At 43.5% G+C, this 72,089-nt stretch overlaps 1 protein-coding gene across 3 annotated transcripts; it reads right to left on the bottom strand.

Annotated features, from left to right (window-relative positions):
* Positions 1-14,511: 14,511 nt before the first annotated feature.
* On the bottom strand, positions 14,512-71,836 carry PARVA (parvin alpha). 3 transcript variants are annotated; one of them, XM_058845230.1, is made up of 14 exons: positions 44,135-44,576; positions 41,098-41,227; positions 33,256-33,345; positions 33,086-33,156; positions 32,379-32,481; positions 30,371-30,511; positions 28,257-28,372; positions 22,948-23,006; positions 22,104-22,123; positions 20,886-20,947; positions 20,141-20,209; positions 18,843-18,944; positions 17,940-18,012; positions 14,512-14,649 (listed from the first exon to the last, which is right to left on the bottom strand). In XM_058845230.1, the coding sequence occupies exons 3-14, from the start codon at positions 33,260-33,262 to the stop codon at positions 14,573-14,575; spliced, it is 900 nt and encodes a 299-aa protein (XP_058701213.1). In that variant the 5' UTR covers positions 33,263-33,345; positions 41,098-41,227; positions 44,135-44,576; the 3' UTR covers positions 14,512-14,572. The 3 variants fall into 3 exon arrangements, with proteins under 3 accessions (XP_058701213.1, XP_058701197.1, XP_058701204.1); XM_058845214.1 differs by lacking the exons at positions 41,098-41,227; positions 44,135-44,576 and adding an exon at positions 71,636-71,836; XM_058845221.1 differs by lacking the exon at positions 41,098-41,227 and having other exon boundaries at positions 44,135-44,579.
* Positions 71,837-72,089: the final 253 nt, after the last annotated feature.

The following is a 72,089-nucleotide window of genomic DNA, read 5'->3' as shown; positions in this document are numbered from 1 at the left end:
AGGAAATAATTTTGTTGCTGGAGACATGGTTCAGTGCCTAACCTTCAGTAAGTGCTTCATTTCAGAAGTCATAAGTAGTCATAACACAAGAACTAAACCCACCAAAACCTTTAGAAAACGTCACACTGATAATAATGTAACTGTCTGCTCCCTGCTACAACCAGAAACAGATGTAAATAAGAACAGTAATACGATGAATTGTTAATACAAAACCAAGTTAAAACAGAATTAAACCCAAATCTCTGTATAGCAATGTACATTGCTCATTAATCATTCTGGCTAGGAGGCAGTTAAACTGCTGTATTTCGAATTTGATCCTGTCTTACCATGAAACAAATTTGAAAATTCTGTAGGTGGTACCTATTAAAAAGCTTCCAGTCTGAAGCACATGGCTAGCACAGGACAAATGTTCCACATTGATAGGTGTGAAAGATTTTCCTCAGAAGATTTCCCTTCAATCAGAACACTTGAATAAGCACATGTTCCCCCTTTGGGAAGTGGGTCCTGTGCTCAGGTAGGGCACCCTGGGCAGTTTCACTGGAAAATGCTTAATGTGCATCACAAGGAGCTGTCACGCCTTTGGGAAAAGCAGCTCTGAGTTCCAGGCAGGCCTCAAATGTTCTCCAGATGCCAAGTCAGCAGCTCACATCTCCCTTCTGTCCCACTGCCTGCTGCACCTCCTCACAAATCCAGGCACATTCTAAAAAATTATCTTTTTGGTGCCTCTCTTTCCCCTCTCACCCTCCTCCTCCAACATCACCCCCTTTAGGATGTTAAACCTCCAAATGGCTTTGGGGGCAGCTTCTGCAAAGGATTCCTGCTTTGGATGCTGCTCTGACTCACCACAGGGGAAAAAACCAGGGTTTTACCTCCTCACACAGACTCACCACAGGGGAAAAAAATCGTGTTTTCCCTCCTCACACAGCAGTGTGCACTCTGAATTTTGCAATGCAGAATCCCTGATCCACCTCCATCCCCACTACAGCTCTCCTGGAGTGAATGGAATGACTTCAAGGACTCTTTGGCCATTGATTTCAGTACCCAAAAAATTGTCACATCCAGCAAGAAAGGAGAAACTGAGCACAAACCTCGCTGTGTTGGACAGCCCCGTCACCACAGCTCTCTCTTTGCTTTTGAACAGCTTTATTACTCACAGCCTAGATCTGGATATTGCATTTCTTAGGCAAAAACAGAGAATTGGTTTAACTGCTGGAGAGAGGGAGCGCAGAGCTGCAGCACATGGGGCCAGCCCAGCTGCCCTCCTGGAAAGAGACATTCTGAGCAAGGAGAAAATGTTCTTTTTTCAAGGTTTCCTCGCCCAAAGCTCACTTTGGGAACTCCCATGTACCATTGCCATCTAGTGGGAAGGTAAGTAAGGACACAGGTTTCCTGCTCCTCAATAGCTGCCAGCCACCGGCTCCCAGGATTATTATTATTATTATTATTATTATTATTATTATTATTATTATTATTATTATTATTATTATTATTATTATTATTATTATTATTATTATTATTATTATTATTATTATTATTATTATTATTATTTCAGCTCTTCTGGAAAACCTCTAGGAAGGAATTGTTGGAGCCCACACACACCCCAGCTCCTGCCCTGCTCCCAGGCAAATCCACACCTTCCCATTTCTCCTTCCTTTTGGTGTGATAAAGGGAAGTGTTTGGTCACTGTTAGCAATCTGCTGAAAAGAAGGTTGTTTTGGGTTTTGGTGGTTTTTTCTTTTTTTTTATTTTCTGAAACACAGGAAACTTAGCTTGTTTTCTTTTCTTTAATTAAAAGTAACATGAAATAACAGAAACAGCACGTTGGTGGATAGCCAGGTTCGATGAGGATGGATTTCAGAGACAACTGCTGCAGAGACAGGGGAGGTGGGGGAGCAGCAGAAATAGAAATAACACTGCAGCAATTCTCCAAAAGAATTAATTTAACCCCGCTTTTTGCCATTGGAGGCACATGGAAGTTTTGGGAAGGCTGGCAGATTAAGCAGTAAATTGAGGAGTTTCTATACAAAAACTCCAGTCAGGCTGGGGGACTTATTTCTTGTAGGCAATTGTTTAACGAGTTTACATCTGCTGTAACATTCAAAGAAGTCAGCCGAGCTCAAGTGTTTGACAGCTGCTCTTAAAAAAACCCAAGGAGGCTGCACTTTGCTCCTCTTCCTCACAGCCTTCAGACAAGGATGAGAAATGCCTCACAGACCCAGTGGAAAGCCTCAAAGGCAAAAATCCACGATATCTAGTTTTACTAGATTCTTATCATTTACAGTTCACCCTAAAACTCCCACACATTTGTTTCTTAATGTCCCTCATGCTCCGTTAAACCTCACTACAGCAATGTTCCCATAGGAATGTGGCCACTTGCCAGACTCTCTCATGAACATTTCATTAATCTTCTTGGCTCTCATACAAACTACAAAACATTATTTGTTAGCAATTTAACTGTTTTGCTCCCAAATGTGCCAGAAATGTGATCTTTGCTATGCTTTCATTCAAGAATACACCAGGATAATTATAGAGTAAATGAAAAGAGGTTTGTTTTTTTTCACATTTAGCAAGACACAGTGCCAAGAAAGGTGAACTGATTACATCTCGGTTCTGGAATTAATTCTCATGCTATCCTAGATGCCAAATCACTCTCAAATGTTAAAATCTAACTGCAACTTAGCAAAGTACATATTTAGATACAGTTTTATTTCATTACATTACACACAAACATCTCTGACTCCTTTGAATAATTCAGATCATACCATATAATCTACTTACTTCAGCAGATCATTTATCAGAGCAGATAAATTCCTATAAACATTTGTTAAACAGAAAATATCATTTCTGTTCTCCAGAAGCGTGGCCTGAGCCGGGCCCAGTGGTGTTGGGAAAAGACAATTGCTGGCTCTGCAGAAAGGAGGAAGAGTCTTGGAAAGCCTGCAGAGCTTTCAGAGCACACAGGACTTGCTAAAGGGAAGGGAAGCGATTTAAAGGAGCTTCATCTTCTGCAGAGCAGGGGAATTCATTCTAGACATGCAAAAATACAGCTTTTATTTCGTAAAAGGGGAAGATTCAGTGGGATCTGTGGATAAAGCTGTCCTCAGGAGTATGACACTGCTAGGAGAAAAGCAGGGTTTATCACTCACTTTCATTTCATGGGGGCTTAAAACCCAACAGTATCACATTGACAGAAATGCAGTGCAACATCCTAATTCCCTAAATTCCATTTCCTCATACCTGTAAACCCCATGGGGTTTGGTTTTTATTGGTTTGTTTTGTTTTGTTTTTCAAACTGACTTGTAAGAAATACAGCTAATGGCTCAAATCCCATGTCCACTTTGTAACAAGGGGAGTGTTTTCCACAATGTGCATCCCTGGCACTGCATGCAGAGAAATGTGCAGCAGCAAGGCAGAAGTGAAAAGGAAAGAGTGGCTTAAGGCTACAGCCATTTAAATGGACAGGGACAGAGAATTAAAGAGATGGGGATGAACAACAGCACTTTTATGGATCTGTTTTCTCTTCTGCCTGCTGTAAGACACCCAAACACTTGGGAGGAATCCAAACTCGGGCTCTTTTGAGGTTTCCCAGCACATTTTGGATTGAATATTGTTCTGCAGTGTAATGGGCAGAGCCATGGAGCCACGCTCGTCATGGTGTGCAGGCACTAAACCCCAGTCTGTGAGAGCAGACACGTGTGTTTGACCAGCCATGAGTGAAGCAATGCCCACAGCCTGCTCCCCAGCTCAGAATTTGGGTATTCTTCTTTAATCCTTAGCAGAAAGGAAGAAGGTATTGGAAATTACATTGCAGGATGTGCTGGGCTGTGGCAAGGAGGGATTGACAGGGTTGTCTCAACCCCACCTTTAACATCAGAGCAGGATGAGTGAGGGGCTGTCCTGAGTGTGTACACAGAGCACAGTGAGAGGCTGGTGATAGCAATCAGAAGCTCTATCAGTTGTTTCATGCAGCCAGATAAAGAAACCCTTTCATGTGGCCTGGAGAAAAGCAGGAGGAATGGTGTGGTGTTGAAGAGCAGCTTGGAAAGGATGGGGGCATGATCAGCTGGATTGGAGTGTTTGGATGTTGGGTTCAGCAGCTGCCTGGAGCAGGGAGAAGGGACATCATGAAAATGAGGTGGGTGGGAAGGTACTGACAGAGGAAGGGGGGCTGGGGATTTTTCAAGGGTTACAGTAGATAGGAAAAATTTGGTACAAAGGCTCATACAAGATCTCAGGAGGGTCAGTCAATAACCAGGGGCACCCAGGAAAGCACCTGTGGCTCTTAGATGGTGACAGGAGAGCTGCTGCAGCTCTTCCAGCACGGGACTGACAGCACTGGCCTGCAGTGGGATTTCTGTCCCACGTTTGGGACAAGCACATTTGCAACTTGTCACTTGGAATGGGCACTCCCAGTCAGCTTTCAACCCCTGGCAAGGCCCAGCAGAGAGTGAGATGCTAAACTCAAATTTAGGCAAAGCCTAAAGTGCTGCTGTGCACTCCTGAGAGCTGCAGGACTAGGAGTCTATAGAGTATAACTGACCTAATTTCTTATTTTGATTTCATAACTAAAAACAGCTCCAGGGAACCCTGAGCACAGAGCCTTGCTCAACCCACGCCATAATTGGACTGGCTGATTGAACTAGCTGGTTGGCTAAAATTGTATTCTGATTAAATTGTAAGACCTTTTCTCCAAATGGCAAAGCTCTCCTCCCTGTAATTCCTGAGAGATGTATCCGAGAATTACAATCTAAAGAAGAAGAGAGTGCACAGTGTCAGGCAGCCTCTGTTGTTCCCCTCAGCAAGTTATAAATAAATATAGAATAGTGCAGTGCTCTGTACTAGAGAAAGACAAGATCAAGGCCAAGTGTCACAGTCCTCCCTGAAAATAATTGCAGCATGCAATACAATCCCACATGCTCTAGCAATATGTAGTGTAAATAGAAATGAACAGCACAGACCTGGATTGTGGGTGGTGGAATTGTACCAGGCCTTGGGAATTTTATTTTAATTAAATGCTGATTAATAGAGAATGGTAAGTTTTAATCAGCCAGCAATAAAAGAGAAGTTGTGCTTAAATAACAGGCGTGTCTTGATTGCTTGGAACAAATCTTGATTTTTAATTGGGGGAATTCACCTACTGGAAAACTTGGTCTGACTTAAGGCAGCAGTTTTCTCTTGGTGCTCCTGTGGTTTCATTCCCCATCCCAGGGGCCTGCCTGGGTAACTGAGCCATTGGGAAGAAGCCTCAGGAGCAGCAGAAGTTAAGGTTTTGACACCAAAATTATGGGGTGAGCCTGTGTCACACTGGAGGAGGGAACAGAGGAGCACGAGACTCCTGGGGCTGATGTTCTGGAGACACAGCAGCACAAGAAAGCTCAGCTTAAACTCCTCTAAGTGCTCAGAAGGCAAATTACAGGTTTGCTGGGAAATATTTTAACAAAGCTGCTGGGACTGTTGTGCCCAGCAAGAGCCATCCTCTTCCTCACATCAGGGCACAGATGCTTCTTCCCCCTTCTCGTGGCACAAGGAACCATTCCTGAAGCACAAAGTGAAGCAGAGCCCTGCATCTTTCCCATGCATGCTAACAGGAACATCCTGAGGTTTGGTGCAGATTTCCTTGCACAAATATCCCCAAAGGAGGGTGAGCTGACTCAGAGAAACTTGCCCATTACTGCCAAACCATCACGTCATCCTCTGCACCCTGGTGCACATCTACAGTGCTTTAGAGATCCTGTAAAGGAGCTCTGTCCAACAGTGGGACATTAATATTAGCATAAAAAAGGGAATCTAGACAGGTTTGGTAGCTCAACCTCAACCAATGGTGGCATAAAAAAATCCACTGTAGCAAAGGAAAAATGAAAAGCAGTGTCCAGTTATCAGCAAGGGAATTTCAGAAGTTCAAAACGTCCAGCTGAGGAATACTCAGGTCCCTGAAAAGCAGCATAACTCTACAGTATCAGCAGGTAAATCTGTGCCCTGACTCTGCCTCCTCCCAGCTGGGTGAGTTTCTGCAGCCATTGGGAAGTGCAGATTGCAAGAACTCACTGCCACGCTGCTTCTCTGGCACAGGGGACAGAAAAATCTCCGGCTCTGGACGTGGAACTCTGGCTAAATGAAGCTGAGTCTGCTACGTGCCTTTAATTTCCTTGCTTTGATGAAAGTCTTAATGTCACCACTTAGGCAATGAGGAGGTGAGTTAGGGCTTTATCAGGAGTAACTGGCAGCAGGCAGAGCTGAGGGCACATCTCCAATAAGTGCTGTAAGCCTCTGGAATTAAACAGAGGGGCTGCAGAGCCTGGGAAGCAGTGCTCCATGTGCGAGTTTTCATTTCTGAGCGCCTCCAACTAAACCTCTTTTCAAACCTGACCTTTTCCCTCCGGCTCTCCTTGTCCTGCTCCAGGTAACCTGGGACCTGCCAAAGCAGAAACATCACTTATTAGTCAGCAGACAGCTGGTGGCACACGGAGCACACTCCTGATTCATTTATCAGTCTGGGTTGCTTTCTGTGCATCCTTCCCGTGCTATGTGAGCATGCTGCAAACCATGAAGTGATCACAGAAAGATTCATTTCTGTGTTCTGTATTCTCCCTTCCCTCCAGCCTCTCTGCTTTTATTCTGTGCTCGTTCCTTTAGAGATTGTGCTGGGCTGGGAGGGCTCCACCAAGTGCCTGATTCCCACTTCATTACCAATCCCTAAAGTGCCATGAGCAAAGTTTAGTGACAAGAGTCACACTTGGATTTCTGTCAGGATTAGAGAGGGGTGGTTTTGTTTCCTTGTTTTTCTTTTGGTTCTTTTAAACTCGTGTAAATATAATCAGTATCACTTCTGTTTTGACAGCAGTAATGGCCCAGATTACCCTCCCCACAATTCAAATCTGAGGAGTTCATTTGATTTTTAGAATTGCTTTATAAAGAGAAGGCACAATGACCCAATTAGAAACACTGAGAAGGATACTGACCAAACCATTCTTTACATTTTATCTACATATTTTTAGAAAGAAAGGAAAAGCTTCTCAGGCAGCAAAATTATTAAAATCACAATGGGAAGCGCCACCTTAGGGCCATACTTCTATTGAAATTCAAATCACCACAAATCCATTTTCCATTTATCTGAATCAAGACTGGGAATATTTTCCCAATGTACTAGAATTCTGAATTTCTTTAGGCAAACCAACCAAGCAGATTAATTACAATAGTTTAACAGTCTGTCACACACAGCAGCTCTGTCACTTACCTTTCAGGCTAGTGCACTCATAGGAATCTCTTTTTTTTGGTAGCATTATCTCATAAAAATACACATGTAAGTTTAGCACAAACCATAAAAATGTGTTGTACCCTTCAGCTAATCTAGTATCTTTCATTTCTAGGGAGGATTTGGGTGGAGGCCAAGTTAATTAAAACCAGAATAGAAATGGGTTCTATTCACATGAGTCATATACCTCTGACTCACAATAGAGTCTGTGCAGCTAATGGGTTAATTTGTCCTGATAACAGAAGAAAATGAAGCTGGAGGTTATGAGTGGAGTGAGTGCTGATTTCAGACAGTGGTAGATGTGCAAGGTTTTTATCCACTGAGAACACAGACCTGCTCTAGTGATGTCCTGTCTGTCCTGGCTGTAACAAACAGCTCAGAAAGATCTGGAGCTACAGAAGGTTTAGGAGTGTGGGACCCAGGCCTCCCAAGCTCCATTATTGTAACAGTGTGCCCCTGGAAGGGTTTCAGGGTCACAGGGAGGAAAGGCTCAGCCACACGCCAGCAGCTCGTACTGCTGGCAGGACAGGGAAAGGGAAAGGGAAAGGATTCCTCCCCCAGCCCCCTGGGAAATCCACACCTCCCCTGCCCCAGCACCCAGCCACATCCCCACTAGAGAGATGTGGAACTCTGGTGAGCTGGCAGCCCTCTGCCCTGGGCACTGGCCCACACAGCCCCTCTGGCCACTTCCCAGCCCCTCTGGCCACTTCCCAGCCCCTCTGGCCACCTCCCAGCCCCTCTGGCCACCTCCCAGCCCCTCTGGACACCTCCCAGACCCTCTGGCCACTTCCCAGCCCCTCTGGCCACCTCCCAGCCCCTCTGGCCACCTCCCAGCCCCTCTGGCCACCTCCCAGCCCCTTGTTGTGCAGCACAGCCCAAAGGCACAGAGAGGACACTCAGTCCCTAAGCCACACACGGGATGGAGAAGGTCCCAGCTGCTCTCCCACTCCTGGCAGCCTCTCAGGACAAGAACTTCATCAGCCTCATCATTCAGAGCATCATCTCTTCTGGATTCTGCAGAGTCCTGAGAGCAGGGAACATAACGCTCAGCAGGAACTTTGTACTGAAACACAGGGAAGTAATGCCAGTCAGTTTTCTCTCCAAAATGTGTTTTGATGGGAATTTAAACACCTTTTGGTTGACTGAGGTAGAGAAGCAGGCCTTACAGGAGGCCCAGAAGACAGGTTCTTCCCCCAAAGCCTTTTCCACCTTTTCAACAGCTTGATCACCAGCTATGCTCTCTCTTCTGCTCTCCTGTCTCAGTTTATGTGCAGTTACTCCACACAGAGCTGGAACTTCAGCTCAGGCAGCAGCAATGCCCTCCAACCAGTGTGGAAACACGGCTTCACCCTCAGTTCATTCTGCAGGACTGGAGAAGGGAGGAGGAGAAACTCCCAGGGCTGCAGCAGGACACCAAACCCACATCTTCTGCTCTCCGTGGGAGCAGCAGTGATGAAGGCAGCCAGGCCTGGCCTCTGTGCTGGACTGTGATGCAAGAACAAGTCTGCTTGCTCTTCAGGACAAACCCATGGAATTCAGGACAAAAGCTCCAAGTGCCTGTGGTAGGGGTTAAGAAGGTGGATCCTAAGCATTGCTTCTATCCAGCCCTGAGTTACAGACTGGGACTGAAGCCTGGCATTAAAACTCACCCTGTCTTTAGTGCTCCCTGCTGATTAGGCAGCTCTGCTTGGTGGTTTCAGCTTTACAAGCAGACCTAAAGATCAAACACCTGCTCTGGATTCAGGCCAACAATTCAGTGGCTATAAATGGTGATCTGGAGCACTCTAGATGCCGATATCCTGGACTGGCTCCAAGCTCTGCATCGAAGCCCCTGCATTAAAGGGTTGCAACAAAGACAAGTTTATAAAAAGCTAGATCTCAGAATCTTCCCAAGTGCAATTCTTTCCTGACACGGACAAGACAATTTCAATTTTAGTGTTTTGCTACCATTCTGTTAGATTTGACATGGACAGAATTGTTCTGCAGAGAATTGCATTCTGTCCAGCTGAGATACCCCACTGAAGCGCTCAGCCCCTAAAAGTGAAGGTGCACTTTGCTACTTGGAGTCAAAGACAGCATTTTCCTGACCTGCTGCTGCTCATCATTCCAAAGCCATGTTTACATGATTGCTTTTGCCAGCCCACGTTCAGCTGTCAGCAGCCCCCACGGAACAGAACAATGAGCACCTTGCACACCCACGGAGAGGGTGACTGGAAAAGGGCTGGGTGCACCCAGAGGTCGCCAAGTTTGGAGAACACAAAACACACAGCCTCCCTCGGTTTTTGTCAGACAGCTCATCCTTCCACCCAACAACAACACCCAGCCTCGGTTTTCAGGTGCAAATTTTATTGTGGATCATAACAAAAGGTTCCAGAAAAAGCACAGGGGGAAAAAAATCAGCAAGAGAGTGTTTTACTTACAGAGTACATGTATTCTGTGAAAGCTACTAACTCTGCACTTGAAGGCAATGCAGCTTAACTTAAACTAATAATTCTTTTTGGATACATGTTTAGCAAATTTTGAAAGAATTCTTTTTTTCTCAGTCTGATATTGAAATTGAAGACCAAATGTTTCAATGACTAGCACTGTTGCAGAGTGCATGGTATTAAACTCTTAGACAGAAAAGAAAATCTCTTTACTGCTGAAAGAAAGTCACACAAAATATTTTCAGAATGCATAAAATTAGCCCTTGTAAATGCTGAACGACTCAAAACCTCTTTGGAAAACCTGTGGATGCTGAGGTATGCCTAATTTTAAAATTTTGGTGATGCTATCTCAATTTTTCATGTGACAAATCAAAACAAAACATCTTAAGGCAAACTAATTGTAATTTCTTCAGTCTGTAATTGGGCTTTGGCTGCAAAGAGAAAGCCCAACACTAATTCTTACAATAAAATGACCAAAGTCTGCTAGGTAAGAGTGTAAAAATCTTGCAAGAGGTCTCAAGGCACTGTTTTCTCTTTGGCTGCTTGGCCATTCATGAAGGTTGTTTTGAGAGGAAGACAAGAGTAACAAAAACTAGCCCTAAGGCTGGCACCTAGGACGTTAAATATCACATCTATCTTTCTCTAGTGAAATAAACTCTAAAAGCCATTCTGCTTTACAACGCTGTGGCTTGCAGTAAGGTGTCAGCTAAAATAACCTGAAACACTAAAACCAGAATAAAAAGTAAGAACACAAGTCAACCAAGCAGCATTTACCTCAAGCATCACGGTGTGCATGCCCCAGCCCTGCAAGGCTGTGTGAAACAGATCTGCTGCTCTCCTGCCCCTTGCTCCACCATCCCCTGGAGCAGATCAGGAGCTTCTGCAGCTCCTGGGGGCCCACTCGGATTCCTGAGCTCTGGAGCTGCAGGGCTGCCACCCTCTGTAACACCCAGACACTCCTCACTAGGAGATGGAAGGAGCTGGGTTTTCTGCAGCCAGCTCATTTAATAGTTAACTTGGTTTGTCTGGACTCCATCAGAAATACAGAGCAGCCCAATTCTGGGCTTTACGAGCGTGTCTCGGGTGAAATTATGCAAAGGTTCCTTTTTATAGCGCTTGTTCCTTATGGCAAATAACAGCCAGTCAGCTGAGAGAGAAATCTGAAAGGAGCTGACCTCAAGACATCAGGATTTCGGGTAATTATTTTGAAAACACACGATGAAAAATCTGTAGGTCCTCTTTAAAAACAAACAAACAACCAAACAATAAGTTTTGTGTGGTGGAAAGAGCACGCCAGGATCCATCAGCAGGGAAAGGATGCCCGTCTCCAGCCACAAAAGAAGCCTGGATACCCCAGTGCTGGTGCAGTGGATGGGTCAGGAGTCACAGAAACTCCTCTTTAGGTGGAAGCACAGAGCCCCAGCAGCAGCAGGGCTTGCTGCTCCTCAAGGCAGGCCAGGAGTTGGTGACTTTTTGGAGGGCTCAGCTGCCCATGGGCTTTGTGTGACACAGCACAAGAGGCAGGGATCCAACACCAGACCCTCAGGCAGCGCCCTGGATTTCCCCTGCCTGGCTTTAGGATGCCCAGGGCTCTCCTGAGCAGCCTGAGAGCAGCAGCTTTCCCTGGGACCACTGCAGGAACCGGCCTCTCCCCGTGGCTGCTCGTGCCTGACACGAGCTCCATCACTCATCACATCACTCTTTGGGTCCTCTCAGGCCCTTAAAACAAATGAACCTGGGACTGACTAAATTTAAACAATTCTGCTTTCAGCAGCACTGCTGTGCATCAAGAATAAAAGGAACGTAGGGGTGGCAGAATTGGGCCCTGATAACTTTTCCCTTCCCTGAAGGAAAGGGCTGGCCAACACCAACTGCTGAAAAGCAAGCTGTCTACAGTAGTATTCTATATTTCTCTTATATTCTGAATCAAGGCAATAAATATTAGATATAATCTCTATATTAGATTTTGCTTTTATCTAATAGCTATTTAAATCTACACTGTCAAAAATATAAGCAGTGACCCACTCCTACATGGCAGCATATACTGCTTGTGTGTAAGTGTTAAAACCATCACATGGATCTATATTTACACAGGACACTGTTGTTTATAGAGCAGATTTTAATCTAGATAAGTTCTTACCATAGGATAGATAATTGTGGAAAGGTTGGATATTGTTTAAATGTTTCTGTGGTTCTGCCTAATTGCATTTCAGCATGAGTTTTTAATAATTCTGTCTCAGTTTCATGTTTTAGAAGGATGGAAATGGAGTCTGACAGATAAATCTCCAATAATGTTATACCAATATAGCATGAGAAATGCTTATTTTCAATTCCAGGCAAAGGAAACAGTTTCACTGTTCACTTTACACATATAAATCTCCTCTTTAAAGAAAGTGCACTCCTGAAAACCAAGGCAATCAAAATATTTTGGCACTGTTGAAATGTAAAGGTGTTGCAGCTGAGCATGGTCTGCAGAAAAAACATTGTTTGCTTTTTAATTAGCTATTACAATTACTACTCGATGTGCAAATGAAAAATTAAAACATTAAAATAAGCTGAAATTGCTGCTGCTATATACATGAGGAGTTCTGTCTCAGTTTGCTCAAAAAATGTCTGGTTAATTCCTATTTTTTAGCTTCTCAGATATTAAAGACAAAATGCTCACTTTCATTGAGGTCAAGATGTCCAGCTTTTTCTCACTGTAAAGGGCAAATAACTGCTGTTTTCTGTACCTCTAATTTCAGAAACTCAGTTAAAAACACACAGGTAAGAAAATATTTTAATACAGATATTTAGAGCGCTTATTACAATCAGATAATTTCTGAGACCAGAGAACATCCAAGTATTGCCCTTTGAATCAAATACTGACTTTCCCTTGAAAAACTTCCTATTATTTCTCAGAAAAATAATTTTGCAGCCCCCAGCAGCAGTCAGTATCACTTTATTAGTAAACATCAGTTGGTGTTTAGCAAAGACACACAATAATAGCTGGAGTTCCCTCTGTGCTAATGCTGCACTGGAAAGCTCTGCACGAAAGAAAGGTGAAAAAAGCCCTGGGGAATGGAAAGCTGTGTGATGCTTCCCATCCTGAGGGACATCCAGCTGCTGCTGAGTGTCCTGCGTTTCTCCTGAGGAACATTCCAGAGCTCACAGGTCGCTCTTCCCTTGGCCTGAACCACTTCTGCATGGCTGGCAGCAAGTCTCCTTCCTCCTCTGAGCATTCCCAACTCCTTCCTGCTCTGAGCATTCCCAGCTCTTTCCTGCTCTGAGCATTCCCAACTCCTGAAGGGTGATCTAGGAATTCCAACTCCTTCCTGCTCTGAGAATTCCCAGCTCCTTCCTGCTCTGAGCATTCTCAGCTCCTGAAGGGTTATCATGGAATTCCAGCTCCTTCCTGCTCTGAGCATTCCCAACTCCTGAAGGGTTATCTTGGAATTCCATCTCCTTCCTGCTCTGAGCATTCCCAATTCCTTCCTGCTCTGAGAATTCCCAGCTCCTGAAAGGTTATCTGGGAATTCCAGTTCCTTCCTGCTCTGAGCATTCCCAACTCCTGACGGGTTATCATGGAATTCCAGCTCCTTCCTCCTCTGAGCATTCCCAGCTTCTGGAGGGTTAGCTAGGAATTCCAGCCCGAGGATTCTCTTCTCCCTGACTGGGTAACCCAGAATTTGTGGCTGCAGTGAATGCTTTGTTTCAGGAATGATCCAGGCAGTCTCCACCAGCTTCCCCTGGAAGCACAACTGGAGCCTGGTGCCAGGCTGAGGGGAGAACCAACTCCCATTTCCCTTTTGTGTCTTTGGTAAAGCTAAAACCAAACAGGTAACAGCTAATTAAATAAAAAAAATCTCTGTAGCCATGTAAAACCACCAAAGAACTTTACAGTGTAATGGAATCTTAGCAGATGGAAGTAGTTATGGCCATTTCCAGAAAGTGAATCTTATTTTTCTGTGTTGAACATAGAAACTCGTTGATTTTTTGTACATTGCATGCATATGCAGCAACATACATTCATCATAAACTCAACCAAAGGGACACTTCTAAATTCTGTTCAGCAATCAATCTAAACTTGCAATCTGATAATCCTGTGATTAAACTGCCAAAATAAAAACAAGCCATTCTTCTACTTTCTAATATTATATGATAATACAAATACTATAGAAAAGCTGCATTATACAGGTGTGTCTTCCTGAAAAGTGTTCTTTGCAAAAAGGTCTCTGCCTTGAACAAAAACAAGTGAAAAGCTGCAAAGTGTGGAATGCTCAATAGCACGTATTGAAACAGAGCATCACATTAGATTAAGTCTGAAGGAATGAGTAGCCACTTCAGTTTGTACCCATAAAATTAAAGCCTTAAAATGGCACTAGAACTATGTATTCACCAGGTTAAGTTTCCTCTTTTCAGCTGTTATGTGAACGAGTGTATTTAACTGTTTCTCCCCATGCACATTCCTCATAATTAGAATGGAACTGTCTTACCATGGATAGAAAATATTCTTCTCCTTCCCAGATTAAACAAAAGATATATGCAAAGAATAATAACATAGTACAGAATATTCCTATGATCAGCTCCAAAGGCTGATTTGAATTAAACTTAATATTTTTTCATTGTTGCTTCCCCTATTAAAAACAGTGTGAAGACAACAGAGACTCCCAGAATATACCCAGATATCTTCCCCCAAACCTTTTCTTTTTCTTTATAAGCTATATTGGTTTTAAATCTACTATGAAAATAGTAGTGCCAGAAAAATCGACTAATAATGAAAAATTCTTCAGGTAAGTAGTTTTGTTCTTTTTTTTGTTCTTTTTAGGACAGAGATGCAGAGGAATACCGAGGAAAGATCTGCTAGTAATGATGTTTTCTTTGTTAACACTCCTTTGTGACCCAAATAAATTCTTCACTCCACATTCCTGTATTTGGAAAACAAATTGTACAGTACTCTCAGTGTAGACTTCAAGTCACAATTTACAATATCTAGGAAAAAAGACAAGAGAAAACAAATTAGTAACTTCATTAGCTCCAAATGCTTTCCAGAAAATAAAGTGCCCATTCTCTCCTCCTTTCCCTTGCTTACATTAGTACCCATGAACATTAGATCACAAGGATAGCAAAAAAGAGTAGAAATATCAATAAAACACAATTTTCAAACTGGGAACTCAAAGCTTGGTGTCTTAACCACTTCTAATTAGAGATACAAATAGCTACTGCTGCTGATGTTGAAATGTAGCCAAGCTCAGGTGCTCCTGAGTCAGGGTGTGCCCAGGATTATACATTCTTAGACAACTCCATCTTCAGTCAGTTGTGGCTGAAAAGTAATGATTTGGGAAAAAAAGTCATCAGACAGTAACCAATGGAACCCTCCCCTCATGTAAGAATTGTAGGACAATTCTGGGACATTCTGGGCTGCAGCATCCTCTCCTAGGCCTAATTTCAGCAAGATAGCTAGAGGCAAGTTTAAACTTTCCAGAGGATCTAAAGAAGCTAGGTATACAAGTAAGTGCTCCTTGAACAAACATCTGAAAATTCTTTGGGTTAGCTGACATTCATGGCTGAATCAGCCCTCAGAAACTCAGCATCTAAAGGAAAGGATTTATATGAAACAAAAAAGCTAATGAATACCTTCTGTTTCAAAGTGCAGCTCTTGAGAAAGTCAATATTATTTCACAAGAAATCTATAAAACAAACTGACAAGTACTACTGCAGCAGTCTCCACCAGTGCTTTAGTCAGTCTCCAACAGGGATTCTGAGCTGCCCTCAGAAAGAGCAGAGTGGAACTAGAATTGTCCTGTCTCTTTCTGTTGAATGCACAGGATCTCAAATTCCTGACTGTGGTCCTTGGAATTGGCCAAAAGCTGCGAGTAAGCCCAGAACGTGGAGCATTGCAACATCAGAGTTTAATCATTGCATTTATCTGCACTGATGTTCTCACAGCCTGTGAGTTATTATGAATTATTCACACTTTGAATAACTGATCCAATCAAACCTGTGCATGGTGTCCTAAAGCAGCCAGCTAAAGATACTGAGCTCACATCCATGGACAAAGGCTGCAAACACTCAAGCCTAGATTTTCTGCTGGGTTGTGACACCAGAGCCAGCGTGGGTTCGTGGCTCTTTATAAATCAGATGGCAAATGCTGGGTATGAAATGCAGAGTTAATGCCAAAGGCTGCAGGAAGGGTGCCTTGCCCCCACTGCAATCCTGCCTGTGTGTAACACTCAAAGTTTCCTCTTTCTGACCAGCAGCAAGGTGCAGAACCACTTTTTTGTTCCCAAATACAGAACCTCTCTTCTCAAAGAAGTAACTTGGTTAGGTCTTTGCAAAGACACCACCAGAAAAGAATTCCACAACCACAACAGAATTCCACAGAAGGGCTCAAAATAAAAGAAGCACGCTCCCAGAGAAAGATGGGACTTCCATTGCTACATGGGCTTCACCAACACATGCAACATTTTACTGGCTGCACGCTTCTAAAAGAGAAACTTGAGTTTGTCTTTGACACACCCATTGCAAGGAGGAATCTGAAAAAGCTCAAACTGCAAATGAATTCGTTAGAGACTCAGCAGATTAATGTTCCAGCGATTTTTAAAGTAAAAAGGTCACAGAAAGCTTTTTAAGACCTTTTCAATTATATTGTAAATAACCCAAATAAACTGTTGACCCCATAAAAATCATTGGTTTTCATACTAATTTATTTAACTGCATTCTTTTTTTTTTTTCCACTAAATATGTTTTTGATATTCTAAAGCACTTTTCAGCGCTCTATTTTTTCCTCAAGAACCTCAAAGAAACAGTGTAGGAATTCAAAGAGTATTTAGTGTACACATTTAGGGTAAGATCCTTTTCAATGCTCTTTTGCTCACTGGAAATTTTAAGTATGGGCATTGTGCCCAATGTAACAACACATAAAACAGATGTGTTTTTCCATTCACATCAGGCAGGAAGTTTCATATTAAGCATTTCAATAATTGCACAAGAAATGTCTTATATATGCTGAAATATCCTTATGGCTTGATTTACACTGGAAAAATTAGCTGTCCCCTAGAGCAATGAATACCTGAAAAATTAAATGCCATAAGAATTTTAAACCTCCATGGGGAGTAAGGGATCACAGATACTCTGTGTTTTACTTGGATCCCTCGATTTCACTGTTTCCCCCTTCTCACTTTGACTATTTCAGACATAAAGGTTTGTGATACCCTCACCAGTGGTTTAGTTAAGCATGACTGTGGATAAGAGTTCAAGCAATGAAAAGAAGTGAAAGAAAGCCAGGCTGGGTAGGTCCAGATTTAATGCCCAGGCTGGATCCTGAGCTGCATTATTGTGTGTGTGCTTGTCTCTGGGGCTGGGAGAACCTGGAGGCTGGCAGGGAGGGAAAAAATCCTGAATGGAGCAGAACCTGATTCAGTGCCTGAATCTCCAGGGAGTTGTGACTGCTGGAAGCAGCACTCTGACATGTCCCAGCTCCTCAGGGAACAGCAATCCAATACTGTGGCAGGAAAAGGCCGTGAGCACCATGGAATGTGATCCTGGAATTGGCCTTGGAGAGACACAGCCCCGCTGATCATCAGGGCAGGCAAGCAGCAGGAGCCCAGACACCATTCCTGGGGGAAGAGGAGGAGCTGCACACCCAGCTCCTGCATGGCAAGATGTGCTAACTGCAGGTACCCATCAACCTGGGGATCCAGGGCTCTGTCTCCAGCCCAAAAAGCTGGATTTGAACACTGTGTGTCTGAGAACCAAGAGGAGTGGAATCCCAGTGCTCCTCAAGTCAGCAGCAAAACATCTGCTCTCTAAAGCACATCCCACTGCCAGTCCCCAGCTCTGTATCCAATTCAATATGCATGGGCAGGTCCTGCATTCAAAGGCATGTGTGAGAACATCTGAAACATCTGAACATCTGAAATCCCCCTTCCACAGCATCTCCCTCTTTTGTGAAAAATCCTACAAGTTACTGGAATACCCAAGGTTTAGTGTGAAAATGTGAGATGGAGGAAAATGGGGCAGTTGGAGCAATTCACATCTGTCAGTGACCCCAATCACAACTGTGTTCTCTTTCTTTCAGGGAATATTGTATTTCTATTTGGCCAATGAAGAAAGGCAGCACTTTGAAAAAGCACATTTAACATACAGATTTCCTCGAGCACTACAAAATGTACCTTGCTTGCCTTTTGCTGTTGGATTAACTTAACCTTCATTTAGCCACACCATAAAATCTGGATCCAGCACAAATTTTTAAGGAGATACAAAAACAGTAGCATAGGTACCTTCTGGTCTTGGCTTTGGTTTTTCCAATCCACCATCCTGCATGAGCTCAAATGCAAAGGATACATTGACAACCTGGCAACACAACAAAGGCAGTCACTCTTGGGAACTCTGTACACTGCAAATGGTCAAGACAAGATATAGTTAAAGCTGAAGACCCAGTTATTCAGCAGGAAAAAATAGTCAGGGCTCTGTATATCTGCTCCTTGGAATCCAGACAATCCATTGTTTTGCTGATTCTGGGTGATGGTGGTCGCAGAAAGATAAAGGTAATTGAAAGTTAACATGAACTAACATAATTCTCAATAAAATTACTTACAAGTAAGCACAGCCCACCTCCTGCAAGTTCAAAAATTGGAACATGATGGCCCCTGAAGTGCTCTCGTCTTGAACAGACAGATGAATTGCCTGGACAGCTACAGACACTGATGTAATGCTGGTCTTAAATTGACACATTGTACATATATGCCTTTATGCTTCCAAAACCCATTAAACCTTTCCAATGTTAAATTCTTGGATTTTGGACACACAAAAAATCAGTCCTGTCATCAATGCTTGCGTGTAATCCTATATACATTAATGAATCCTATATACATTAATGAATCCTACATACATTAATGAACAGTAGGTCTCCTTCAATGACAGCACCACACAATGGCTGCCAAAATCTGTTAATACTTGCTAACCACCCCATCATTAATATAATTTTCTCTTACTGATTTTTTAAAATACTTGGAATGGCTGGACCAGTACGGTCCTTTCTTGATTTCAGCTGCTTGCATCAAACTTACACAGGAAAGTTTGTGTTATCCTTCTACAACCAGACATATTTATTTGTTTGTTATCCTTCTACATCCAGACATATTTATTTGTTTGTTTTTAACAGAAAAATGAAATCTAGTTACCTTTTGTTCAAAACTATCAGGAGTCAAGAAAAAGCTGTGCAGGGGAACAAAATAGCCTTCCAGGAGACCCATCAGCAGGACCAAGTACACTCCATCTGCAAACTATGGAAAAAAAAATACAGAAAAGTTTCTCAGTCCATTTTCTGGAAACTCTCTCAGTGCTTTGCTCATGGAACAATGGGGCACTGGAACAGGATTGCCCTGAGAAGGGGAAGCCCCAGGCCTGGAACTGAGCAAGGCTGGCTGGGGCTGTGAGCAGCCTGGGCTGCTGGAAGCTGTCCCTGCAGGAGGGCAGGAACTGGGTGATCTTTAAGGTCCCTTCCAACCCAAACCATTCCACATTTCTGTGGTTTTGTTCCAGATCTCTCACTCCTACCCAGTGGCACCAGGTCTGCCAGCAGCCCAGCACCTCCCTGAGGCAGGGGATTTGCTTCCAGCTGATGGAAATACATCTCTCATCTTAGGGATGATGTTTCAGGTAAATGCTTCAGGAGTTTCTAGGTGCATTTGAATGTTTTCCCCCAGAGTAAACAATGCAATAAGCAGAAATAGGGAATGCCCTTTTGAAAGCCTTGACACAATGATTTCTAGCTAAATCTTAATTGTACCTTCGGAAAAAATCTCTAACAGGTTGGTAGGCGCTTAAATAAAGCAGAGATTCCTAACAGCATGAATCAAGACATAAAATAAAGGCTGACCTGAAGACACCTGGGTGTTTTTGATAGTGCAGATCCCAGCCCCATCATTTTCTTATGATAACTGCTGGGATTGTTCACACGGGGAAGTATTAATAGAGCAGGATGAAGCTTTTCTTTTAGCTCCTCTTCAGCCAATTTAGCAGCTGAGAAGAAGAGAGAAGAGCCTGCAGCCCAGGATTTCTGGGGTGCAATCAAGCCTGCAGCCCAGCTGCACAGCTGCCTGTGCACTTGAGCAGCTTTGCTCTCCAGAATCCCAAATTTCCCCTCAATGGGGGCTTTGTGATCCCCTGTGGCTGCTGCAAAGGTGGGCAGAGAAGAACTGCACAGCATCCCTGCCTGCCCACAACACACAGCTCCTCCTCCTCACAGCACCCAGCAATTAGCTTTTATGCTAATGGAATTAACAAAACTGGTTTAGATGTTTAATTGGTGAGGGTCTTCTCTGCACAAAGGTATTTGGAAATGAAGGGTTTCCTGCTGAAAGAACATCCTGGAGCTCATTCAGTGGTAACTCAGTGAAGTTCCTGGATAAAGATGAGGACACGGTGCCTAACTCAGTGCAGCTACCTCTCCCCTCCAAGAAAGGCCACAAAATTCTACCTGCGTGTCCAGTTCAGTCACCTCCAAATTCAGTTTATTCAGATGCTTGTTCACAAAGGTGATGAGAGTCTGAAAGGTGAAAACAGTGCAATGAAGGCCTATTCAGCAGGGCAGCAGCTCAACACCAGCAGTATGAGCTCCACTCAGAGGAGAATCTGCACGAGTGAAGAGACTGCAACACAATCTCCAAGTTTGGAAACTGAAATGTGACATTAAACATTGTTTTTAAATTGCTTTTTGCAAGAATGAAGAACAGAAATAAAACGAATGTGATACATGTATGTATAAAAATACACTGTTAAAACACAGAAAACCCCCACATTTTTAGCAGACTATGGGGAAGTGGGTAATTGGACTCCACTCAAATCTGACAGCAGCCAAAATACTCCAGGGTCAGACCTCTGGCAGCTGTAAACTGGATATCTCCTTGGCATCAGTACAGTCAATGTGCCAGCTGGGCTCTACTCAACATACACTTTGTGAGAGCTTTTCTGATGGAAACTTTGATAACTTTACGTTGTTCCGTGCTCCAAAGTTAAGTTAATGCTGCTAAACATTAAATAAAATGTAACATTATAATCGTGACTTTGTGTATTTAAGCATAAAGCTTAATTGTATTTAATGTATGCAAAGCATTGGCAGCTATACATTACATCCCCCACACACTCAGCACATCCACACCATCTGACACACACAGCCATGCACACAAACACATTAGGTATTTTAAAAATAAAAACCTTCCAACCTTTTTCACTACATTGAGCTTGTCTGGGGCATGGTCAAACAAAGTGTCGAATGCATCTCGTTCTGAAAAACATCCAGGGCCATTAATATACTGAGCAGCAGTTGTTCCAGTGCAGAACAAACACATTCATGTGAGACAACACACTCAGCAAAATGGTTCAATACAGCCTCTGTACCCCAAGTACCAGGGAGTTTGCATCCTCCTCCCTTGCTGCCAGCTGCTGGGAACTTCTTCTCTGTTATTCACAAGACAGCATCATTTTCAGGTAGGATTTGGATTACCTAAGGACCCTGCTTCTCAAAAATGAGCAAAGAACAGTATCTTTATGGACAAATTCTTAAACAGCCAGAGGAACCAAATCATTTTCTGCAGAAGAACGTGACTTTACATCAGCCACTGCATCTACAGAGGAAGATCTGCCCCACAGGCCCCTGACTGCATTATCAAGGTCCTCAAGCAGGTCACACATCTGCAACACAATCCTTTGTACAGATGTTTTGGGTTATTCTCAGATGCAATTTTGGGCACTGGCAGCAAGACAACCAACCTAAGGCAGCATGGCTGGAGTGCTGTCACCTTCTGAAGAAAACAGAAAAATTTATAAAGGCACCAAAGCCTTTCCTGAGCAATTTCTGTTCAACAGTCACCTGAGTGACAGCAAATAGCCATTCATATCCCTCACTTTAGAGAAAACCTAAAGCTAGAGTAGATCCAGAGGCATTTGTAGAAGGCAGACTTTACACCAAGCAAGGCTCAGGTGAGTGTTTTCTGCTGGCCACCCTCAGTCCTGGCAGTGAGACACACGAGGCACAGGGCACTGCATGGGCTGCTGAACACTGACTCAACATCTTTAAAGCAGGCAGTGGATGTAGAATATCAATATTCACCAGCTGGCTCGTGATAAGACACCATTTCACGTCATTCTGGGAACTCATCATCATTAACACCACTGCAGTGATGTTCTGGAGGTTAAACCACAAAGCACATGCAAATTAACAAGTGCTGAAAAGCAATGAAATCTGTTTTAAAGATGGTCAGAGTGATTTTAATGGGTTTTCCCCCCTTTTGTTAACTGCCACAGCAGCCTGTGGTGTATATTTGCCAGGGCAACTTGAAATCCTCTCCTTCCTTGCCATTTGATCCAAGTGAGCAGCCAGTGCAGAACTCATGTACACTCTGGCTGCGTCAAGAGAAGAGACAAGAATCAAATGTACTCACCATGCCTTCCTGATAATGCCCTGTGGGAAAAACAGAAAAGAACAAAAGAGTTACATATCATTCACTTGCAGATACTGTCCCACAAAAAATCCCCAGCATGCATGGTAACATCTTCAGCTTGGGGAATACTGGAGGAGATTAATGGAATTAGGAGAATTCTGTGAATAACTTCACCAAGTTACTCCTGCTGAGGATCTGGGTTGGTCTGGAGTTTATCAGAATAATATCTCTTGGCTTCACCACAGTCTCACAGGTCTCTCATTCCCTACTTTGAATCAAATCACACCTTGCCTGAGTAAAGAAGGCTTTTTCACATTGATTTTGTGGAAACATTTCCCTCTGCTTTGAAGATGCATCTGCCACACCAACCTCAACAGAAACCCAGCCCAAACGAGGCTTGGGCTGGGTTCTTTAGGACTGCAGGATTTGGCTCCAGTTGATCCTCCAAGTAACTATCACACATGAATCCATACAGATTAATCATAAATCAGCAGTGCAGCTTCCCTCCATTCAATTAGAAACCAGGATATTCTACTGCTGCTCTCTTTTGGTTTGGAACAGCTTTCCTGTTCTAAAATGTTCAGTGAGGTGGCACATACAGGGCTTACCACCACCATTTTACACATCTAAAGCCCCACCTTTGGTTCCCCACCTGTTTCCTCCCCCTTTTGTATTTTTAGATGCTTGTTTGCAGCTCCTGAAAAGGCTAAAATGCAGTCACTGCCTGATGCATCATCTTCCCTGGAACCCCAAGCCTGAAATCTAAATATCAGCAAATGTTTGAGTTTCTGAGACACATCTGTGCTCAATTACTGGACTGCTGGCAATTGTGGTGTTGACATACTCGGTGTTACCAGTTATTTCCTCTTGGATTTGTCGAGACTGGAGGATTCCATCTCGTTTCTGGAAAAAGGAAAAAAAGGGACATTTTTCTCAGAGAAGTTTGATGCTGAGGGCAGCAAACATAATGTGATCCACAAACACAACTCGATAAGAAACCTGCAGAATAAGAACTTTTCTTACACCAATTTTCAGTAACACAATATTTTACCATGCAAGTATTTCAGAGAACTCTTTTATACATTAACAAGAAACCCGAAACTCCACCTGTAGAAGGAAGTATTTCTTTTCCTTTCTCCATTGTTCTTAATTCACTTTTCTTTTAAAGGCCCCAATTCAGCGAGCCATTTGAAACACCCAAACACATATGTAAGTATTTTAGTGGAGGTATGTCTAGGTGAGCAAAATTAAGCCCTGTATTTCAATGAACAGCTTGGCAGGTGGTGCCCAGGATTCTCTTCTGCAAAAATCTTCCTCCCAGGCTGTTTGTTCTGTCTGCCCTGTTCATACTCTGGTTTTTGGTGCTTTTTTCCTTTCTCTGCAGACAAAGAGCTCTGACAGGAGGCAAAATGGAGCTTCCATTCCCACTGGCAGCCTGCTCCAGCAGTGCCCCTGATGTTCTGCAGATGTTCTGCAGCTCTTTCCTGCAGGAGCTGAGGGGGCTCTGTCCAGAGCCTGTGCCCAGGAGCCAACTCCAACCACTGCTCTTTGACTCAGCTGCAGAATGAAGCACTGGGAAGAGTTTGACAATGTTTCAGTTTGCTGATCACACTCATCTGGGGCTGCAGTAAATACCACACATATGTTTTGCCTCTCTCTGTGTTCTCTCTGTCAATTCTGTTCGCTGGTATTACCAAAAATTCACAGTATAGAGAGAAAAAGTCGGGGAAATGCTGACAACTCCATTTAAAGTCTAGACATTAGGCAATTACTCATGATTCCTCACTCCCTGTCATACAAAGAAATGAGAAAAAAAAGATTTATGCTGGGCCTAGACTCATCTTCTATGTGGGAAAGAGAAAAGGAGAAAAACCTTTTAGAAAAGACCTTCATGACATGTGAATTGGGGACTCCTTTTCCCTTGGAGAAGGCAGCACATCCCTACCCGAGGCAGTCCTCAGTGTGTGATGTGATGTGCTGAGGGCACAGCCAGGCTCCTCTATTCCTTCTACACTGCACTGCTAAAATCTATTTCTTGATTTATTTTTCCTTCTACACTGCATTACCAAAATGTATCAAGAAATACATTTATTTCTGCAAGAAAAGCTGAATGTGGCCCTGGGGGTGACTCCAGACTGGCACTTGGAGTGATGTGAACTCTCCTTTCAGCCAGATGACAGTTTTGGGGGTTTTGTGCTGGTTTTAAAGTCCTGTTTGTGAGTATCTTGCACATGGTAAAAAATGCATCGAGGGAGGACCTTGGAGCACTCCAAAGGCAGAGGGGAGTACAGGGTGTTGTGTACAGGAGGAGGGGGCACAGAACAGCTGCAGAGGCACTGCCTGTCACACAGATTTGAACAAAAAGGACAGAATTTAGGGCTATCTCCATGTCCAGCCTCCAGTACCCACTGAAGTAACTTCAAGTCACAGCCTGGTTCGTGCCAGCTCAGCCTGGAATTCCTCTCTGTTTGGTATTTTTGTTTATTCTTCCCTTGCTGCAGGTTGAAAGGAAACTTTTATTTCCTCCTCATGATGGCTCTGCCATGCCACTGATGCCTTGTGCAGCAAGGTGCTCCCATCTCCCACAGGGGCTGAGCATCACAGCAGGGCCAGCTGCAGTTTTCACTGATCACACTGGGAACGTGGGAGCACAAAAAGGTTCCTAATGCTCTTCACCTGCTCTCTGCAAGCACACAAAAACTGCCCAAAATATACTCCTGTACTGCTATTAAAGATATTTCCCTTTCTGATGAGCTGCAGATTTATAGATAGCAAAACAAAAACATCTGCACCTTAATCCTGATGTTGACAATAACAACAGAAACAAACAAGAAAACCCAAACCAAAATGATCCCAAGCCCTTGTTTTGGGTCTGGCACCTGAGCACCAACACTGATGGGATTTCCACACTGCCCAGACACAACGTGCATCCCCTTACTTGACCAGCACATGTCAAGACAGACCTTCCTACACCTTTGATTTGTAAAGAGACAGGCAAATTCCCAAAGGGATGGACCTTAGAACACTGGTCTTAGCAACTATTGTGAGGTTTGTCTTGTACTAGACAGAGAATGACACAACATTCCTAAAAATACAGAGAGCTGCTACTGCCCAGCCTGCTCCTTTCCTTAAAAGCAACAGTAGCTAAAACTGAAACAAGAAACTATAAAAATCAACATCAACTGTTTGAAAGTCACTGAGAAATGAGGCACGAATCAAGATCCCCCATTAAAAAGAAAAGCTGGACATGCATTCCAGTGAGGACAGAAGACCTTGGTGAACAGGCTTGGCATTTTCTCCCCTCACAGCTGAAAGACTTCACAGAAGGCCCTGAAGATATTCCTAATCACTTGCCATTTAAAATTGCCAACTACACCTAAAACAAAACAAAAAATAATCTGAAACTGGGGTAGCACATCTGGAAATAGAAAAGATCTCTTCTTATCTCCTTCTGTGCCAGCATTTTTATGTAACTGAGAGCCAACTGCTTAATTTCCCCCACAAAGTCCCAGTCTGAAAATCTGGCCATTATTTGGATTTTTGCCTGTGTCTTGTTCCAACTCATTTCACCTGGAGGACCACATTTCATAACTGCCCCACCAACATGAAATGCAGAATTATTCTGGAGCTTGAAAGAACAAATACATTTGCGGCAGGTTCAGAGGAGACTTCATTGGAACCTGGAGGCAAAGCTGCTCCAAAACATTTCAGACCTTCCCAGGTAGTGAGAGCAGTGATCTCTGATTAAAGTTGTGGTTTACACACTCATCTAACCTCAATCATTCCCTAGCTTTGGCTAAGTGCAGTTTATGCACCCAAGAACGTGCTGAAGCCAATCTGGCTGCTCTGCCAATGCATTCTTACACTCTCTGACTTCCATCTCTTGGACACAAACAATTTTCATCTGACCATTCCTGAATGGTAGAAATTCATCATTTTTAAGAAGAGGCAAAATGATGACAAGGCCCAGCTCTCCAAAAAAGCTCTCAGTCATTTCAGTAGATAGGATCACACAAAGCCTGGGCTTTGTTCAAAGTTATTTATTCTACTGGTAAGGCAGGAAAAGAAAATAGTAGAGTAGCTACAAAAGGTCCAACTATCACATTTTTTTCCTAAACCAGCTTAAACCCAGATTTGGTATCACTCTCATTGCTAACAGCTTTTGTACAAAACAGCCAAAGGAAACAAGCTTTCAGAAGAGCTCGGCTGATTACCTGCTGGACATGAGCACATTTTCTGTTTCACAAATATCTTTCTTTTCTATTTCAATAAACTGCATCCAGCCAGCACAGCAACCCTCACATTTTATGTGTTTCTATGCCTAGCAAAATCATGAAATGAATTAAGGGAGTCATTCTTAAAAGAGTTCATAAAAGTACTTTGTTCTTTCATTTCTGTCTCTCTCCTGTTCTCTTTATCGAACCACACCCAGCAGAATTTAAAACCAGCTACTGCAGAGTCTGTAAAATTTCCCTAGGCTCGATTACAGAATGCAGGAGTGCTTGGAACATGAAGTGTGCAAGTCTGACCACTAAATTAGGCTTTAGGATCTGCTGATGGCTGATTAAAACTCGTGTGAGCTCAAAGGGAACACGATGCATGATATAGAATCAGTCCCACAGGACGTGAAAGACAAATTTATAAAAATAAAAAACCTCACCCACCTTAAAATAAAAATGAGAAATGTCTCAGACAATTCCAGCAAACACTGGCCCCCATCCCCTGGTAACAGGAATCAGCAGAGCTCTGGAGCTCCACTGACTGCCTTTCACCAAGGTCAGGGTCTGCAGGACAGAATCTCCCTCACCATTACTTGGATTTTATTCTGCTGTGACTGCTTTCCCTGCAAAGCACTGGCACCTGAGCTGCAGCTGTGCAACTAAGAGTGAGCCAGATTCTCCCACCACTTATTGTTTTAAATTGCTTTATCTGTACTGACTTCAGTGGATTTGCTGCTGAGCTACATCAGCCTGTTTAACAAGAGGACAATTATGCCCACTGATTTCACCTGGAATTTGTCTGGAGGTATGGAATGACAGCAGAGGTTCTGGTTCTTTCTTTTAGAAAAGAAATTTTTCTCATTTAGTTTTTCACCATAAAGATGCCCTGCTTACTGCACTCCAGATTTCTTAAGCTGGTTTTGGTGGAGCTTTGAGATAAACCAGTGCAAATAATACATTTATAATAGCCAAAGGAATTATGTTCCTTTGAAGCCCTGGACACAGAAGTGCAGATTCTCAGGGATCCTCCTTCATCATCTGTAGAGAAACCCCTGAAGCAGAATCTGAGTCAGTGAGTCACTGCCAGACATCAGCGACACACTTACCAGAGACCCTCCTTCACATTTCTCCCTAAGCTACAAAACTTGTCCTATTTGAATTCTAGGAGAGAATGTTTACTTTCTCAGATCTGTCTTGCAGATTTTCAGCCACACAAAACTTGAGCAATAGCTCTTTCAACCAGTTACTTCAGGGTAACATCAGTTCAAAGACAAAAATAAAGACAGTTGCAGTGTGAAAAATAAAGGCAAAGTTAATTGGAGAGAAAGAAAAGCAGATTAAATGGGAAGAGGCCAAATAAGATAGAGAAAGCACAAGTTCAGCTGAAAGAAAAATGATGAACAGAAAAACATGAAGAGTTTCAATGGATGAGGCTCTAATAAGGAGACTGACAAAAGATTTAGTTGACGGGGATTTTTTTGCATGCTTTTGAGAAAACCAACACTGCAATCAGACTAAATTAGCATGCACAGGGCTGAAAAAGAATAGTTAGTCACCTAACATGAATGTGAATGTAATAAACAGTGACAATTCATCATTCAGTGCCAAGAACGATTTGAATCTCTACACAAGTGAGAAGAGCGTCAAAAAATGGGGAAAATAATAATTCTAGAGATGGTACCGGGTGATAAACACATTCCAACAACAATAATGTTTCATATATTTTTAATGTCACAGTCAGAGTAAGATGCTGTGAGGCACAGCTCAGTCTGGGCCAGCACTGGTGCCTTTTTCTGGTTGAGGTCAGCAGGGAAGATGCTCCTGTGTTCCCTGCCAGCCAAAGCGTGCTCACCCAGCCAGAAACTGCATTTTTCAAGAAACCCCTCAGGCAACTCCACAACACTACCAAGAGCTGTTCAGGGCTCCCTCTTACCTGCACAACAACCACCTGAATGGACACGTGGTCAGGGAGTCGGATTGGTGCTCGGAAATACTGAGACAATGCAACCAGAAGGTGAAGTATGGCCACCAGACTTTTAGCATGAACAGCTGAAATAGACATTAAAAGCACAAGTTACCAACTGCAAAGTAACCAGGGCACAGATTTGTACTTCTGCTTAGGATGTAGGGATTATGGGATGCTTTTCCTCTTGCCACCTGGAGCCAGGGGTGCTTTTAAGGAGTCCCATCTGTAGTGGTCTCCTGCAAGATGCGTCAGCACCAATGCTCTGCAGCACGTCTGGATGCCACAGGCTTCTGGAGATGGAACTCTACAGCTAATCCAAAAACCAGATTTTATGTACGACAGTTTAAGTGCTGTCTCTGCATTCTCCTTGCCTCTCTTTTATTCCCTTTATTTCAATAAGGATTTATGGACTATCAGAAAGATATTTTTGTACTCATAACATGCACTTATTCATTTTTAAGTGTCACAATGTCTGCAGGATGATAAATGAGCCTGTTTTGGCACAAGCCTTAAGCAATAGCTTATTAAACTCAATGACTCAAACATTCCTCATGAAGTTGTTCTGGTTCTGTTATTGAAGCTTTTTTGCAGCAGGTTTCAAACATGGGTAGTTAACACTAACACAACTTACAAGACATCAAAAGCCAAACTGTAGGAAATCCTTGATCAAGTATCAAATCATTGGCATGAATGTGGATAATTTCCAATCCTTATTATTGCCTTTCTTCTTCTTCTACTCTGCTTTAGTACTCCTAAAAGATCTTTGACTCTGCAGTGCACTTGGGTTTCTTGTACTTGAACTAATCATGAAGTACTGCCTTCCTGCACTGCTGAAACACGATCAGATTCCCTAAAATACCCTTCTTCACAATCCTGCAGTGCAAGTCTCAGCTCTGCCATGGAGATACACACTCAGGAAAATGTGGCACTGCTGGCAGAGGCTGCTGGAGTGCTCAGGGATGAGCTGCTTCAGCAGAACACCACCAAGATACCAGAGTGTGTGCCACAGCTGGGCCCAGCTGCTGCTGTCTCTCCAGCTCTAAAACACATGTAAAACATTACATTAAAGCTAGAACTTAAATTGTCAGGCTGTTCCAAACACTCTGCCTCCAGCTGCACAACAGAGAATGGAAAGAAAACTCGGGGGAGGTTGGAAAAAGGAGGGGACAAAAAATTCAGCAGGACCACAGAAAGGGGAAAGTCAAATTGCCAAATGTTCACTCTTCCTCCCTCGAGATATTTCTCTCCTTCTTACTAATTAGTTGTGAATGGAACAGGATACAAAACTGCTCAGCACAAGACAGGTACAGGAGACAGGGAAAATGTCATGTACTGGTCAAGGATTCACCAACATGAAATGATTCTGAAAACCAAACTTAAAACAGATTAAGAGGCCTAATTTCCTAAATCTGATAACCTGCTCTGTGCAATACATACTGTGAAGTGTCTTGTGTTGGGCCTCTGAAGGCATTTCTATTAGATACTGCTATGTTCATTCTTAATACAACAGAACAGGAAGGGTGCAGAACTGGTCTTGATGAGAGTTTTATAATCAAAACTGGTGGTTCAGACTCAGCCTGAAATGGTCAGAAATATTACTCATATCTCTGTTGCAAATTCCACCCACAGTTCTTGGGCCTAACTCTCCTAATGTCCATCCACTGCTCTCTGTTTCAACAAAGCAATTTAGCAACTCCAGACTTCAGCTGGCAGGCACATGGACTTGAGAGCAAAGCCACCACACCTGGATGGACCTGAGAGCAAAGCCACCACACTTGGATGGACTTGGGAGCAAAGCCACCACACCTGGATGGACCTGAGAGCAAAGCCACCACACTTGGATGGACCTGAGAGCAAAGCCACCGCTCTTGGATGGACTCTGAGGACACCTAACTCAAACTGAGGGCTGAGCACCAATAGAGAGGGTGGAGTGGCACATCTGGCAGTGCCCTTCAGAGCAGTTCCTACCATAAATCCCAGGTTTCAGCCCTCCCTTTCTGTTGGATATTTCAGAATTCCAGGTGGCACCTACGAATCCCCAGCTGTCACCAAATGAGAACAGTATAGCAAACAAAACTTACAGTCAACATTCCACTTGATGCTTCTTGGAGGGAGTTTAAGGGTTTCATTGATCTTCTCAAGCACTGTCTGTAGCTTCTGTTTCTGAGCAATTTCAGACTGAGTAACTTCTGCAACATTCAGCTTCTCACTTTCAAGCTTCTCTGAAGTGATAGAAGAAAGAAATGGAGGAAAACCAATTGTCAGCTCCATGAAGAACACAAAGACATTCCATACACCCAGAGGTACATTCAGGAGACATCAGACTTGCTTATTTTCTAAGTTTTTTTACCCCAGAGCCACTTTCCCTCCACACTTCTGAGCTGCTAGAGGTGAGTTCCCATTTTGCCTTTAGGTGCACACTGCCAAGGGGAAGGCCAAGCACTGCTCTGTGCCACACCACTGGCTGACAAACATTTACTACAAATCCCTTTAGGCAGCACCAGATAAAGATTATTCTGCATGCAAGCAGGCCATCAAAGCTAGGAAACAGACACCAACTTTCAGATTTAATTCATCAGTCTCAGCCTCCCAGCTTCTACCTCGGACACAGGAGATAAAAATTTTACTTGGCCTATTAGTGATAAAACAGAAGTGATTCCATATTCATAGAGGCAGAGGATGCATCAAAGAAAGGCCAGCAAGTTTTCATGAAAACAGCTAAAACCTCAGGCAATTTCTCTTTATGAAACCACAGCCATTTTCTGCACTCCAAATTTGTAGTAGATTTTAAAATAATTTATGAACCAGTTTGTTACAATTAGTACATTGCTGTGTATATACATACATGGTTTATTGTTTACCCTTAAAGAGCAAGCAATGAAAATATAGCAGCACCAGAAACAAAATGCTTGGTCACTTACCAATTGACTTCTACAAAAGAATATCTTGTTCAGAGATATCTTATTTGGTAAGAGCTGATCTTGTTCCCATCAAAGCCAACTGAGTATTTCCCCAAAGGGAGTGAGCCTGAACTACCAACATAATGACTATCCTAAGAGTTCTGCCCAAGAGCTGCCATCTCCTAGTCCTGCCTGAGAGCTGCCATCTCCATAGGCTTCTTTTGCCTCCTCAGAAATCAGTCTGTGCAAAGTCTCACCACAAGACTGAAGATTTAGTAATCAGAGACCTGATCCACAAGGAAATAAGGGCAGTGGAAAAGATTCCTCTGAAGCCAATAAATGCTGGATCACTAGATGCATATTTAGAGTCAGGCTGTGCCTACTGCACATTTTTTGGATTTTGGGTGAAGTCACTGGAGGTCTGCCCATGACCATCCAATTGCTCAGTCTGGGCACATCCAGTCCATCACAGTATATTCAATAGCTTAACCATTCATAGAAGGGAATAGTCTGTGAAGTCTTTATTAGAAGTGCTCACATGATGTTTCAAGACTCATTTAGGATACTGGTAAGAAATTTACTGGAGACTTTATGAGCTGTAATAACTAAGAAAATGGCCTTCAAGCCAACAGTGTAAAAAGCACATGCCAACTCTGCATTAGCAGTTTCTTTTCCCTATCTGTTTCTCAGCTGAAGCTCAGTTTGCAGTCCACTGGGCACCATTACCTCAGTCATGTTAAAAGCCAGACATCAAACCAGAAAGAAATTCCAACTTTCCAGAGGAACCCTGCGACGTGAACAAACTATAGCATGGAATGAGCAGAGATTAAAAACATCCACCACGCTCCTGAGAATGCCTCCAAACTTACTTTCCACTCATAACAGGGTGAAGTTTGCAGCCCATGTGCAGATAATAAATGTAATTGGGGTGAATGCTGTTGCCAGGACAAGATCCCTGGCTGTGCAGCAGCCCAGGCAGACTCTGTGCTGCTCCCATCACACTGCACTGGGGCTGCACACACAGCCCAGGGGGCTCAGGACACAGTGCTATTTTTATATATTATATTTTTATATCATACACAATATTTTTACATCCCCTAGTGGCACAAATGTAAGATGATTCCTGGGCAGGAACAGGAACACTTATTGACAAAGCGCCTCAATGCCGCGCACGTGGCTTTTTTCTTACCGAATAATTTCTGCAGTACTTGTCCATCATACAGGTCTTCAGCCAAGTCTTTCACAATAATCCTCTCTCCTACCAACACATCATTAATCCAGTCAATTAATACCTATGTGGGAAACACAAATTTGGCAGTATTATGCACTATTCACTTGCAATTTAAAACACATGTCGTTTCTCTTAGCAGGAAGAATACCAAAGCTGCAGTGGCTCCAAATGCAGCCTGACAAACCTGCAGGAGCAAACAGGAAAGACACAGGGAGACTCATCTGAGGGGGCTGTGCCAATGCACCACAAGGTCTAGACAAACACTAACTGATGCAGTGTTTTCTGGAGTGAAATCTTCCCTTGCTTCCAGTAGCATTTTAACACCTTACCATGAAGCAAAAGGCACTGAAGTTGATTTTAATGATGTGTCCTGCTGGAGTCCAAACCCCAAGAATCCCAAAGACAAGGGAAAGCCAGTGTGATCTAAGGTTGGGGATCTTAGACTCTGGACTCAGGATTTTAACAGAAATTTTGAAGTCTCCCTGTGCCACATCTAGAGAAAGATACTGGCACAAATGACCTCCCCATCTCACTGGGATGTACACACCCTGTGGTTCCAACTAATTCACATCTAACTCCTGCTTTGAAGTGCTCAAGTGAAAGAGGCAGGGATGGCATTAAAAAATAGTTCCACTTCCCTGAGAGGGTTTACATGCTTTCATTACCTTCATCAGTTCTTGTAATTTTGGATCATTTCTTGAATTTGGATCCACCATTGTTCGGACTTCATTTTCCTCTGGAAGGTTTAAAAGAAAAACATTAGAAACTATCCCAGGCACAACACTTCATTTTACACCAGGCTTTCACGTTGAGATGTAAAATTGCTGTGAATTACCTAGCATAGTGTCCTCGGGGTCTAGTTCGAATGGAATGGGACTGAGAGGTAAGTTAATGGCATTTATTCCTTCTTCCTGTAATTCAGACACTAGGAAATAAAAAAAAAAAAGAAAAGCTTGGTCAAATTTCAATTTAATTTTACTTACTATTTCACTCTCGCTAAAAGTAGCATTAATTGTCTTAATTTCTTTATAAGAACACGACTCTATTAGATAAGCCACTGGGTGTAATTACAGCAGGAAAGTAAAGCTAACAGAAATGAGAGGCCCAGCCAACAAACCTTTACTTGTATGAGAACATTGTTCGTGGATAATCGTGCTGGAACCAACACAATTACCTCAAATCTCTTCCAGGATATGGCCCATTGTCCTCAAATTTTTAAAAGGCTCACTTGCATGTTAATGGTCGTGACATTTTAACACTAATGAATCTTTTCAGCTGAGGGAGATGGTTATTGCTGGCAGTGTCACCGAGGCTCTGGAGCATATCCTGGGGCAGAGCTGGTGTGGCCCAGGCAGGAGTTCCCAGGCTGAGGAACCATCCCAGACCAGAGGTGCAGCTGCAGCACAAGGCACATTCTGCTGCTGATGCTGCTGGGGCTGCAGTGCCCAGCTGGAGCAGCCTGCAGGATGCTCCTGCCCTGTGCTCTTGGCCTTTCAGGGCAGAAATCACAGCAGCAAGACACAGTGTAGGATGCTGAGAGTGTGGAGTCCACACAGGCTGAGAAAGAACTTGGACAAAGAAATGGGGAAGTAATCTGAGACCCCACAGTTTGGAGATGCCAGCAGGAGCCAGGAGATATGGACAAGGTCTTACTCAAAGTCCCCAAATTCTGTAAAAATCAACGTTCTTGAGAAGAAAGGAGCAGAAGGATCCAGAGAATGTTGTAAAGGGAAGCCTGACACTCTTCTGTCCCTGGTACAGGCCAGAGCAACTCCATTCACTCCTCTGGCTGACCCAAACTTTATAGGATGCAGAGACAAAACCCTTCCTTCACTGCCCAAACACACCTCCCTGGCAGAGGGCAAGAAGCCCCAGCAAGCCAGCACACAGCCCTGAGCAGGGAGGGATCCAGGACAGGGATCACACCAGTTTGTGCCCTGCTCTGTGAACAAGACAAGGGATCCAGGACAGGGATCACACCAGTTTGTGCCCTGCTTTGTGAACAAGACAAGGGATCCAGGACAGGGATCACACCAGTTTGTGCCCTGCTCTGTGAACAAGACAGCAGTGCAAAGCTGATTTACCAAACCAGGAAAGGGGCTCACTGTCTCATCCATGACCAGTAAGAAATGCTGCTTTCCATTTCCAGGGCACACACCTTGAACAGGGCTGGTTGTCAGCTCATCTGTCCCAGCCAGAGTTTAAACTTCAACAGCTTGATCCAACAATCCTACATACAGCCTAAAGGTTCAGGCTGTCCACACCTTCTGACATGTCCTGAAATATCTGATTTATGTGCAGATGCAAGATTCACTAGCCAGCAATTCAGATTTGTCAGCTGATGCTTTCCTCAGCTTATTCTGAAAATTACAGAGACAATTTGGTTTTTAAGAAAACAGAGAAGTCCTCTGAAGATTCTGTCTTGTCTCTGCTCTCATGTCTGCCTCATAAATCAGCTTTACTTCCTTGGTGCAATAAGCAGAGCTAAATTTGCATGAGCACTGTGATAATCAGTCAGCTGGTGTGATAAAACAGGACTTTGAAATTTCCAGGTATTTTCTACTCCCCATGAAATGTTTTGTGGTCTGCCATGTGAAATGTTTCTGTGCACACTTCAACAATCTGTGTAGCTGTATCCAAGCATCCATGTAAGACTGGCAGCAATAATGGCTGCTAGATCACTTATTGCTTTTAGTGGTACAAAAAATAACTGAAAAACCCACTACCCTCAACACTGAACCCGTAACTTCACTCCACACACTCACCCTGCTTATTTATCTGCAGCACACAAACACTGAGCAGCTCTGGAGAAACAATGCTGACAATAATAGTTCCCTCGGTTGTTGTATATTCTCCAGAACTGATGGCTGAAAGCAATGCACCAAATGAATCCCTCATGTAGCTCCTCTGACTTCTGAGGAGCTACAGCAAGGATGAAGCTGGCCTAGGATGTACAGTCTGGGGAACTGCTTGCACTTACTGGCAATTGTTGAAACTGCCAGCACTCCTTAGAGAAAATCACTGCTGGTTTCATTAACCTCTTTGATATTTTTTGTTTGTTTGTTTTTTGTTGGTGTTTTTGTTGTTGTTGTTGTTGTTCAGAATGGTTATGGGCACAGAAATGTCAGCGGGTGGAAAGCCTCCCTGTGGAGGTCTTTCTGCTCTGAAATGTTCAGCTCATGGAGGGCTGACACACAAAGCTCCCCAGGCAGAAAACGTGGGATTTTCTCACATCAGTCCCAAGGGGGGCACAGTAAATAAAATCTGTTGAAGCCAGCTGCCCCCCTGAGCTGTCCTGTCCCAAAGGGCTGGGTGCTCTGCCAGGGTGGGGATACTGGAGAGAGCAGCCAGCTGGTTTCCAAGGGAGGAACACTGATGAAAGCCTCTGGTTCCCCTCTCCAGGGGCAGCCTGCTGCCAGAGCTTGCTCACAATTCTCCACGGAGACCTAGTGCACCTCTCCAGGCTGAAAGTTATGTAAGGAATTCCTCCCAAGGCCCACTGAACCTGGCCATTCCTGTCCTCTAACGTGCACAACATTCTGCCTTTCATAGCCTGACCCCCATCACATCCTCAGAGAGAGCAAACAAACCCCTGCCACATCTCTGCGCCAAAAGGGACCAAGGAACACAAATAATAATAAATATACACGGGGAACTGAAACATTGACGTGTTCTAGAATGCAAGTGTTGTATTTACTGCACAGCAGGGGCTGAGCTCTGCTTTCTGCACACTGCTGTGAGCACAGACACTCGCCACACCTGCCAGAGCTGTTTGCAGAAGCTCCCCTGCACCACTCCAGGTGATCCAGACTGGGACCTGTGATGCCTCACCATATCCCATATGGATCCAGCTTTTAGAGAGGACAGCTCTCCCTCAGCCTCTGCATTCTGCAGGGCACAACCCATCCCCAGGCTGGTATTAGCCCATAATAAAGGTTCCTCTTGCCCCCCTCAAGCAGAAAACATGATGGAGAAACTCTGCACGCAACAGCATCTTTTTCATTTCTTTCCCCATACTGAAGAGCAAAGATGTAACTGCAGATCAGTCACACTACTAAACAGAGCAGTTTATCAAGTTTATATCAAGCTGTATGTAAACTGAGAGAAAATGTATTATGTAGTAGAGCCTTGCTTTCTCAGAATTTCCATCAAAAAAACACCGTGACAAATCACTGCTATACACTTAGGTGTTTATAGAGCAACCACAAATATGTGATTGAGGTTAAGAGTTTGCATACCACAGTTTCAGTAGAGGAGTCCATTTTTCAGCTGCTTTTCATTAATTTGTTTTAATTAATTTTCATGGAAATCACTTCAGCAATAAGTATTTTAATAAAAAGAAAAAACACAGTATTGGGGCAATTTTTGCAGCAGCTGAAATAAACGTAACATAATCTAATTTCTTGTAACAATTCTGTGAAGAATGGCTCTGGAGCATCAGCAGAAGCTGCAGGAAGCCTTTGAGCAGGAAGGGAGGAGGGGATGGGATGCACCTGCAGCAGCTCATCCCCACCACCCAGGCTGCCAGGAGCCAGAGCAGGGCATTGAGAGCTGCTCCTGCCCAGGACAGCAGCCAGGGCTGTGTGCCTGGCCCCTGGACAATTATTAATTGTTAACTATTGATAATTATTGATTAATAATCAATTATTCATAGGACCCCTTGGTGTTCTCACCCTCTGCTGCGACCCAGCCCCAGCCCAGCTCAGCAGCTACGCTCATGGTGCTGATATTGGGAAGATCAGGGACTTCATCCCTTAGGACAGGACAGCAAAACCCAGTCCTGAAGGGGTTTTTTCCAGTCACCATGCTGAGTGGAACTGGGGGAATGCACTTTTAAAAGCAACAGCTACATCTGGGCCAGACAAATCTCTGTGGATCGGCAATGTTGGAGTCCCAGTTCTAACTCTGGATGAGGAATGGACACTTCTGCTCAGGCTTCTGATTCAGCTCCACGTGCCAAATTTCTTGTGATGTAATCAAGTGCAGCCCCACTGCTATCAGCTGTCAGCAGCCTTCCTCCCATCATGCCAGCACCAAATCTGGGAGCCCATGAGCCTGTATCCACAGCAGCTCCAGCAGCTGTTTGAAGCTGGATGGAATTGTTGCTGCTTCAGATGCTCCAGGATTACGAGGTCATAAACCTGTGCTATCAAAGGCAGGCGTGTGCTGCAGAGCCTGCCCTGTGATGTGTGCATCCAAGGGCCACTGGAGCTGCACATCTGAGAGCAGAGCGCTGCCCACACGCTCCAAATTGCCTTAATTCCTCCTCTACATGCAGCCTGTTGCTCCACGCTGGATTTATTAGACAGTTTCATTTGGCTTTTTTACTCATTTATTTTGTGTGCTGAAGGCTTTTTGCTGCCCTGTTTAGTATTCAGGGCTTAGAGTTATTCTGATTTGAATGAAGCACAGCTCATTATTTAACTGAGCTCAGCAATGCCACATCACCCAGCGCACTCTCTGTGGTTTAGATGTGTTTTATATCCATCTGAGGAACCACAAAACAAATACAGTGAGATGCAGATAAAACAGCCTCTTCCCCATCTAACTGCTTCTGTACCTACAAAATTAAAATTACTGAGTAAGGAATGGATGAGCTCTGAAAGTGTGTGATTGACCAGAACCAAAGCATCATTTTGGAGCAGCACAGTGCCACGCTGCTGCTGACCTCAATCCTTCATACCCAGGAGGTTTAGACAGACACAGACCTACACCTACAGACAAACACACACACAAAACATTTCTGCTGGTCTTTAATTGCTTTTCTTTCTGTAGCATAAGGGTTTTCCATTCAAGCTCTTCATCATTTTGAAGGTTTCACATGTATTGGGTTGGGTTTGGTTTTATTTTCTTTTTTTTTTCTTTTTTTTTTCTTTTTTTTTTTAATTTATTGGGTTTTTTTATTTGTTTATTTTGGTGTTTTTTGGTTTGTTTGTTTTTTTGTTTTGTTTTGGTTTTATGTTTTGTTTCGGGGTTGGTTTTTTTTTTGAGGTTTTTTTTTTTGTGGAAGCTGGGATTTTCTGACATTCATACAACTCCAAGAGTTTAAGCTTTCTATAAGAAAGTCCAAATCTACCTGATATTTTAAACTGCTACAGTTTTACATGTCATGTCTCTACCTTAAGCTATTTTTTCCTGGAACAAGCACCATTTGGAAGGCTAGTGCAGACATCATACTGCCTATATGAATATATTATAGAATAACCCTGGGGATTTGTATGTATGCCCACACTCAAACATGCATACCTATGGTACATACATTGAGATATGCAGCCAGAAATTACAGCCAGATTAGAAAAATGCTGATTTTCAGATCAAAATGTCTTCACTGCTCTTGTATAAGACACACACTCAATTATAGCTGAGCCAAATGTAGATGAATGGGGTTTTGCTTTCACATTCCCTCTATTGGGTGCAAATTTCTGGTGAATGCCCATGGCCTCGATGGTTTGCTTTTGTAACCACTGGTGCACAAGAGCAGCTCTAGTTCTTCTCCTGCCTTGACGGTCCATAATGCAGATTTGAGTGTGACTGTATCCACACAGATCTCCGTGGATTTGTGCTGATTTGGACCAAAAAGTCAGTGAAAAAGCAGCAGTGTGACTCCTGCTCCCTCTCACACACCCCAGTTCTAGAAACTGATGTCATCCCACTGGGTAATTCTGGGTTTGTATTGGTAAGTGAGAAAACAGACCCAAATTACTTAAGACAGCTGGAGAATGAGAGAAAAAAGAGAGCAAAAACATTTTCCAAAAGTCATACTTCAGGTTTTTATAGAATTATTCTATTTAGTCAAGCAAGCTTACATAATTCCTTTCTGGGCCACCTATCCAAAATGTTAATTTCTAATACCTGTGCATGTGCATCTTGTAAGTCCACAAAGGGAAAAGAAAATATAAATCTAAAATAGCACTGCCTAATTTTCTGGAACACATAATTCATTAAACATGGATTCTGGCAGCTCAACTTTAACTCAGAAACAAAAGAAATCCACACAAAAGACAATAAATCTGCATTACACATGGTACTAAAATGATCCAATGGATTTATAGATGTTTACAAGTTTGCAGAGTGTGACACAGCGTCCACCAGAAATTTGATATTCACAGCACAAAACATCATAAACATATGTCTGCAACTACAAAAGGGCCTTTTTATGTGGGGATCATTGTTAAAATTGTCTTCAGAACATAAACCTTAAGTTGTAAATGCTACTCCCCATTTATTCTCCGAGACATAACAAATGAGGGAAGAAAAGCAGAGATATGTTTGTAATTGAAAATGTTTCTCAGGAAATGATCTGTACAGGAACATCATTCTCATTCCATTAACTGCTGACTCCAAGCCAACCATTTGTAAAAGTAAATAAATATGCAAACTGGCTGACAACAATGTGCCTGCCTTTAATGTTTCTGCATTAGTACTCAACCTCCAAAAAAAGAATCTATTTTCTTTTCTCATTTCTCCATTAAACCAAACATGGCATGCACACAAAAGGAACAGGAGTAATGCTGTTCACAAAAAAAGATGGGAGAAATGCTATGATTTGATTTTCATGTATGCAAAACAAATTAAATGCCTTTTGCCTTGAACTTTCTTTAAAGTCCAAAGCCGCTCCCAAGTCCTTCAGTGACTTGTTTGCTGTTCCTTTCTTTTTTTCTTTTTTTTTTTTTTTTTGCAATTGGCAGGGAAAAAAGCCCTCCACAGACAGACAGACAGACAGACAGATGTCTGGTCTGGGTAGGTAAAAACCAACAAATCAGGAAGCAAACTCAGTTCTTTTTTAAAAGAGTACATGTGATTCTCTTTTGCCAGCTTCATTAAGCCTTCCAGGCTTTCACATTTCATTTGGGATGAAGGTTCTTTCTCAGAATTTCCCTGCAGTTTCTAAGAGGTAATAAGCAGTGAAGTTCCAAGCTAACACAGATGCCAGTCATTCCATTCATTCCTTCTCCACATCCTCTCAACACATCTTTTAAAATGCATAAGCAGTGTCTGCAGACGTTTGAAAAGCCTGTCACCCTACAGGAGTGTTTCAAACCCTGCTGAAAAATCCCAAAAGACAATTTTGGGAACAAATACAGACAAGAGGTCAACTGATGCTGCTTCTTATTCCCAGTGAAGAACCAGCCATGCCTATGAGAAATGCTGTGCCCATTCCAAGTTCTTATCAAAATGTGCTGTGTGGAATCTGATCCCAAAACAAACTCCAGAGAGCCTCAGACACCTTGGTAGGGTGTTTGTGCACCTTGGTAGGGTGTTTGTGCACCAGGAACAGGTTGTTAGCCGTTCTGCACAGGGTATCCCTACGTGCAAAATCCTTTATGGAAACAAATGCTGTGATAGCAAAGCACCTCATGGAAACACATCCTGTGACAACTGAGATTTCCAGAGTGCTGAGGTACGAACTGAGAGGTCTCTGAAAGGATTTACTGAGGGATCTCAGAACTACAGAGTGCTTGGGGCCATACACAGAAGAGGGGAAAGCATTTGTATCCTCCTCCTCACCCACATTTGGGTATTTCTCAAGTCACAACAAACTGCAATCCCCAGAGGAGAGGCAGACAGACCTCTTGAGTAGAGGGAATTGCTCTTCTCACACGCTCACCAGCTTGCTGCAACCATTTTTTTCCAAACATTGTGGAGTGGAGAAGCAGATTTTATAGGGCTGACTTGCCTCATTTTGTGAATCACCAAGCAGCTAAGAGCAGCTATTCCAACATCAACAAGAGGCGCTCATGCGGAGAAGACAAAACCAAGGATCTGTTCCAAGAAGTCTTTCCCAGCTCAACAAGTTCTAGCTATTCCTAAGAGAAAACCCAAAAATAGTTCTCAGGAATGTGAGGGCACACTAGTAGCAAGCTGAGGGTTTCCTGAATTTCTTGCTCTTTTCTTCCTGTATATATAAGCCTTGTTTTTGAAGGAGAAAAGTTAAGAGAGTTACGAGAGACCCACTGTATGTCAGTAATCCAAATGAGTAATCCAGTTTTTTCTTGAAAGAAACAGAAAAATGACTACTTTTACTGGAAAGTTAAAGCTCCTTCTCAGAGACTACAAAATGGTTTATGTGTCACACATGGCTCCCATCTTCAAACTGCAGTTCCTAGAGCTACTTGTGTCTTGAGACAAGCACCTCATCACCTTCAGGGAAAGATTCTGTGACAAAGGATTAAAAGATCTGTAAGAAGTGGCCAAGCATTTCTACAAGCCAGAAGGGAAAAAAAAACCAAAAAACCCCTGAACCACTTTAGTATCTTATGAGAGCTTCTCATGCTTCAAGATCTTTCTTTACCATCAAAATGGACCAGGATGAAGGTTGGGGTCGACACCAAGGCTGGAGAAATAGAGATGGGATAAGGGTCACTTGAAGAAATTAAAATAATAATGAATACAAGTATGTAGATATATTACTTATTTTCATAGCTGGTAGTTTCATTCTTTGCCACCTTCTGTGTCAATGCTGAGTGTCCAACCATGGTTCTCACATTCAGGGGCAGAATTGACTTGCAACATTAAATTCTGGTTTTCCCCTTGACTTTAAATATTTCCAACTTCTTGCTATGTTTAATATTTTTGCTTAACACAAGGATGACTTCTTAAAGTCTCTGCAATATGTCCTAGGGAACTGAAGTTTGTAGTCAAGGACAGAACTGGGATCTAATGTGGGAATTGGGATTTAAAGACAGGCCTCCAGCATGGCAAAACCAGGCTGTGGCTTTGGCTGGATCAACAGAACCCAGCTGCCTTCGGAAAGAAAAAAGGGTGGATTTGGTAAAGGGCAGCAAAATAAAACCTTCAAATGGAAGAAATATATCTTCTAGCATCTTGAAGACTAAACTGGGTTCTCTAGGCCAACGTGGAGGTTAATGTGCATTTGACAGCAGAAATTGTAGCACTTGACTGAAAAAAGGGAAAAAGGGAAAAAGAGGAAAAGGGAAAAAGGGAAAAAGGGAAAAAGGGAAAAAGGGAAAAAGGGAAAAGCATTTCCTGAGAAAAGGGAAACTTCCTTTTTATGTGGTGTGAGGAAGCCCCTCTGCTTTTCCCAGCCATACAGCACTAAGGGTAGCCCAGGGATGAGCAGGGACGTGTCAGGGCTGTCTGTGGAAATCCCTGGCTGGAGGGAGGACTTTGGTCAGCTGGCATAAATCACAGTGTAGTGTGATCAGTAAATAGTGTGGCTGTGCTATCCCCCTAAAATGCATTTACACAGAAGTGTAAGATGATGATGCAAGACAGGACTTTGGTAGCAAAAACTAGAAATTGTGTTTGGCTTAGGAAAGCAGGATTTGTTCTCAAATTGCACAGGAAATACAGCAACACTTTCCAGCCTAGGCTTTCAAATCCCTTAATCAGAATTAATTCATTTAACAGAAGAAAACAGCAGTATCCTCATTCTGCAGCACAGGAAAAGAACCACAATTCTAGTTTAAGGAACACATCTATATGTTTCCTTTCTGGAGACAAATTGCACTTGTAAAATGGAAGCTTGGCACTCCAAATCCAGCCTTAAAAGCTTGTCTCTAAGGTTACATAGCCTGACAGAGCAGACAGGAATACCTGTACCTCTTGCTTTCCAAACCCATAGCATGGCTAAGAAAACACTCTTTTTTTCCATATAAACCAGTAGAAATGATTTTCATCCAACCCCGTGGCTCGCCCTTGACAGGCCCTGCCTGGTACCCTGCCTGCATTCCTAATTCTGCTTCTTTCCTTACAAAATCAAGCAGCTGCTCCAGCTTCCAAACACCCTGTCTCAACCAAATCACTGACTGTGCTGTCCATCTGAGCGTGGTGTTCCTGGGAAAACAGCAAGGGTGAAGCCCCAAAGTGCACATGCACTGTCCCCTCTGAGACATCTCCAACAAGCTGCAATTTCAGAGCAGCCCTGTGTGAACTCCTCCCTGCTGAGTGCATCTCCTGGGAGGCTGTCACTGCCACCGTACCAATTTCATCATTTTTTCACTGTACCAATTTCATCATTTTTTCACCGTACCAATTTCATCATTTTTTCACTGTACCAATTTCATCATTTTTCCACTGTACCAATTTCAACAAGCACACCCACAGTTCCTGTGGCTGTAGCATTTCCTACTTTGCAGGTGGATAAAGAACCTCAAATGGGTTTTACTCCATGGCACTAACACATCTGGAGTTTCCCAGGAATAATCTGCAGCCTTCAGCTTTCAAGTCTGAAGGAAGTTTGTGTTACTGCTCCTCTCAGAAAGTGCACAGTACCAGGAAGTTTTCATTTTGAATGAATGAATATTAATATTAAAACTTACTGACTGCATTAACACATAGCCCATCTGAGAATTGCTAGCCCAAGCCTGCTTTTGACTACAAATGTCAACTCTCCCTGAGTGGAACTCAGCTGATAAAAATCACTGTTTTCACATTGGAGCCAGTGTTACCCAAAGACTGCATTTGTACCAAACTGAAGCTAACAGGAACACATAATCTTACGAAACATCACTAGGATGAAACAGCTAATTCTAGTTCATATTGCAGAAATACCTTCATGGAATGACATTAAATATTAACAGACTGCTCTATTTTCTTCTTCTTTTACCCAGGAAAAGCACAGTCTGACAGGAGTAAGAAGAAAATAAATCCTCATTCTTATCTTCAGCACACCAAAAATAACCAGCACTGTAAAAACAGAGAGTCAGAAAGCAATAACCAGAAAAGCAAAACAACCAGGTCTGGGCTCCTACCTTTAGGGCAAAATGCTCCACAGCCCATCGTAGGGTCGCTGGGCCACCCTCATAGTGCATCCCAGGGGGAACTGCAGTCCTGGAGGAGTTTGAAGCCCCTGGCACTCTTCAGAGGAGCTGTTTTAGCTTTCCAGCCTGTTTTCCACCAGAATGGTCCAAGCACATCACAACTCCCGGCTCAGAGCATCGCTTCAGAACAAGCGACTGACTGCCTATATAATTTAATATGATGCCACATGAGACTCATAGACCAGCTGCAAAAGAAACTAAATCTGCTTTTTGCAGCTTGCTGAATTGTGTTCTGAAGGCTGGGATGCACTTTTGATTGTGTGCTTTTGTTATCAGTCATACAACTAAGCAAAGTGCTCAAAGGGCAAGTGCAGAAGACACGTTTTTATAAACTCCAGTCTGTTTCTGTTCTGGGCACCTTTTCCCCTTGTAACTGAATAAAGTCACAGGAAAAGTCTGTGCATAGACACTGCAACATTGGGTAGGCGATGGGCAATCTCTTTCTCTTTTTCCTTTCTTTTTTAGTTTTTTTTAAATTTTATTTTTAGTTTTTGTTATTGTGAAGCAAAGTCTGATCAAAGGGAGTTACTCAAATCCTGTTGTCTGACTTGAGACTCACATGTGATATTACCAAATATTACCAAATTCAGATCCTGATCACAGTATTCTTTTCTCTACAAATACTTCCCCACTGAAATAATTAGCAACACTCCCATGGAAATGGATTAAGCCCCGAAACAGGCAAAAGAATATAAAAATCTAAAAAGCAGAGGAAAGGAGAGGTATGAGCCATCAAAAGAATAATAAACTACTGGTAAGAAATAAACTGGTTTTATGGTCTATGGGTTCTTCCAAAGGGGGAAAGTAATGAAAATATAATCTAAAGCAACTACTTACTTGGGCTAAAAATCAAATTCCTGTGAGGTTTTTCTACAGACTAGAACTTTTCAGAAGCTATAAAATGTCTAAGTGTTTGCTTCAACTTGGAGCAAGAGGGGGGAAGTGACACATCCCTGGCTCCTTTCTAAGTCATGGAAAGTAGTTACCTTTCTAATTTCCAGTGGAACTCTGCTTAAAATACCCGTGCCAAAAGACAAGTATGGAGCAGGGAGTGGTGTTTGCAGTTTGGGGTTATTCTGCTGTGCTACACAACATTCCTCCCCCAGGTTCTGTGTCAGATGTGACTCCTTGCAGAGGAGCCTCAGAGCTCTCATCAGTTCTGGCAGCTCTTTGCCAGCTCCAAGGAGTCTCTGATCACATCCCTCTGCAGCTTCTGGGTCACTCCTCAAAGCCTTTTTCCCTGCCAGCATTTCAATTTCGTGCTGCCATGGACTCCCCATTCCCACTCCTGGAGTGCCACTGCCTTCTGGCACTGGGAACCTGCACTGCTGAATAACAGCATTCAATTACAAACAATACTCAGCTGGCAGCTCTCTTCCAAGCTTTCCTGCTCCTCATTTCTGAACAGAATCCTGAGTGTCCCAGACACTTCATTATGGCAATCCTGCTTGGGACACAAGCACAGCTAAAGGAAAACAATGCTTCACTTGAAATGTCAAGAAGAATGCTGAAAATTATTATATATTAAGAGAATTCATGAAGTCTGAAGTCACAGCCACCTTGTGCAAGTCAACTCAACCTATAAGTGATTATTTATATCTGTTTATAAAGTGGTGGTTTTTTGCACATACAGAAGTTCAAAAAACAGTAAATGAAATCTGTTTCTTTTAGCTGAGTTTTTATACCTACAGAAGCAGACAGAAGATTATGCCCAGGTAATAGGTGAGGTTACAGCAGAGTAAGAAAGTTGCAAATTAGCTAAAGCAGAGCTCTTTTCTCAGAGGGTAACGTGGCAAGAAGTTGACAACTTCAGCAGGTCTGAAGTGCACAGCCTGGGGAGCCAGAATTAGAATTTCTGCTCCTTCTCTCTGTAATCCATTGTCACTTGCCACCAACATAAACTCAAGCAGGGCTTGATTTCTAATTCCTGTAATATAACAACAACAAGATCAGCTTTCAAGAAGCCTGTGCACTTCTCCCTTCCCTCAGCAGAGCTCAGTGCAGGGAGGAAAGCAGCACACTGCAAGATGCTTTGGGCCTCGAGCTTCCCAAACTGTTCCTAAGGGCTCATTTTCAACCCCGCAATTTTCAGCTTTGTAAAAACAGAAATATAGCCAGGGAGGACTAAAGTCTTATTCAAGCTGTTTTGGCCATCAATACAGGAAACAATTCAAAGGCAACATGACACTGATAGCTTAATTTGTGAAAATGGATAAATACTGGATCTGCCACATAGCACATTAACCCATGTAACAAATAAATACAGAAATAGCACTGCAATACTTGGTTAAAAGGTTTTGGTTCACAGAGGAGGAAATTCAATTAAAGCATGTAATGTCAATTACTGTCATTTGTAATTTTATTTTGCTTCTCTAGAAACAATACAGATGCAGGATTCTAAAGTTACCTGCATGTTTGATGCAAATGGGATAAAATTATCTAGGTTCTGAGAAAATCCAGATAGTAGTAGGGAAAAAAACCCCAGTTTCACCTAACCTCACTCGTGGATCTTCTTCAGAGTGCTGGTCACATGAGGACTGACAAGCCTTCAATTTAAACACAGAAGCCAACAACCCAGACCTGAAACAGGACTTTTCATGTTTCAAAAGTGATGTTAAGGCATCAGAAAGGCTGGGAGGAGAGCAACTTCTTAATTCTCAGCTCCTGCAGATGGGCACAGCTTTACTAAAGCCAAGAGAAGAGCATTGACTGACATCAGCAGAGAACTGACCTTACTGCTCATACTGATTGATTCCAACTGGGAAATGACAGGGTCAGCTTCTCAATGTTTCTGTCTCCTTCTCTCTGCTCTCTGTAGAAGTGACAGAGACCAAAAGCCACGTGGAAGACTCCAAGCACCAGCACAGGAACAAACATTGCCAGGTCTCCTCAGTCCCTCTGCAGCATCAGCAGCCAGTTCTGCTTTCCCACAAACAGCTTTGCACAGCCCAGCCTGGGGCTGCACAGAAGCATCCTGCCCCCAGCACACCCTCCTGAAGGCAGGAAATAACACAAAGAATGAGTTCATAAAATTACTGTTGGTTAGAATAATGCCAGGCATCTTTCTGCCTTGCAAACTACGACCTGAGCTACACCAGAACGAGCAGAAAATCTGCTGTAAAGACCTCCAGGCCATCTTCCCTTAAGCATCACCACCTCTAAACACGGAAGCATCCTGCCTTTGAACAGCCATACTTTCCTCAATGGTGTGATGCTACAGTGAAACCATGATTAGAATGATAGGAAAGAGCTAACAAAAGAAAAACTAAATCAATCAGATGCTTTCTTATGCCTCTAAATGATACACATAAATCGTGTCTACCAGGTTCCCTCGGGCTATTTCAGGAGCAGGCAGAACACAAAATGATGCAGATTCATTACAAAAAGTCTAAATCTAATCTACCTGAATTGAAAATGCCAGGAATCATGTAAATGGAAGACAAGATGACAGACCTTGCATGTTATACATAAGCAGAAACAAGAGCCATATAAACCTGGGGTAACACAAAGTGCTGGTTCACTGAGAAATCACAGGACAGTGCCAACATCCACTGGTGCAGCTGCAGGGAGGAAAGAGGCGACTTCAAACTGCCCTTGTGCCTTCCCCTGCCCTCCAGAGGATGGCATGAGCCTGGCACCTGGGACTTCAGGGCTGGCACTGAGGGTACAGGTGACATTTACCTCCCCTCCCCACCAAAAACCCCAACAGGAGGAATTCCAGCGCGGGCTGTGTGATGCACAGGGAGAGGGGGGACACCAGAGTTGTGTTTTCAGATGTGCAAATTATCAAACAGTGTCCTTCCCAAATAACACACCTGAATGCTGACAGAAGTCACCTAAAAGAGGCAATTCCAACTAGATCGAGGTGGCAAATGGAAAAAAAAAAAATTAGACAGTTGAAAAATGAAATACTACTGAGGTGGCACAGCTCACCTATAACTGACACATGGCAAAAATGCATTGACAAGAACCTGAGGAATTCCAGCTCTCCCAGAATGTTACCATCCCAAATTACCCCAAATTATTATTTGCAATGCACCTTGCAAGGTCCAAGTGTTGCTGAACACAGGCAGGCCCATTGCCTTTTTCCCTAAACACACAGGGGAAGGAGGCTGATGTTATACCTATAAATACACACACTTTTTTATGCCTCGTATCATAAACAAAATCTTTTCTACAACCATACATGCACACAAAAGTGGATCATTTGGAACACTCTAACATAGTGGTCTCTCCTGTAGGATCTGAATCACACAGCCTCTCTCTCCTAACATGCCAAACTCGTTCCCTGCCATTAAATCAAGACACATTCAGGTCTAAACCTTCACCTGGAGCCAGACTTTTTGACTTGCTCTGTGCTGACATTTTAAACTGCATGCAGGAATAACTCTCCTCTCATTTTCTAAGCCGTGCTGGCTCAAAATCTAAACACCAGCAACGCTACTGAAAATACAAAAACAACCTCAAAGTCAACAGAATCTCAGCAGTATAAATCCAGTGTGAAGATCAGACCTAGATCATAACTCCTACAGATTTCTCTTGTGGCACAAAAATATTACTCAGCAACAGGGAACACAACCCATTACCAAACAGTTTGCTCAGTGTTATGTCATTATTTCTCCAGTGGAAAAAGAACAGTGTTCTGACTTTCAGGGATGCACTAAATTGGCTCCAAGTTTTGCTAGAGCAAGAGGAAAAACCCCTTGATTTATGGACCTGCACATTAACAAGTGCCTCTTTCTCGTTCCTCTGTCTCTGCCTTCCATTTAGCGTTCATGTTACCGGGGTTGGATTTCCTCTAGGCCTGGGTCCTGTTCAGTGGCTGCATTTCTACCCCAATTCCAGTGGAGATCCCGTTCCCAGAGCCCTGCCAAGCTGGCAGCACAGCTCCTGAGAGACTGCTCTGCCTGACGTGCACCGAGCCAGTTATTGACACACCACTGTTCCCATTCAGCTCTGCACCCAAGCACTGAACTGCACAGCACTTCCACATGTGGCATCTGTTACACTGCTCTGGAAAATTATATTACTTTGGGTAAATAAAAAGCTAAGAGCAGCAGGAAAAATATCATAAAAATGCAGCCGAATTTGTTTCATCCTGCCTCCATCAGCAAATTTGGTCTATGACCTCTGCCTATGAGTCATGCAAGTACTTTAAAACTTGCAGTGATTTATATTTCCAGGATAGGAAGTTCAAGGCTTATATTTCTGTTCCCCTACCATACATTATTTTTCTTTATACACAATTTCTTGCTAATTATCTATCTAAAACATGTAGGCATCTTTTTTTTCCTATTTTGTGGTGCACATTAACCAAAACCATTCATCTCAACAACCAGCCTCTGGGTTCTTGGCAGAGCAGAACTGAATGTGTAGGTTATTCCTGGAACCCTGCTAGGCTGATGCTCTCATCGTAGTTTTAGTCATGGAAACAAGCTTCTACCAAGACAGGCATTGTTTGTTAAAAAGGAAATTCCCAGCATATCTGTCAGAAATGAGGAGTAATAGGGTACACCACTGAAAAATGTAGTATTTGCATAGGGCTGTTCATTAGAAGGCTTTAGTCTGCTCTGCAAATCAAGTGATGCATTTTGGAGTTTGGGCTCGTGTCCTGCTGAGAAACCCCTCTGTACTCTCAGCTCTGCTCCTTGAGACCGACCTTCACACGAGGGCAACAAGTGCTCCTCGAGCTCAGAAGGGAACCAGCAAAAGAGCCAACCTTTCCTTTTCTCTGAGCATTATTAGTGGGGCTTTTGGATCCACAAAGCTGTGTTTTCCCTGGTCTGCTTGGCCTTCACCTCCACACCTGCGAGGTTGGGAGGAGGGTGTCATTTGGTTCCCATGAGAAGCACAGGGCAGCTCCAGCCATGGATGTGTGACTTCAGCATGGAGGGACTGACTCTGAATTCTGTGATGGGGAGCTGGTTAAGCACCCTTTGCCTCATTCCTGTAAAATTTAACAAAGACCCCCTTCATTGGATAATGGTGTAAAAAAATCTGTGTCCACAGGTAAATTCTTTGCAGTTCTGTGTCTTCAGCACTTGCCTCTGTAGGATATTTTATAACAGCAAAAGCAAAATTTCTCACTCATCAGAGTCTGGGGAGTTTGTGTGACACTGGTGTTTATCCTCTTCGCTCTCTTGGACTGAGGTCCTGCCCAGACAAGGAAAACTTTTTTATCTCATCTCCCTAGAGTGCTACCAGAGATCAATAATTCTGCTTTATCTAATGGAAAATCTCTGGGGTCTTGTGAATCATGTGCTGGCAGCTTTATTTAGATGGAAATCTGTGTACACCCCTGGGAAGCCTTGCTTTAAAACAATCTTCTGTAACATTCAGACTTCAGTTGATCTTTCAAATACTTTCTAGTCTGAATGAGTTAAAACACAGGTGAAGTTTCCCTGCTGAATGATCAGCTCAAGCACAAAACCTGACCTGACAGATCTGGATCAGTTTTAGAAGTCGGCTGCAAAATGTTACATCAGTGAGCAAGTTAATCCTAACCCAGGACCCAAAAGCTTCTGTTTTTCTTCAAATGTTTCCATTTTCATTAGTACTACAGGGCATGTCAGGCGAATCCTGCCCTTTGTTACTTGTGCAGCCTGACTGCAATTAAGCTAACAAGTCTGCTGCAGTCCAGGATGGTGTCCAAACCCTTTTCATAGCTGTGGTTGCTCAGGAAGAAGAAAGCAAACCCTTAATTTGTCACTGAGGTAAGCATTTATCAACTGTGGGCACAAGGGAAGGTCAACACATCTCTGCTGTTTCAGAACTACAATGGCACTTTAAGCCTCCTGACACCACTTTGATGCAGACAATGGCCATTACCACTATTCATGAATATGAGAACAGACACAGAGGGAAAAAATAAACCAGAGAGAGTTTGGATGCAGCCTCAGAACAGGACAGGATGAGTGCTCAGGGGCTCAGCCCACCTCCACAGAGGTACAGCAGGCACAGAGCCAGAGCTGCTATGTCCCAGCGATTTTGTTTTCCAGATCCCGCAGGGAGCAGAACCAGACAGGTAAATGATGAAAAACAGTGCCCCATGTTGCCAATCTAATTTGTCATATTTTGAATGCAGGTATTAAAAATATGAAAATTATTATTGACTCTTTCCCGTCCTGCTTAGTGGGACTTAGACTGACTGTTTGAACTTTGCCTTAGAAATCTGTTTCCAGGGCTGACTGCTGATTTTACATCATATCATAGACTGAGTGCTTCTCACCATCATCTCCAGCCCTCTCTGCCCCCTGAAACCTTTCCTCCTGTCAATCTCTTTAAACAATATTATGAAGAGAATCTGGCTTCTAGAAACCAGTGCAGGCAGAACCCAATTCAAAAGCACCTCACAGGCAAAAGAAAATATTTCCAGGCTCAGTCAAGGCTCAGTGCGAGAAGGGGAAGGCGCTGTCTCGAGCAGCCAGAGCAATCCTTGTGCAAGAGCTCTGAGCAGGCAAGAAGAGCAAAGAGGAGCTGCTCAGTGCCCCTGGCACAGCAAACCTGTGGGTTTATAGGATTGCAGCTCTCTGCCAGGCCAGAGCTGTGCCCCAGCACTGCAGCACCTGCACGCCAGCGCGGCAGCATCAGCTCCGCGGCTCCAAACAGAACCACTTGCCATAAGTAAATGCACTTTGACAGCAGCTCCTAATAAGAGGAAGGAAATGAGGGAGAGAAAGAAAAGTGATAGGAGACAAAAGGACTTTATAAAACGGGGCTTTATTGCTTTCATTTGCAGCGTTTTCCCTTTGTTCTGTTGAGCCTTCCAATTCCAGATACTGCACAAAAGAGATACCTGTCGAAAAAAGTTTATTTCAATCTGAAACTGACTCGTAAGATGCTTCACTAATTCAACAGCCCATTATCAGGAGTAACAATGAGCTACCTCTAATTAATTTGGTGCAGCCTTTGCTTCTGATACCAATCAAATCACTATTAACGGGGAGTTTGTGCTCTCTCATTACAGCACAAAATGGGTACCAATCTTCTCATGAAGATTTTTGGACCATAAACTGTGTTTGAGGTCAGCGTAGTTGGCTTCTTCCCACACCCATTTTTTTCAACCAGGATGGAAAAAAATATATAATGATGTGCTATTTAGTACCTGGATAAAAATCTACATTCAGGCTGCCTACACCGAAAGACTGAAACCAGTTCAATATGAAGAAATCTCAGCCTAAAAAAATCAAGATTTTAGTAGCTCGCAGAACTCAAATTAAACACTTAAATAGGTAACACTAGATATTTCTCATGCTGCCTCACATTTCTCTATTTATTTTTATCTGCAGGATCAGGCGTGTTAGAGAGGGAGGCCTGGTAAGAATTGCCTCAGCCATCATTCTTGGTTACTTACATCTGTGGTCAATTTTCCACACTTTCTTCCATAAAAGGTAAAGGAGGCACTGTACTTGCAACAGGATAATCTAAACAATATGAACAATGTTACTGTTGAAGACCATCTGGCTCATCAAGCACAGCTCCAGACTTTTTAACTCCTTGAATAAAGCGTGGAACCCCGCAGCGTATTTTTTTTTTTTCTTTTTTTCATCCAAAATTCATTTTTGAAATGGCAAAAAAGCAGAGGTCCTGGAGACACGAGGGATTCAGAAAGGGGAGAAAATTCAGTTTCTGGTTTTATCCTTTTTGTACCTTACATGTGTTGCAATCCAGGCTCAAGAAGAACACGCAGAGATCAGATTTTTCTCTAAAGAAAAGCACAACCAGCGCATGTTCAGAGCGGACACAAGAGGGTTAAATATTTCATAATTCACCTCAACTTCATGGCCTGCTTCTGCCACTTCTTAAAAGGTAGTAACAGTCAAAGAAGGGTCACCAGGAATTAGAGGAATGGGGGAGGCACAAGGGTGAAGGCAAGCGAAGAAGGCTTTTTTTGCTAATTGTACATTTCTGGTGTGCAGATAAATGAGAAGTGGCTGGGAGAAGGAAATAACCTGTGCAGAGAAGGAAATAACCTGTGCAGAGAAGGAAATAAATAACCTGTGCAGAGAAGGAAATAACCTGTGCAGAGAAGGAAATACCCTGTGCAGAGAAGGAAATAACCTGTGCAGAGAAGGAAATACCCTGTGCAGAGAAGGAAATAAATAACCTGTGCAGAGAAGGAAATAACCTGTGCAGAGAAGGAAATAAATAACCTGTGCAGAGAAGGAAATAACCTGTGCAGAGAAGGAAATAAATAACCTGTGCAGAGAAGGAAATAACCTGTGCAGAGAAGGAAATACCCTGTGCAGAGAAGGAAATAAATAACCTGTGCAGAGAAGGAAATAAATACCCTGTGCAGAGAAGGAAATACCCTGTGCAGAGAAGGAAATAAATAACCTGTGCAGAGAAGGAAATAACCTGTACAGAGAAGGAAATAAATACCCTGTGCAGAGAAGGAAATAAATACCCTGTGCAGAGAAGGAAATAACCTGTGCAGAGAAGGAAATAAATAACCTGTGCAGAGAAGGAAATACCCTGTGCAGAGAAGGAAATACCCTGTGCAGAGAAGGAAATAACCTGTGCAGAGAAGGAAATAACCTGTGCAGAGAAGGAAATAAATAACCTGTGCAGAGAAGGAAATAAATAACCTGTGCAGAGAAGGAAATACCCTGTGCAGGGCTCAGGCAGCCCCGCTCTGGCGGCCTGCAGACACACAGGAGTTAAATCCTCTCACACTCCTAAAGGCCACAGCCTCCAGAACCGCTTGTTTTTCAACTGAGCAACAGAAAAAAATGGGTTTTGTCACGGGTCTTTGTTCGCTCAGCTCCGTGATTTCTCAATTCTGTGATTTCTCTGTGCTCAGAGCGGGTTAAAAACCCTGCTTTAAGCGTTGGCTGTAACAGGGCAGGGATTTGGTCCTCAAGAGGGTTGTTATCCTCCAAAGAAGTTTTAATGGCATTGTAAAAAACAAAACAAAACAAAACAATAAAAACATCCAAAACAAAACCAAAAAACCCACAACCAACTGGTTGCTGAAATACTTCAATGCTTTTTATTTAATTTCTAAACATATTTTTGGAAAGGAAAGCAAAGAAAATGAATTAGAGCATAGTTGGATTTTTTTTCTTTTTGTGTAAACACAAAAATTAATTTTCATATTCAGCGACTCCTTGATTTAAATTCTGCATCTTGCTTTAAGTAGAAACATCAGCCTTATCTGGTTTCTAGGTAGAGCACACACAGAACCTTCCCCTACAGTAAATTCTTCCAGCCACTCCCAAAAACATGTGCCCACAACCTTTTTTCAAAGTCTACTCTAATTTAGATCTAATTTTCATTGAAGCTATTATATCATAAGCCCACTGCAATATGTACTGACATACATATGCTGAATTCTTGGCTTTGAAAAATCATTTTAAGATGCAAGGAGGACTTAAAAAAATTATTTTTAAAGAAATTGTATTTAATATATTCTCATGACTCATCAATTGAAAAAAAAGCAGTGTTACAGTAAGCAAGATCAGGCAGTTTTATGATTAATGGGTTCAAAAAGTTAGAATTCATGTTTGAAACTTTGGCTGCTCATGCTGAAACAATTAACCCTATCTATTGAGGCCCCAAAAAACAATGAAAAATTTCAGCAAGAAGCAATACTATGTTACAAAACACTTATTTTGGTGTGTGCTCCTTCCCTTGAAAAACAGAGCAACCGATTTTGGCCATTTATCAAGAGATTCTCTGGGCGTTACTCTTCCCAAACAAATCTGGCTTTGAAGTATGAGATGTTGGAGTTCAGTGTATAAACTGGGCATGCCCTAATGGCTATTTTGCTGCAAAAGCATCCTGTTTTCTTCTGTACCAACCCAAAGTGCCTTTCCTCCTACTTGAGCTAATATTAGGATTTGGAAAATGAAAACACAAGTCATTTGATCAACAAGGAATCTGCAGCTGAAACCTCCTGTGTGCTCAGAACCAGTTACAAAAGCCACAGTTATATTGCAGCTCTGAGAAAAATAATTCCTTTAAATTTATTTTGCAGCTAACTCGACTGAGTGCTCGTGATAGCGAGCATCAAATGCACTGTAAGCAGCTCCTGGATTTTAATTAAGAGCATTCCACAGGAATAATGCTAACACGTGCTGAGTGATAAACATGTAAGCACTAATACTGTTCTGTAAAGCCCTAAATTACATGCTCCAGTGACTTGGATTTAAATCCTAGAAGACACTGGCACCAATTGCTGGGATTACAGCTTTCAATTAAACCTAGAACTAAATGACTGGATTTCAAAACATTTCTTTAATCCACACCTGTCTGCTAAGCCTTTCACCACGTTCACACTTAATAACCCTTAACATTTTTCATCGAGAAAACTCAGAGGTTCTTCCAGATTTAATCCCCATCACTGCTCCACTTCACACACCTGGAAACTGAGGCACACAATAATGAATTAATTAATAATTAAATATCCCAAAGCCATGCAGGAACCTGTGCCATGGCCACTGCTTTTGAAAGGGGAAATTGCACCTTGTTCCAAACCTGCTGATCACTCCCACACAATCATCACCCCCTGTGCACGTATTCACCCATGGTAAACTATGTTTACATATTATAAAATACTGTAATATACATATAAATATACTGTAAACTATGCCAGGCTCCAGCCTCAGCTCAGAGCTGAGGGGTGGAAGGAATTACAGGCACGTGAATCAGCACAGCAAAGTCTGTAGTCATTATTTCTGAGGCACCTTTCTAGACTTGGTAACAAAATGCTCTTTTGACTCAGCACAACCAAAGCCTACAGCACAGACATCAAATAACTAATTCAAATTAAAGAAATCTGAGCCATTTGCTTATACACAAACACCTCGTTCCCTTCCTGCACTCCTACAAAGAGTTAGATTCCTTTAATATCCAGGTAAAATGTAGTCTATTGAACAAATATGCTCTGGGCATAAATCTGCCACAAATCACAATTATTGAGAATGATTCTGCCTTTCATCTAATGTTTGAGATACCTCATTAGGTGACTGAAATCCTTGTACACACTGAGAAGTAAATGGCCTGAATATTTTCAGAAGTCATTTTCAGAAGTGTGAAGCTGACAAGTATCACTTCTGAGGAAAAGAATGATCCTCTCCTTTTTTTGGTTGTCCTTACAAAAGTGGGTAGTTGTTTCCTGCAGATGAAATCCCTGAAACTGCACATTCTAGTCCATACTCTGTAGTAACTGCTCTGATGTAAAACCAGAAATGCTTGGGTTGCTGCAACAACAACGTGTGTAACACTTTTAAAGCCTGGAGAACTAGAAGACAAGGAGGGCTCTGCTGAACATAAAATCCCTTACAGTGCCCAGATGAAACAACTGAAGAAAACCACTGCAGCTGCTTGCTCTGTCTCTAGGTTTTGGCACTCGTTATTTAAGTTCAGTGGAAACTGTTCAGCCTTGAAGTAGACTGACTCATGCACTTTAACTTCCAATTTCCTGCAAACAATCCATTAGTTTTTGGCAAGTTTCATACTGCACAGTACTTCCCTGAAAAGGGCAGCTCCCAAACTCTTCTGATTTCAACAGGGTTTTTTTCAGTTTAATGAAGGCAGAATTTGTACTCGTGCCCTTACAAAACTGAGTGTGGTTTTCATCTCTCAACATCTCTCACCTGGAGATGTCTGACACTCTTATCAAAGGTACACAAATGACTTTGCTCAGAAAGGCTCTCTCCAAATGTGCTTGTTGGGACAAATCCTGCTGGCTGTACCACATGGGCATTTCTCAGAGACCTCCAGCTGACTTCTGATATGCACTGTTAGTTTTACCTGACAAGGAAGGCAAAAGAAATATTTTCCTACTACCTACACCTCTCCCAAAAGTGCACTACCTACTCCTACACTTCTCTGCTTTTATGACAGATGAAATGAGCTACTTGGTAAGTAAATGCTAATTCCATCATTTGCAGCTACAATGATTTTAAAATTTACCACTCCCTTCAAATATTTGGTCCCCAAGTGGTATCTGAAATATGTCAGTAACTCAAAATGGAAAATAACTGTGGTATCTCCATCACCACCAGTTGGTAACTGTAGATAAATGTGGTCTAGTAAGCAGGGACTAGTAAAATAATTCTTCCATCCCCAGGATGCAATCATTTAAAAATGAGAAAAGAGATGAAAGCATCAACATAAATGCATGTGCATACAGCTTTCTAAGTACTCAGTGGGATTCCAGCTCTCCAGTTCAGCTGACACAGTAAAAGAGCTTTCCACGTTAAAATTAGTTATTTTCCCTCTGTGCACCTTGCAGAGTGTGGTGCTGGAATCTTGTGTTTGCCCACATTCTAAAGAAGTTACAGTAAACAGCAGCACAGCTTTTTTCACCTCAGCACACCAATCCTCCATCTACACAAGGCAATCATAAACAGGTTGCACAGTTCCATGGTTTTCATGTTCAGTCAGGTCCTCAGCCCTCCCTCCTGGGACTGTCAGCAAGCACAATTTAACAACTGAGATCTGCAAAATGCAGATATCTCTTTATAACAGCTGACCCCATCTCATCCAAGGGATTCCACTTAACTGATACAAACATCAAACAGGCAGTGGCCACCGTGGGAAAGTCCACGTGCAACAAGCTAGGCAAGGTGGTCTGCTAGCAAAAAACTTTGCCAAATGTAGAAGCAAGCTCTAGAATGTTTTGGGAGGCTTGTTTTTAAGTGTTTAAAAATACATTGTGACTACCAGGGCACTTTACACATTGAGGGAATTTAAGTGGCTATGGCTGTGGAACTCAAGCACCTAGATCTTCTGTGTTATTTGGGTGTTCAGAAGACACCCAAATAACTCCTCTACAGGTTTCCAGCAGGGAAAATCCAACAGGTATTTCATTCCCTACTGCAGAACATGAACACAGGCACAAACCTGGCTCAAACAGCAGATGCTAATTTCCCAGCATCCTATCCTGAGCTGGACTGTGCACAGATATTTCCACTGAGAGACAAAGGGGGCAGACCAAAGCTGCAATAATTATTACTTACTGCTGAGGGTACCTTATTTTTTGCACAATTATATGATGTTTCATAGCAATTCTAAGTTTGTATTATTTCTTGTATGTGTGCAATCGTTCCCCTCAGAGAGAACCCTCTCCTACCTTGCTGAAGCCCCTGGGAAGTATCCCCAAAGACTGGTTAAATGCTCAAACAATTGGCATAATCCTCTCCTCTCCTCTCCTCTCCTTTTTACTAACACACTCCCATTTCCCCACTGTTAAAACTTTGCAGTTTCTTGCAGCTTTACCTAAGGCTCGGTCTGACAGATCCATCCCCTCTTGTCTCCACATTTCCAATCCATGCCTGATTTAGTCCCCAAGCTCTGTCTGCTGGGACATGACCCATGCATGCAGCTCTTTGAGCACATGGTTTCTTGCCTTGCCTCCTTGCAGGCTCATTGTTAGCTGGGGAATTAAGAGGTTTGTCACACTGATCCCAAGTGCTCAGCGTCTGAACAGCGCCAAGTTTTACTCCACTGAGCAAGAAAACATTCCCCAGAACTTCATCTCTCTAGCCACAGCCTACATACAGCTTACTTCCCTGACAAAAGAATAACATTTACAGACATTCTGCTCTCCCTGGGATTTATCACTGGAACTGGAGACCCATGGTTTGAACTGGGGAAGCAAATGAAGCTGGTACGCCAGTCATCCAGGGGTTAAGCTCATTTGTCAGTGCCCTTGCTGTTTCTTGCTCTCAGCCACGGTGCATCCACTCTTTAAATTGTGAAAAGAACACCGACCTTTAATCTGTGGTATTAGTTCCTTTGACAAAATGGAAGATTATGTCTTTCTCCCACAAGCCTTCATGCGAAGCTTAGCCAGCTTCCATCTGGTCTGGCTAATTAAATGTAAGTTAACATTAAGCTAAAAGCCAGCTCCAGCCCACAGACCTTCCATTCTGCAAGGGCAGATTTATTAATTGGCCAAACTATTTGACTATTTAATACCGATTTTTGATGACTTCTGTTTTCTTCGCTCTCTCATGAAAACAGGGCAATGTTTTTGAAGACATATTTGCATCATTTCCGTTCAGGAACACAAAACACCAAGACGTGCTAATAAGATTCTGAGCAGCCACAAAACTGCCAGGTTTTTTTTCCTTCTGCATTTGACACATTAATAAAGTACCATCACAGCAGTGTGAAGGATGTGCCTGTTCTGCACAAGCTCTGGACTCTCTGGAGCTGAGCACTTGGAGCTGGCCCTGACCCACAATCTGGCCCTATATGCACTAAAACCACAGCCAGTTTTGTATTCCTTATTCAGGCAAAACTCTCTTTGACCTTAAAGGGCGTTCTGTCTAAAGGAAGAACAAAGGCATTACATCTAATATGGGGAGCTACTAATTAGAATCATGCCCACAGCTAACTTTGGATAAAATTCATTTGTAAAAATGAAAATATAATGAATTTACTAAGTCAAAATGGTGCTTTGCACTGTTTCAGCATTAACTCTACGTAGGCCTGGTACCTAATCTATTTCACTGTATTTACTATTAGATGTTAAAGAAGAAAACTATACACTTCAATACTTTTAAAATAAATAATACAGCAAAGTTAGATTTATAATTTTTTTTTTTAACACCTGACATTACTTTGAGAAAGACTGTTATTAAGTAAAACATCTTAAACCTCTTAACCAAACTTTTCTTCTTTGGGATAGAGTCAAAGATCACATTTAGAAATGTTATTTTTTCCTGTATCTATTTAATGTATTTCCTGCTGCTACTGTATGTAAAGCATATTTAAAAATTCAAACGCCAGGAAACTTCTACCTAGCTCACATATAAAAACAAACCAACCAACCAACCCCAACCAGTTAAAAGCTCAGTTTCATATAAAACTCTAAACTGTATCAGGACATTCATCAGAGAGTTAAAAAAACCAAGAAAAACTGTGGATGGCACCGAGCTGCCTAATGGAGCAAGATTAAACACAAAAATGAGGAGACCACTGCTCCCTTCCACCTGTGTGCCTGTGGAAGATCACATGAGGAAATCAATTCACCTTTTCTGCCTCAGCTGCCCAAACAGATGGTGCAGGGAGAACAAACATTTCTCCTTTTCTGATCTCACCTTTAAATTCTCCGGTGTTTCGGCCAGGGGAAGATGTTCTGTGCAAGGGCAGACTGTCAGCAGCTAATATTATGCTGGAAACAGAAATGGACAAGCGATTCGCTTCTAAGAAACTCTGAGAACAAAAATGCCATTTTACAGGGGGCAAGACCAACAACAGCCACAAAGCATTTCTGATTGTCTGTTTAGAATATGGGCTTTTCTTATCAGTGTATTCTGGTCTCTCTTCTAGCCATTAAATTATAATCAACCGTTTCAAAAAAAAACCCAAAACAACCCAAATCAAAAAACCCCAACCTCTTCTCATTCTCTGTCCTAGCTTCTGCCTCGCTTACTTTACATTTGTGTTCTCAGTGTGAGCACCAACTCTGATTATTCCAACAGCAAACCCTGGGAATGCTGCTCTGCTCAGAATAATTACCATTTACCCGGGCAAAAGCAGAATGTCTGGTAAAACCCACTGGGGTAGCTTCTTCAAAACCGAAATCCAAGACCTCAAATGCAATCTAAATGCACAGGTGTGAGGCCAGACACGGTTCTGTGCTTCAGGCCATTGAGATGCAGCTCGTTTCAGAGTGCCAGGCGTGCACACAAGAACTGCTGAGCTCCATTCTGACGCACAGCAGCCCATTCCTGCACTCCTCCCTGGCACTCGGGCTTTCCTCATCAGCTGGAGCCACCTTGTGCCCTGCACAGCACCTGCACCCACCCTCTGCTGAGCAAAAACTGGCATCTTCTGCATGGCACAGCGACTCCTAAAATACATTTACTCCGATTCTGCACCATCCGCTTCGTTTGGGAGCGTATCAAATCGGTTAAAGATGGTTTATTTGTGGGTAACTATTCCAAGACAGTTAAAAATGAACAAAACAATAAAGCTGCAAATCAGCTGGATGCTGGTTATTGTTTTTCAAATCCAACTCCTAAAAAATATTTACTCGGATTCTGCACAAACCACTTCATTTGGGAACAACCGTATCAAATCGGTTAAAGATGGTTTATTTGTGGGTAACTGCTTCAAGTCAGTTAAAAATGAACAAAACACTAAAGCTGCAAATCAGCTGCATGCTGATCACTTTCTTTCCAGCTCAACCCAGCACTGAAGTAAGGTTTTACGAGTTATGCAAGACACGAAGCCCCTCTGAACACTGGTGGTATAATGAGGAGTGCCACCACTATTTCCCAGTTTATTTCATGTCCTTACGTACGAATGAGAATTATAACAAAGCACTGACGAGAATGCGAGACCACGAGCTGCTCTGCAGTAATGAATTTGAGTGCACAGCATAAAAATGTTTAAAAGTGCTGCAGCTCAGATTTGGCCTCTAGCCATGAGATTCAAATGCAGCTTTCAAACACGCCTAAAGTCAGAGCTGAATTTTTTTGGTCTCATTATAAAATAGGGATTGCATGAATCAAATAGGTCTGGACATACTTCCAGAGGCTACTGGGGCAAATTCTGACTCGGGGCCAAATCTACCATATTCCAGTTCTTTTATTCTGACAGGATCAATATCAAATGTGTTGAGGATATAGGGTACTGAGCCAATAGATATTTCCTCTCCTTCTCAAAGCAAGAGTGATGCTCTTTATTCCAAGTGGGTAGGACAGATGTGATCACACCTTCTAATAAAATTAATACTTATCATGTAAACACATGAGACCTGACATTTCTTCTTAAGCCTGAAAGCATAGGCCACAAAAAACCCCAAACAAACCACAAAATCCAAACCCCTGAACTACAGTTACAATGAAAAGCGTTCTGACCTTTTACCATTCTTCTTCTTCATGCACTCTGACGACAAGTTAGGCACATCATCTTTCGAATTCAGCACTGCAATACATTATACTGCATTTACTCTGAGCACTCTGACATTATCATTATCTTCTTTTGTGCCCGACAGCAACTGCAGCTCCTATAATGCCATTATTGTAATTAAGAACAATCTGAACCATTGACAGCATTGCCTCGTTTGCTCTAGAATTCCCTGTGCATTAGTGTTCTTCCAAACCAATAATTCACTATTAATAGTTTGCTACTTTAGAACTGCCTACGGTTAAAAAAAGAAAAATAAAAAAAAATTAGGCCTCAGCCTAACTTGATGGCCAAAGAAAAAATCTTGCTAAGGAAAAAAAAAAATAAATGAAAGGCTGTGCACTGGCAAACTGTTACACTTTTCTTTACATGTGTTGAAAATGGATTCACACCCTGCCAACCTATTCAGGCCGTTACCCAGGTGAGGAAGCTCATTTTGGCTGGCTTCAAAAGGACCACCTGTACAGATACAAAAGAAAACATCTCCTCTCCCACTAAATGCACCCAAAGTACTTCTCTGTCTAAACTCTCCCTTTCATTAGTCCAGCTCCCAGGTGGGTAAGTAGGACACAGCAATTTAGGCTGGGGAATTGTGAGCTGAGCTCCCAGCCCTGCAGCACAGTGCTCTGCTGCGTGTTTGCTGAGGGTGACACCTGTCCCTGGGCCAGGACAGTGCTCAGGTCACCCAGGGACAGCCCTTCACCTCTGCAATTCCAGGGAAACAGCCAGCCATGGCCTGAAGGATGCAGGTGCATGGCAGGACAGCACTGACACACCAACAGGCACCTCTGACAACTAGAAATGGCCCTGCCACCAGGAACAACTTCAATCTTCCCTCTGCACTAGGAAGCAGGAGTGCCAGGTCCTCACAGAAAAGAACCCAGCAATCATTACCTGCATGCTGTCTGAAAAGGGAGCATCACTGGCAACACGGAATTTTAGGGATTTTTAGTAGATGTGAACATGGGAAAGCACCTCATGAAAATGACCAAAGAAAAATGGCTGGTGGAAAAGAGCTGCTACCTCCCGAGGACATTCAGACAGATGCGGTGGCAGACTTTTCCTTCTTCTGAACACCTCTTCCATTGAAAAATGATGAACTTTATGTTACAGGAACATTCAGGAAATGATAATGTTTAGGTTGAATTTGGAATTTTTTATTCTTTCACAGCTTTTGCAGTGTGGGATTGTATTTTTATCTCTGGGCAATCGCTACTGGGCTGGAGCTGCACCTGTCTCCACCACACCCTTCAGCCCCTGCCCAGAGCTCCTGATGGGGAACAGTGCTCACAGACAATTGCTGCAGCCCCTCTCCTCCTGAAGTCCCTTTTCCCAGGTGGGATTTCACAGGTTTCTCTGTGAACACGGACTAATATCAGCCACCACTGGCTCAGAGCCACACGCTGCTCTGCCGCCCCGCTGGGAGAACAGGAGCAGCTCGAAGCTAGGCAGGAATCAGAGAAGCCAGAGGGACTTAACCATGACTGCAACTACCACGAATGACTCACAGAAATTCAGATTCCAGGTGTTTTCTTTTGAAAAAATAATTATCTAATAAAAAGTAACGTATTGTCAACCGTGGTACACTGTGTGCTGCTTGACACACAGATCAATAAGGAGTCAGAAAGAGAAGTGCAGTGACTAAAAGGAAAGCAGTACTGCCAAGTCAGGACCTATGTGCTCTCCAGTTTTGTATTAAATCCACATATATGCTAAGAACGTTCCATAGCACCACATGCAATTATTTCACATGGACTACTACAAAACTGAAAGGAAACCAGAGCATTTGGGAGGCTGCAGAGCCTTGTAATTTCACCCTGCAATTCTTTAATATTTTGAGAAAGATCACTGCTTGGTGAGCAGTGGCCCAGTCCAGAGCCAGGTGCAGGATTTGGGTGAACAGATGGTGGATAATCTTCCTAATACAGCTCTGCCAGTACAACTCACTCTTGACCAGTCACATCCCTGGCTTTTTCCTGGCCCTTGGTTTTCTCTGGCCTTAGCACAGCTTTTCAAGGGGTAGCTGCAGAGAAGACTAAGAATTCACAAAAGGCTATTGATCTGATTTTGTTTTTGGTCCAAGGGATTTTTGTTTGTAATTTCAGTTTGGTCACTAACGTGAATTAACTCACTCAACACACACATGCACACCCAGTTCCAACAGGGACGAGGGTAATCAAGCCAAATAATGTTATTTATTAGTACTCAGCTCAGATGATGAAGGAATTACTGCAATGGGAAAAAGTCAGGAAATAAAAGAAACACTTCTGCAGCAGCTGACTTGCCCACATCATTTGGGCTGGTTTTGCAAGTCAAATGCAAAGATGGAGTTCAGTGGCTCTGCTGCCCTCGTGCAGGTGGTCAGAGAAGAGTGGAATTCTTGGCTGCTTTGGGTCAGAACAGGAGATCAAAGCCCAGAGCCTGGTACCTGGCAGAAATGCCTTCTTTACAACACAGGGAAGGGCAAAGCGACAGAATTTTGTGTAATCTTCCTAACAGCTTCACAACCCTAACAGACATCACAACAGGTGTTTTATGGTTTCTCAACACAAGATGTCTGTGCTGGCCTGTGTGATTCACAAGTGGCCACTGGAGCCACTGGAGACACACGAGATCCACCCAGACCCACGTTTAGCCCTCACCCCCCAATCCTTTTAAAAACCATTTCTGGCTTCCAGAACCCCCCACAGCAGTAAGTTTCATGAAGAAATGAATCCTGCCCAGCCTGGCCCTGTGTTCCCCTCACATACATCCCCTCGCTGCAGGCATGGTGAGACACCAGCACAGCTCCTCTGCACACAAAAGCTGGCAGGGCTGTGCTCTGTGAACCTCAACATAGCCCATATGTGATCCAAGCCCTTTGCACCTCACAGAGAGCAGGCTCACTTTACACACTCATAACTCTGGATGTACACTCAGAAACCTGTCTGGCAAAAGCTGGCACCTGGCACTCAGGTTCCTGCAGCCTTGAGCTGCACCTGAGACACACAGACTGAGCATAACTGGACCTGGCCCTGCACAAATATTTGGTTGAGACAATGAGATTTAAGAATAATTTTAGGATTATCTTTTACTTTTGAGATTTGGAAACGCATTCCCCATATTTTCATGTCTTTCTCTGAAGCAGCTGGAGCCAGGGGCTGTTAAACAAGGGGGATGGAGAAAGCTCCACCCAGGCTGACAGATGCCAAACAGCCCCAAGCAGGGCAGAGCTGTCATTCACATTCGTGCCCATCTGCAGGGCCAGCCCTGCAACAGGTGGGTGTTCAGCTTTCAGAGGCAATTATCTTCCTTTCCACCGAGCAATCCCTTCCACAGGCCTGCCCAGATATCCCCTGACAATTGGGCTCCAAAGCACGCTACCACCAGCCCGGTGCTCCTGGGCAGCTCCTCTCCTGCTGTACACGTGCTCACAAGGCCTGAAGCACTGAAATGGCAACAAAGCAAGAGATCTCCCCTCTATCTTCCTGTCCCTGCCACAGAAGAGAAGTATTTTCCTACTCCGAGAGCCTGCTCCAAGGCAGTGATTGCTCCCACGGTGGTGCCAGCAGGTTCTATCACATCAGCTGTGTGTGAGGTACACTGGGGAGACAGGTTCTGTCACATCAGCTGTGTGTGAGGCACACCAGGGACACGGAAACACGGCACAGAATGCAGGGAGAAGATCCTGAGCAGACTCTGGCTGCTGTGTGTGAGGCTGGTGGTGAAACACGTTAATGTCACACAGCAAATCCAGCTGCTCTGCTGCTCTGATGGCACCAGGAGGCCCAGGGTTGATGGACTGATGGGCTGCAGCGAAAGGCAGAGTGTGAAAAGCATTGGTAAGAGTGACAATAAAGCATTTCCAAGTGTTCCTTTCCACAGGAGACACCACATGCCATCCTCCTGATGCCTCAAGGTTTAGCTTTCATATTTCTCAGATGCTGAGCTGCCCAGCTGTGGAGTTTTGAGCTTCATGTTCAGTGTCAGTGAGCTCTCTTCACACAGCAGGCACACAAAACAATTCCTTCTCCAGCTTGGTACCAAGGACAATCCTTACAAGTTTCAGGCCCAGAAGCAGAAACAACGCTGGGCTGGAGAGAGAAAACAAGGATGGGGCTCCATATTCCTTAATTAACTTCCTTAATTAATTCCTTAATTAATTAACTTCCATAACCTGAAGCTGTAATTGGACAATGAGCCTCGATATGCAGATGGACCAAAACTTATAAAAATGTGAGACCTTATGAGCAGTTGTGCATTTTGTGACCATTTTTGGTCCATCCTGGCTGCAGCCCAGGTTCCTTTACTGCCCAAGGTGTGTCCTTTGAGGCCTTTCAATAAATCCCTACTTTATCCTTAGCTCTGTCCAGCCTCTGCTCCAGGTCAGCCTTGTCAGGCATCACTCTAAACACCAGTATGAAATTAGCACCCAGCAGTTCATTTTCATCATTTGTGCCATCCATTAGCAAATATGACAGTGGGACACAGATCAGTCCTTGCAGCTCCTGCTTTTAAATGCAGCACCAGGGAAGAGCAGAAGAAAGAAAAGCCTGCAGAGTGTTTCAGCCAGCCTAGAATCTCTCACACAAGAAACAAGCACAAACACCTACTGACACAAAAACCTGCAATTGTTGTGCTCTAAGTTTCAGAAATGGGTCCAAAGAAAATGAGTCGATGGAAATCTAGCAGAACACTTCATGTACACTAAGAAATAAATTTATTTCATAGGAAAAGGCCCAGAGCAAGACCAAGGCATGATCTTTTGTCAGTGAGTCACACAGCAAAGCATTTTACTCATGGACTGCAGGAACACAAACATTTTACGTGTAACACCTGAAAAGTTTTCATCACCCTACATTTGCTCTTACCATGTATTCTTAGAATTTTCTGATTTTGGATTATTGCATAAAATACATGAAGTAACAATTAAGAAAGTTAAGGTTATTATCAGAAAACACTGGAATTCACAACATTTTACACTGTTTACATACTCTTCCCTGAGGCACACAGAGAGGCACTCTGCCTTCTGTGACCCCACGTACCAAAATTAAATCAAAACAAGACACACACAAAAAGAAGAAATATTGTAAGTGGAGGACAGCAGAAAATTCATTCTTTCTCCTGCCCATCAGTCCCAAATAAACTAGGCAGAAGAGCAGTCAAATTACTGAAATTGATGTCACATCAATTGGAAAACTGACTGAGCCCATACAATTGCTCTCCACCAAATTCCCGGGTCCAAGCTGTCTGTTTCCCATCTGCTCCTCTGCAATTTAAGCAATTCTGAACTTCACTCTCTGCTCCCAAATGTGTCACAGATTTATCAGCGTGTCAGGGGCCAATTCTTTACATTCTCCACTAAGGTAAGCTATTAGGGACAGCAAATTTTCTGTGCTTTTAATTGCCAGGCCAGGAAAATTCAAGGAGGACAATTGCACATGACCCTACTAAACCCATCATGAAAAATTCATTAGATTTTCACCATCCTCCCCACACAGACCTTTTTTAAAAAGACCATTCTGTTCTCTTCTTACATCTGCTTAAAGACACATTTAGTACTCAGTACAGACTGCTACAAGGAGCTCACAAAAAGTCAAATTTCTGGGGGTTTTTTGGTCGAATGATGAGCTCCACCTTTATATCTGAACTGCTGATAGATAAGGACTGGGATCCCTCACTAGCATATATGGGGTGGCCAGTCCTTAAATGCCTTTCAGCAATGAAAGGGATGGAACCTTACCAAAAACCACAAATCACTTTTGCACGCCGCACTTCAGTTTGCAGACGGGCTGTCACATATTCTAGGCTTAGTTCACAATTCTCTCACTGCCCAAAAAGCTAATTTAATTAATTCCAAACATACTTAATAATCTGAGATTTTGCTACCTCAACAGAAAGTATATTCCACTTAAAGATGCAGCTGCAGATGCTCTCACAGGGAAGCCCAAAGTACAATGTTCTCATCCTTGAATTACACCACTGGTGATGAGATGTTGTAATGAAAACCAAACTGAGGCTCTACATGACAGACAACAACATAAACAAATCTGAGCTCCAAATTCCAGATTTTATCAAATACTCTCTAACATTTAATGGCAATGTATTTTCCATATTAACATATGTCTTACGGTATGACTAATCCTTGCTTACATCATGTGTGATACCTCAAGTATCTCAGGTTACTCTCTTTATTTTGGTCAATAATCTGTGCTCTGATATTAGGGAATTCATTTCACTTCATCTTCTTCTGATGGACCTCTGAAATTCATAAGCAAAGGTTTGCTATATATTTTATATATATTTATGCATATAACTTAATGTCAATACCGAAGTCACATTTTATGTTGTATTATAAACTATTTCTGCTACACCTAAACTTTACTGTCTTCATAAATAATCTGCATTACTCTTCATCATAAAGTCACTTGAGATCCTAAAGGATTTTCCTTCATGGTGAAGCATTTTGGCACTGGCTGTAATGTTGCAATATAGGAAAATGTAATTTTGATAATGATAATGATAATGATCAAAACACTTGTTGATTACATAAATACAAAACTCCCAGATGTAACAACAGTTAACTTCATATATAGCAGAGATGGTAGTGAAGTGTAACCAGCATCGTCCCTACAAGAGTTAAAACATTTTTGCCTTATTAAAAACCACCAGTTCTTAGCCCTTGTGGTAAGGCACTGAAGAAAATCAGCACACCTCTGTCCTCTGTGTAACAGCAGAATTTACACCAGCTGAAACACCTGGAATTTTTCAGCTGTCCCTTATTTATCCTGACATAGACTTAATGTTTTCCAGTATATCCTGTGTGTAAGCAATTGAATAACCACGTGCACTTCTACAACCAAGACCCACCTCAATAGGAAACCTGACACAGGTTGGTTAAAGCAGGAGAAAAACCCACCAAAGCTCACATCCTGGACAAACAAACAATCTGACCTCTGAAATTCCTAGCCAGGGATTTAAAAAACACCTGGAGCCCCACCAAAAAAAACAAAAACAAACCAACAAAAAATCAGCACAACTTAAGATAGAGCCTACATGACCACAGGCAGCAAGGAACAATGCTCGTTAACAGTTTGCAAACTTGTATTTATTTTTAGTAGAGAAAAAAATAGGAAGAGGACAGGCTTCACAGTAAGGCTGAAGCCATCTGAATGTGTTAAAACACATAAATCAATAAACAGAAGGGTAAGATAGCATACTATCAATTTCATCTCTCTATCTGCTTCCACCAGAGAAATGTCACAAAACCACACCCAAGTAAAAAGGATACAAAGGTGAATTTAACACAATACATTTTTTGTCCATCAGCAAATAACAGTCCTTACAAAGTTTATAAAATACCCCAACTCTCTAAACCACTGTTATTTTTAGAGAGCCCTTAGAAAATTGGGAAACACGAAAGACAAGGACAATGCAGTTTCAGAATTTCAGAAGGACAGACAATGATAATGAGATGGCAGGTGTAGGTTTTAATCAATAAATGTAACACATTAACGAGAAGAAGCACAATTTCACAGAATACGTTTTTTTGTAAGTTACAAGGTTGTGGATGAAAGTAAACAACTCTCCAGCAAACTGCTGCCTCTAAGAGTTCGCTGGAGATTTGTGACTTCAAACATCTGTCACTAAGGGATTTAATAGTAACAACAACAACGATGACAATACAATGGACATACCCAAAGTGCCACAGGATCACTTAAAGCTCTCTGAACATACCTACAGTATGGACTCATCAAAGAAAACTGTTGCTAGCTCAGTGCTGCTAACAGCCACAAATACTCTAACAAAATCATTTTAAAAAGCAGGCAGTTAACAGAGCTGTCATTCTTCCCTCATCCACATCTGGTCCACCTGCAATGACCAGGAAAAGCCAATAATGTGAGCACAATCGTGCAATGTGGACACCCTTCCTCACATTTGTGAGCAATGAGTTTTGCTTGATAAAGTCGCTTTGAAGCGACTGTTTGGCTCCATTGGCATCGTATTTAAACTCAGTTCAGCTGCAAAAACGATGGGCGAGGGAGGTGAAATTCCAATTGTGTCACCCATGGGGTTTGACACAGGCAGATTCAGCAGGGGTGGGCATTAATTCCCAGGCACAGACACGGCAGCAGGCTGGCCTTGCTCGGTGCAGCCTTGGGCTGGCTAGAGGAGAATCTGCTGGGAGCACTCACCCGGCTGTGTGTGTGTGTGTGTGTGTGAAAGTGTATGTGTGTGTGTGTGTGTGTGTGTGTGTGAGGCTGTGTGTGAGAGTGTATGTGTGTGTGAGGCTGTGTGTGAGAGTGTATGTGTGTGTGTGTGTGAATGTGTGTGTGTGTGTGTGTGAGGCTGTGTGTGAGAGTGTATGTGTGTGTGTGTGTGAAAGTGTATGTGTGTGTGTGTGTGTGTGAAAGTGTACGTGTGTGTATGTGTGTGTGTGTGTGTGAGGCTGTGTGTGAGAGTGTGTGTGTGTGTGTGAAAGTGTGTGTGTGTGTGTGTGTGTGTGAAAGTGTATGTGTGTGTGTGTGAGGCTGTGTGTGAGTGTATGTGTGTGTGTGTGTGTGTGTGAGGCTGTGTGTGAGTGTATGTGTGTGTGTGTGTGTGTGTGTGAGGCTGTGAGAGTGTATGTGTGTGTGTGTGTGTGAGGCTGTGTGTGAGAGTGTATGTGTGTGTGTGTGTGTGTGTGTGTGTGAGGCTGTGTGTGAGAGTGTATGTGTGTGTGTGTGTGTGTAATGCCGTGTGATCACTCACACCCGGCATTCTGTGTGTGCCCCGCGGCTGCGGAGGCAAATCCTGCCCAGGAAAACGCCCCGTGCGCTCCCAGGCCCGCGGGGCCCGCCCGGGAATGGACCCGGGAGTTCCCGCACACAGAACCCGAGAATGGCCCCGGAATGGCCCCGGGAGTTCCCGTACACAGAGCCCGGGAATGCCCGGGAATGGCTCCGGGAATGGCCGGGAATGGCTCCGGGAATGGACCCGGGAGCGGCCCCGGAATGGCCGGGAATGGCTCCGGGAATGGCCGGGAATGGACCCGGGAGCGGCTCGGGGATGGCCCGAGAGCGGTCCCGCACACAGAACCCGGGAATGGCCCCGGGAGTTCCCGTACACAGAGCCCGGGAATGCCCGGGAATGGCCCCGGGAATGGCCCCGGAGCGGCCCCGGGAATTGCCGGGAATGGCCCCGGAGCGGCCCCGGGAATGGCCTCGGGAATTGCCGGGAATGGCCCCGGGAGCGGCCCCGGAATGGCTCCGGGAATGGCCCCGGGAGCGGCCCCGGGAATGGCCCCGGGAGCGGCCCCGGGAATGGCCACGGGAGCGGCCCCGGGAATGGCCCCGGAGCGGCCCCGGGAGTTCCCGCACACAGAGCCCGGGAATGGCCCCGGGAGCGGCCCCGCGGTGCCGGGATCGGCGGGGCCGGGCCGGCTCCTCCCTCGCCGCTCCCTGCCCACCCCACCCCGCGCGTCCTCCGCCGCCAGCCCCTTCCTCTGCTCCCCAGAGCCTTTTCCTCTCCCCCTGTCTCCTCCCTCCTTCCCCCCCCCAGTAAGGTAACTCCCAGGAAATATGCAAACCTGGTCGTTTTTACCTTCTTTGGCTTTTTTCCTCCTGGCCAGCGTGCCGCCGAGCTTGCCCAGGAAGGAGTCATCCTTCTTTCTGGAGGGGGGCGATTTGGGGGTGGGGGATTTGGGGGAAGAAGGGGATTTCTGCGGGGAGGTTGCCATGCTGGGCCAGCGGCCGCCGGCGCTGCGGCGGAGCTGCGAGCCCCGGTGCCGTGGGAGGCTGTTCCCGGCTCTGAACGGAAGCGGAATTATTTCAAGCATTTGAGGCAGCTCCTGCTCCGCTCTCCCGGCTCTCCCGCTCCTTCCCTCCCTCCTCCCGCCCTGCCTCCCGCCGGGGAGGGCCCGCTGCCCTGGCACGGCGGCTCCGGGCCGAGCATCGGGCAGCGCCTCGGTCTCTGCCCCATCCCCGGCTCCTGCTCCATCCCCGGGCCCTGCTCCATCCCCTGCTTCATCCCCGGCCTTATCCCCGTCCCTGCCCCA

This window comes from Poecile atricapillus, chromosome 1, assembly GCF_030490865.1.
Source record: "Poecile atricapillus isolate bPoeAtr1 chromosome 1, bPoeAtr1.hap1, whole genome shotgun sequence".
NCBI classification, from domain to species: Eukaryota; Metazoa; Chordata; class Aves; order Passeriformes; family Paridae; genus Poecile; species Poecile atricapillus.
Note: the sequence above shows the minus strand (reverse complement) of the source record. Positions and strands in the feature narration are given on the sequence as shown.

Coding starts and splice junctions, on each gene's coding strand:
- PARVA (XM_058845214.1), bottom strand. CDS start 71,771: ATGGCAACCTCCCCGCAGAAATCCCCTTCTTCCCCCAAATCCCCCACC. Junction 33,157..33,255: donor CCCCGAGGACACTATGCTAG/GTAATTCACAGC, acceptor TAAACCTTCCAG/AGGAAAATGAAGTCCGAACA. Junction 18,945..20,140: donor TGACTGAACTGGACACGCAG/GTAGAATTTTGT, acceptor TTTTTTCCATAG/TTTGCAGATGGAGTGTACTT.